The 72,089-nt window shown below is 41.0% G+C and overlaps 1 protein-coding gene and 1 long non-coding RNA gene across 2 annotated transcripts; both read left to right on the top strand.

The window, feature by feature from the left end:
* The first annotated feature begins 22,368 nt into the window (after positions 1-22,368).
* PUS7L (pseudouridine synthase 7 like) lies at positions 22,369-39,562 on the top strand. Its single transcript, XM_081330332.1, is given in 7 exon segments — positions 22,369-23,064; positions 25,117-25,232; positions 25,235-25,272; positions 30,387-30,579; positions 31,045-31,140; positions 31,533-31,614; positions 39,180-39,562. Coding segments are annotated over 7 exon segments (1,428 nt in total). The 5' UTR covers positions 22,369-22,445; the 3' UTR covers positions 39,464-39,562.
* A 7,919-nt stretch (positions 39,563-47,481) lies between these two features.
* LOC308670070 lies at positions 47,482-56,262 on the top strand. Its single transcript, XR_014026933.1, has 3 exons — positions 47,482-47,622; positions 52,208-52,261; positions 56,250-56,262. It is a non-coding gene; the product is annotated as an uncharacterized lncRNA (long non-coding RNA).
* Positions 56,263-72,089: the final 15,827 nt, after the last annotated feature.

Below are 72,089 nucleotides of genomic sequence, written 5' to 3'. Positions count from 1 at the left end.
ACTTTTGTTGATTTATTTGTAGTTCTAATTCCAATTTTTTAAAATTCTTCCCTTAATAGCACACATTGTTGTCATTTTTCTTTATTCTTTTTCCCATGTATGTTATAGCTACACCTCGAAAATATGCTTTGGCTGTGTCCCATACATTTTGTAGTGTTGTATCTTCCTTTTTATTTTCTTTGGAAAAAAAATTCCATTTCTTTTGTTGCTAATTCTGTAAATTCTTTCTCTTTTAATATTGATAGGTTCAAAGTCCATCTGTCCAAATCTGTCAAAGTCCATCCAATTTTTCTGTTTTCCTTTCCATGTCATTTTTAAAGGATTATGATCTGCCCAAATACCTAATTCTATCTGAATTGTCTGCATGTTAATTCTTAGTTCAGGCGTCATCCAAATCATGTCAGTTCTAGACCAAGATTCATGACTGTTCAAGTAAAATATATGTTGTAATTTTTCTGGATTCATTTCTTTCCAAGTATCTTGTACACCAATTTCCTCTATCATGTTGAAAAAAGTTTTAGGTAGTCTCTTCCTTGTTTTCTTGTTTTGTTACTTTTATAATCTAGTGTCCCACCTACTATTGCATTAAAATCCCTTCTTGTTTGTTATTTGGTGCTTATATTACTACCAAAAGTATCTGTTTTTGATTTAAAAACATTTCCACCATTATAATTCTTTCTTCTTCATCTGAGTAAATCATTTTAGAGACTATTGTCTCTTTAACATATACAGCTACTCCTCTTTTTTTGTTGTTGCGCTGATACATGATAAAGTTTCCCAATTTTTGGATATTCCAAAAGTTTATAATATTGTTTTTTATGTGTGTCTCTTGCAGAAAAATTATATCAATATTTAATTTCTGCAATTTTTTGAAGATTCTTTTCCTGTTTGAAGGAGAATTCAATCTGTTTATTTATATTCACTGAAAAAAATCAATTTTCCTTCTCCATTTTGTTTACTTATATTAGGTCTTGTTGATCTCATAGTCCTGTGCTCTCTTGCCATTCCCTCACCCTCTTGGTCTGTATTCTCTTTCTCTTCTATTTGTGGAGTTGTTTCCTCTGCTGTTCTGTCTGTTTCTGGTCTTTTCTATTCTCTTGTTTGTATTGTGTTCTTTCTCCCAAGAATGCTCTATTTCTTTCATCAAAGTCTTCTGCCTTCCAAACTGAGTCCGATTGATATCTTGTATTGTTCCAATTAATTAGGATCCCTTCTGGCATTAACCATCTAAAGTTTACACCTTTTGCAATTAGCTTTGTAGTCAAAAAGTGATATTGTTTTCATGTGTCCCTTATTCTCTTGGGGACCTGTTTCAACACCACGAATTCTCTATTTTTATATTGTAATGGGTGGTCTCTAACTCTTAGTATCTCATCCCTTGTTTTCTTTACAAATCATACATGGACTTCTCTAGGCAATTTGTGTTTCCTCGCATAGAATTCATTCTAAATATTTATCAATCTCCAGTTATATTTCAACTTTTGCTTAGGAATCTCTTTGATCTCCCACTTGCTACAGAGTTTGTCAATCAGTTGATATCAAGGTAGTTAAAGTCTCCTATTCTTTCTGTGGTATGTTTCCTACATACGTTTGTTAATTGATTAGCAAAGAGTTCGTCTATTTCTTCTGCTTGGATGGGTGGCCTGTAGTATACACTATAGTAATGATGGCGAACCTTTTAGAGACTGAGTGCCCAAAATGCAACCCAAAACCCACTTATGTATCGTCGGGTGCCAGGTGGGCATGGCCCATTGGGTGGGTGTGGCCCATTGGGTGGGCGTGGCTGCAGTGGTAATGACAAACTGGGTGGGACTAAAGTTCAATCAATCAATTCCAATTTTGTGAGATTTTTTTTCCCCATGAGAAGTGGAAATTGATTGATTGATTGAACCTTTTTTTTGCACACGGCAGTGGAGACCTAAAGCGAAAAGGTTTTATAAAACCCAGCTAAAGGCCTAGGACTGGGGCAACGGCGCACGTGCCCAGAGAGAGGGCATAGGTTCGCCACCATGGCAGTATAGGAATGTCATTTTTCCCCTTTTATATTGACCCAGATGGATTCTAGGAGGTTTTTATCCTTAGCTTTGTGCATTTCTGTAGAGATGTAGTGATCTTTTATATATAATGCAACTCTACTTCCTCTTTGTTAGGTCTGTTTCTTTTGAATAGTTTGTATCCTTCCATCAGTACATTCCAGTCATGAGTTTCATCCCACCAAATTTCAGTAATGGCAACTATATCAGATCTGCCTTCATGTACTAATACTTCAAGTTCACCCTGTTCATTCCGTAACCTTTGAGCATTTGTGTATAGGGATTTGAATCCTTTATTGGTCTTGGGCAGGGGTTGGCAAACTTAAACACTCAAAGAGTCACTTGGACCCATTTCCCAGAGGAAAAAAAACACTGGGAGCTGCAAAACCGGTGTATGCGCATGCACACACACACAAGGGGGGAGTTTGATTGAAGAGTTTAAAAAGAAATAGAGGCTGATCTCTCTCTCTCTCCCTCCATCCATCTTTCCCTCCCTCTCTCTCCCCCCTCCCTCTCTGATCTTCTGCTCACCTGGCAAGCTGTCTTCACACTGTTCTTGGACAAGCTGACACACATTCTTATTGGGCTGGCTCACCTGCCCTTGAGAGCTGCTGCTTCCTGCCGAGATGTAGCAAAGGCAGGAGCCCTGCCCAATAAGCTTGTCAGCTTCTCAGAGACAGCGTGAGGCCACTCTCTTTTTTACACACACACACACAGAGAGAGAGAGAGAGAGAGAGAAGGGAAGGGAAGGGAAGCGCAAGTGCCTGTCTCTGCAAATGGTGGAGGACGACTGGGAGCCACAGGAGAAGGCTGAAAGAGCCGCACGTGGCTCCAGAGAGGCGGGTTGCCGACCCGTGGTCTTGGGTATGCTTTTTTTTATATCTCCTACTTTGCAACTGGGATTTCCATCCTTTCTATCTATTTCATTATGTTTTTCTTCTTTACTTTTTTCTTCCTCTTTACTCCCTTCCTCCATATGTGATTGGTTATCTAGTGGTTTTGCTTGGATTTAGGTATCAGGGTTCCAATAGACGAGACCAAGCAAATTAGAACTCTGAGGCTAGAGGTTTCTTCAAATAATATTGGCTACATAGTATTGGCAGGGTCAAAAGTGAAACCAAGTCTGAAATCCCCTTCAAAGAGAAACACTATTACAAAGTTAAACTTCCCACCCCATTGCTATGCAATCAGCTACGTTCCCCAATATAACAGTTTGGTGGGCTTTCTAACCAAGTGCTCACGCCCACCATCTAATTGACAGACGTTACCTTGATTCCCACGGGAGAGTGAAATGTTTAGACTAGCAGAAATCCTCTATACCCTCTCCCAATCCTGTGGCAACCAGGTTTGTTGTAGAGTTGACATTAGGTTTTATAGGTCATGAAGTTTGGCCCCCCTCCACTCTCATTTTAATTTTAAAGCCCTTTTGATTAGATGAGGCAGTCGTTTTCCAAATATATTTTATTCAGTTTTTGTGAAGTGCAGTCCATCCCTTGCCAGTAGCCCTTCATCTAGGTAATTCAGTCCATGGTCTGGGACAGGGCTTTTCAGTGGTACATTGGCACATGGCAGATTGTACGCGGCCCTGCCCAGCCCAGCCCAGCCAAGTGTAGCGGGGGAGGAAACAAGCCAAAGTGGCGCAGCACAGGATTTGCCATGAGAGACACCTCAGGAGCGGTAGGGTGACTGGGGCAAGGCAAAGGCCCCAGGATCGGCACTTCTGGCTCACCTAGAAGAGAAAGGAGGAGGATGGGGCAGAGACAGGAGAGTCTATAAAAGAAGCCAGGCTGATTCACAATTTTGGAGATAATTGAGACAAGGGATTACTATAAAATATTACTTTCAGAACTGAACCTATACTTTGGAATCTATTCGATTATAAAGGATACATTTAAAGACCAGAAAACTAATCTCCAGGAATGATGCCTCAAGGAAAAACAAACACCTTTCAGAAAGAAATATATTCTATGCTACAACTAATTCACCAAACAATTGTTGAATGGAAAGAGGACATAAAAAGAAATCATAATGAGACTAAAAACAATTTAGACAATATAAATGAGCAAATCTCCAAATTAAATCTACAACTAGAAAGTTCCCAGATAACGACTACAAAATATGAACAAACAATCCAGAAATCAGAAGTCGAAACAGAGGAAATGGATAAGATGGAAGAGATAAAAGAAGGGAAATACAAACGACTATATACAAATAAAATACTTCAAGACTAAGCTATAACAATGAAAATGCAAACAACCTTTTACCCCTCAGGTCTGCAAAATATATCTGTTGTCAAGGAAAAAGATTTTTAAAAAGGATTATAGAGTTCTTAAGGAAAATGTCACAACTTGGGAGACAGGAATTGAAAAGAGAAATGGAGGATGAAAATAACTGGGAGTTGTTTAAGGAATATAAATGGATGGAATTCTCCCCCCAAAATACTTTACCTAGATTGTCTTCCTCATACCAAGCAATTTTTACAAAAATTGAAAGAAAATTCTTGGGCGATCTAATTGCCCTGGCTTGGAAAGTGACTTGGCAAAGAAAGAAAGTAAGAGTCAGATTTAAAAAACAGAAGATTTGATCTTTTAGAGAGGGCATTAAATGTTTAAATACTTCTTTGAATAAGATTAAAAGAACAGAAGATCCTTAGATATAATTAGACCTTTATAATGCAAGATATGATTTAGAATTAAGATAGCATTTTTTTCTTTTTTCTTTTGATATGGGAAATATGAAGATAAGAGGAGGATTGATTTGAATAAAACTTTCAGCTATATAAATGTAATATTGAGAAAATCATAACTGATAAAGACATTTTAAATACTGATGGGAATTCAAACTAACAAAAACACGAAAAACAGATACTGATTAATGAAATGACATTATTGATTTATGAATTGATGTTATTATTATTTGTTTGATATTAGTAAAATATAATGAAGATACTTATATCAAACGCTGTATACGTTAACAGTACCAAAAACTGTAATGGTGTAATGAAGGGAAAATGGAAAAAATACATAGAAGAAAGGAGAATCAGGGAAAAAATACTGGATTGTGTAGTATCAAACAGATTTATATTGAAGTTAATATTAAATATCTGAACCCAGACAACATATTGTTTACTAAGCACTAAAGACTGTAATTTTTAAAAATTAATAAAACTTTTATAAAAAAAGTAAAAGGAGGCAGCTTGGGCGGAAGAGGGAGAGAGAAAAAAAGATGCAGCCTTGGGAAGAGGAGTCAGCTGGAGCTGCACTGAAGAGAAAAGGAGAGGGGGGGGAGAGAGGAGAGGAGATCGAACAAACCGGCCAGGAGCCAATCTACAACTTCTGTGGCAGTCATCCGTGCCAGGTGCGCACACAGGTGGCAGTGACAAACAGGCAAGAAACACAGCTGGGGAAGTTTTGCCCTCTATGAGGAATGAAGAAAGGTAGCATCAGCTGGAGGTGAGGCACAGAGGGAGGGAGGAAGGAAGGAAGGAGATGCAAATGAAAAAGAGGGAGGTAGGGAGCAGGAGGGAGGGAGGGAGGGAAATGGAGGAAGTTAGTGTTGAAAGGAAAGCTAGGGGTTTGCTTTCCAGCCGGGAGGCTATACCTTTAAGAGAAAAGAAAAAAAATGAAGCACTGCTGTTTGAAATATGTGAGAGGAAGCTGGCTGCTTGAGAGGAAATGTTTATTAGCAGAAGCAAGGTGCTGTTTCAGCAGTTCAGTTCTGGATCAGCTGAACAACAAACTGCGAGAGTGGAAGGATTCTTATGTGATTTTGTGACTTTAAAGTTATGGGATTTGTGCAATGTGGGCTTTGTGTTTTTAAGGAGTGTATTGGCATTTTCTATTGTGTCTGATGGCTGATGTCCCGGGTTGGATTTTGGGTTCTAATTCTATTGCTCTGCTATTGTTAGCTGTAAGTTTTGCTGCAAGGGATTTTGAAGTATTTTTGTCCTGAATGGATTTCGCCTGTAGCATTCGTTTACATATGAATGGAGCCATTTGGGGAGGCTGCCTTAGCCAAAAATCAGTATTTGCTACATTTGTTTTTTTGTTTTGTTTTTCTTAAGTGCTGGCTGCAAGCTCCTTAACTTTGCTTTCTAGCCAGTAGTTAATACTTAAAGGCTTTTTCCTTGTTTGATAAATATATGGAAGAGGGAAAATATGGGGGGGTGTCAAATTCTTCCTTCAGAAGGAAGGAGATGTGAATGAAAAAGAGGGTGGCAGAGAAGGAGGGAGGAAGGGAAACAGGAAGGAAGAGAGGAGGGAGGGAGATTGGAATGAAAGGGAGGGTGGGTCTGAAGGAAGTCCTACCTTACCACTTGGCCACCAGCAGCCCTGCCATTGACTTTGTCAAAGGGGTAAATCAAAAGCTCCTTATCAGAAGTTGATGAACCGTGGTTCATTTGATGCATGGTGAACAACAGATAAAAGAAAGAAAACCCGAAACATATTCTACTGTAAAAACTTTAATCAAAGAAAGACTCTTAACTGACTACATGCTCTGTCTCACCAGACAACAAAGAGAGAGAGAGAAAAGAAAACTTTTGTTTGGACATGTGCACACAATAGGAGAACCAGGCATGAAACCAAAACATGGTTGTATCTTATCATGGTTACAATGATAAGATAACAGCACAGCTGCAAAGAGCAGACTGCAATTTGCTTGCTGACAAACACATAAAAACACAGTGACAGACTTTGCTTGTCAAAAGGTTGCAGAAAGGGATTACATGACCCTGGGATACTGTGACCATCATAAATATGAATCAGTTGCCAAGCATCCAAATATAAATCACATGACTCTGGGGATGCTGCAATGGTCATAAGTGTGAAAAATGGTCATAAGTCACTTCAGTGCTATTGTAACTTTGAACAGTCACTAAACGAATTGCTGTAAGTTGAGGACTACCTGTACTTTATCATTTTTCCCTTTTGGGGGGGGGGGGTTTCACGTTTTTGACACCTTGCTAGGTGGAACTTGAATGTTGCCGCATCTTAAAAGTGGTACAATTGGTGAAAAGGTTGAAAAGCCCTGGTCTATGAAGACGAAGTTCTATTGACAACACCAGTTTTTAAATCAGTGGTTCGTTTCTAAAATCATTTGGTTGCTTATTGGATGTTGACCTATTGTTGGAAGTATAGATGAAAATACCAGTTGTGCTCCTAATTCTTTAACTTTCTTCCCAAGCTGTTTGTAATCTCTTGTCATTGTTTTCAGGTTCATTGTTGTGTCATTGGTCCCCACATGTAGGAGAAGAAAGGGATATTATTTTGTGGGGTTGATTTTTTGCTCCAAGGAGACTATATACCTCCGTAGATTGACTCCCTGGTCTGCAGTCTATAGTTTCTGTTCCCCTAACTGTCTGTATATTTTCTTCTAGGGGAGGCTTGAAAGTGATTGTTCAGCTCCAGACGGGTTTCATTGGAGTGGGCTAGGGTAAATAGTACAGGCTTTGCTCTTGGTTATTTTATTCTAAGAGTGAAATGTTTCTATTGGTCTTGCTCTTTAGGTACATATGTAGGCTCATATGTAGACTGTTTGTTCCCTATTGTGTTCAATTTCGATAAATCAGTTTTCTTTGTTGTGTTCATATATAGGGTCATCATTTTTTTAGAAGCCATTTATACATAGTACATAGTTTGTGTCTTTTGTGGACATAAGCTGAAACATATGGCACACTTTGCAAGTTGCTATAGTGTTAGTCTCTATCTCCATGACTTTTTTCTTTGCTTGCTAAAAAAAATAAAAAAAATTCTAAAAATTTAACTATTCTTTGTGTTATGAAGTGTCAGTTTACAATACTGTAGCTTACAAGTTTACAAGAGTTCTTGACCTTTTGTTCTCTGTCTTGAAAAAGTCATCAGTAACTTCCCTGTTTTAAGTGTCTGTCTCTTTGTGGTTTTTTATTTTTTCCTCTTAGATCATTATGAATTTTAAAATTTCTAAAGAATTAGAATAATTTTTTTAAAAATGGTTAGTTGAAATAAGAAATTGAAAAATGGAAGAAATTGGAAAAAGGATTTTATTAAAAAATTGAAAAAATTAAAATTGAAAAAAGAATTTAAAATTGAAAATGATATTTAAGAGTTGAAAAAATATTAAAATTAGAACAAGAAATTTAAAAATTGAAAAAAAATTGAAAAGGAATTTTTCTTAAGAAAGGGAATTCAGAGTTTTTTTAAAATTTAAGAATTTACAAGAGTTTTTGCCCTTTTTGAAGTAATATGCACTTCTTTTGTTGGAAGTATCAGACTATTTTCTAGGACATGCTTTTGCTCTTAACTCTCTACTCCCTGACTTCAAAGTTTATCCCTTTTTTCCCTGCCAAGTGTTTTGCATTTATCCTTTTTTCCTTTCTTTCTTGCCCTTTGGTTGCCTGGCCACTGGTGGGGTTTTCAGGTATATGTGGGCACTCTGCTTAGCTGGTCCACTGCACTGATCTCAGCCGCTGCTGTCGGCGTCACTGCTCAGTTGATGCCCTGTGCTGCTCTCAGGCACTGCTAATCTACTACACTACCCTTAATAGCTCCTCAGGGCACATTGCCACATAGCTGCTCACAATCGTTGGTTTGCTGCTACCTAGCTTCATTTCACCGCTGCTCAGTGGCCTCTGTTTGCATCACACTGACTCCGTTCAGGTGTCAGGTTGGGTCACTGGGCTGCCTCTCCATCTCTCAGCTCAGCTATCTCTCCTCTCAGATGGGTTGCTGGGCCACCTCTCGGTGGGGACACTGGGCTGCCTCTTAGCTGGGCCACCTCACAGTTGGGCAGCTGGGCCACCTCTCAGCTGGGCTACCTCTTACCTGTTTGTTCAAGGAGTTTAAGTTCTCTTTTTAATTTCTCTTATAGCTAATCTTGATGTTGCCCTCTTGATATAATTTGTAATCCATCTATTGAAAATGACAGATGAATAAAATTTTCAAAAACAAATCTCAGCTTAAAGGGGGAAAAATTGCATCTCAGCTGAGAGCACAAAAATGTCAGCTTGTTATTAGTGTAAAAAGAATTATACAAAAATATATGATATAAAAAGATAATACAAGGTAGTCCACAAAAATCTACAAAATTTAAAAATATTAGAAATTTAAAAATATTGTAAAAGAATATTGCAGTCTCTGACTATTTGTAATCTACAAAAGAGGCTAGAATGATAGTTGCAGTTCAGGATAATTTAATTGATTGTGCACTAGGCTCCCAAGATCCCTCTCATAGTTACTGCTGTTAAACCAGGGTTCACTTAATTTATACATTTACTTTTGGTTTTTCTTGCCTACGTTGAATTTCATTTTGTTAGATAGGGCCCAGTGTTCAAGTCTGTGAAGATCCATTTGGATCTTGAGTCTATCATCTAGTAATAATAATAAAGTTGGAAAGGACCTTGGAGGTCATCTAGTCTAATTCCCTGATCAGACAGGAAACCCTATACCATTTCAGACAAATGTCTGTCCAGTCTCTTCTTAAAAACATTCACAGCTTCTGGAGACAGGTTGCTCCACTAATTAATTGTTGTAAGTGTCAGAAAATTTCTTCTTAGTTATAGGTTGCTTCTGTCTTTGGTTAGTTTACATCCGCTGCTTCTTGTCCTGCCTTCAGGTGTTTTGGAGAATGGCTTGATCCCCTCTTCTTTGGGGCAGCCCCTGAGATATTGGAACACTACTATCATGTCACCCCTAGTCCTTCTCTTAATTAAACTAGACATGCCCAATTCCAACAACCGTTCCTTATATGTTTTAGCCTCCAGTCCCCTGATCATCTTTGTTGCTTTTCTTGGTACTCTTTCTAGAGTCTCAACATCATTTTTAAATCATGGTGACCAAAACTGGATACAATATTCCAAGTGGGGCCTTACCAAGGCATTGTAAAGTGGTATTAACATTTCACGTAATCTTGATTGTATCCCTTTGTTAATGCAGTACTGTGTTGGCTTTTTTGGCAGCTGCAGCACACTGCTAGCTCATATTTAAGTGGTTGTCCACTAGGACTCCAAGATCCCTCTCACAGTTGCTACTATTGAACAAGGTACCACCTATACTATACCTGTGCATTTGGTTTTTCTTGCCTAAATGTAGAACCTTACTTTTTTCACCATTGAATTTCATTTTGTTAGATAGCGCCCAATCTTCAAGTCTGTCAAGATCTTTCTATATCTTAAGCCTGTCTTCTGGAGTGTTGGCTATTCCTGCCAGCTTGGTGTCATCTGCAAATTTGATGAGTTTCCCATCTATCCCCTCATCCAAATCGTTGATGAAGATGTTGAAGAACACTGGGTCCAGAACAGAGCCCTGAGGCACCCCACTACACACTCCCCTCCATGTAGATGCACTTCCATTGAGGACCACACACTGAGTACAGCCGGTCAGCCAGTTATGAATCCATCTGATGGTGATGCTGTCTAACCCACATTTTTCTATCATATCAAGTAGTAGGTTATGGTCTACTTTATCAAATGCCTTACTGAAGTAAACTATATCTACAGCATTCCTCTGGTCCACTAATTCTGACCTTTCTGGTCAAAGAATCCAATAAGATTTGTCTGGCACAATCTGTTTTTGACAAACCCATGTTGGCTTTTGGTAATGACTTTGTTTGCCTGTAGGTGTTTGCTGATTTGTTGCTTGATTATCTTTTCCAAAATCTTCCCATGTATTGAGGTCAGGCTGATAGGTCTGTAGTTTCCTGGATCCATTTTTCCCCTTTTTTTAAAGCTGGGAAGTACATCAGCTCTTTTCTAGTCCTCTGGTAGTTCCCCAGTGCTCCAGGATCTTTGAAAGATATAGTTCAGTGGTTCTGAGATCACATCTGCCAGTTCCTTCAGAACCTTGGGGTGTAGTCCACCTGGTCCTGGTGATTTGAACTAATCTAGGGTGGACAGGTGCTCACTTATCATTTTCTTACCTATCTTAACTTGTGTTTCTAATCTATTTTTTTTACGGTACTGTTTTTGATAGCTTGGACTTTTTTTCCCCTTTATGTAAATATGGATGCAAAAAACAAGTTGTGTGGTTATGCTTTCTCCCTGTTATTTGTCACCTTCTTACCACTTTCTCCAACTAGTGGACCAATAATTTCCTTAATTTTTTCTTGCTTTTTATATGTTGAAAGAAGCTTTTTTTGTTATTTTTTACTTTTGTTGCAAGCCGTAGTTCATTTTGAGCCTTAGATTTGTTCACTTCATCTTTGCAGGCTTGGGCTATTTGCTGATATTCTGCCTTAATTATGTGCCTCTCTTTCCCCTTTTTATACTTGTCCTTTTTGTCTTTTATTAAGGGATGCGGTGGCTCAGTGGGTTAGGACGCTGAGCTTGTCGATCAGAAGGTCGGCAGTTTGGCGGGTCGAATCCCGAATGCCGCATAACAGAGTGAGCACCTGTTACTCGTCCCACCTTCTGCCAACCTAGCAGTTCAAAAGCACGTAAAAAGGCAAGTAGAAAAATAGGGACCACTACGGTGGGAAGGTAACAGCGTTCCGTGCGCCTTTGGTGTCTAGTCATGCCGGCCACATGACCACAGAGACGTCCTTGGACAAGCGCTGGCTCTTCAGCTTTGAAACAGAGATGAGCACCGGCCCCTAGAGTTGGAAACGACTAGCACGTATGTGCGGGGGAACCTTTACCTTTACCTTTTTGTCTTTCAATTTATCAGAGAATTTGCTATTGGTTGGCTATTCCTGCCAGCTTAGTATTATCTGCAAATTTGATAAGTTCCCCTTCTATTTCCTCATCTAAGTCATTTATGAAGATATTGAAGAGTATTAAGCTTAAGATGGAAACTTATGGTACCCACTGCTTGCTTTCCTCCATGTAGATGTTGTACCATTAAGGACTACTCATTGAGTATGATTTGTCAGCCATCTGGTGGTGATGTTATGTATCATCCTTTTTTCTAGCTTACCAAGATGTAGCTTGTGGTTTACAGGGCACTCAGAAAGTATTCAGACCCTCTTCACTTTTGTCAGTTTTGTTATGCTGCAGCCTGATTCTACAGTTGTTAAAATTCTTTTTTTTCTCTCATTAATCTACACTCAATACCCCATAATGACAAAATGAAAACAGAGTTTTAGAAATGTCTGTAAATTTATTAAAAAGAAACAAAACTGAAATATCATTGGCATACAGTAAGTATTCAGACTCTTCATTCAGTACTTTGTTGAAGCACCTTTGGGAGCAATTACAGCCTCAAGTCTTTTTGGGTGTGAGACAACAAGATTTGCACACCTCTGATTGGGGCATATTCTGCCTTTCTTCCTTGCAAATCCTCTCAAATTTGGTCAGGTTGGATGGCGACATTTTCAGGTCCCTCCAGAGATGTTCAATAATGTTCAAGTCAGGTCTCTGGCTGGGCCAGTCTAGGACATTCACAGAGTTGTCCCTAAGCCACTCCTGTGTTGTCTTGGCTATTTGCTTAGGATCATTGTCATGTTGGAAAATGAACCTTCGGCCCAGTTTGAGGTCCTGAGCACTGCGGAACAGGTTTTCATTGAGGATATCCCTGTACTTTACTCCATTCAGCTTTCCCTCAACCCTAACCAGTCTCCCAGTCCCTGCTGCTGAAAAACACACCCATACCTTGATGCTGCCACCACTATGTTTCACTGTTGGGATGATATTGGGCAGACATTGAACGTTCAACAGTTCAATCTTGGTTTCATCAGACCAGAGAATCTTGTTTCTCACAGTCTGAGAGTCCTTTTTGCTTCTTTTGCAATCTCCAAGAGGGCTTTCATGTGTTTTGCACTGAGGAGAGGCTTCCGTCTAGCCACTCATAAAGCCCAGATCGGTGGAGGGGTGCAGTGATGGTTGTCCTTCTGGAACTGTCCCATCTCCACACAGGATCCCTGGAGCTCAGTCAGACTGACTTTCGTGTTCTTTTTTTTAAATATATTTTACTGATTTTTTACAATAACAGTCTTTAGTGCTTGGTAAACAATGTGTTGTCTGGGTTCATAAATTTAACAACAATCAATAATAGTTAATTTCTATGATTTCATAACCAACATACTAACTAGAAATACCTTTTCTTGATCCTCTCTTCTTCCAATAATATTCTCCTTTTACCAACATTGAACAAATATAGTTCTTAGTACTTTCAATACATACAAAGTTGAATATAAACATTTTTCTAGTATTTGTACAAATAACAATAACATTAGTATGTAGCATCTTTTCTAATCAGCTTATTTTACAGTTGTATTTCCAAAAAGGCATCTCACGTGAATTGCTATAGGTCCTGTTTTCAGAATTCTTATTTAAATTTAATTTCCCCTCAGTATTCAAAACATTTCTTGTCAGTTATAATTTTCTCAAATTTGATTACATTTAAGTATCCAAAACATTTTTTCATTTCTCATATCATAAAAAATACTATACTACTTATACTGTAAATCACCCACTCTCTTACAATATAACCCATTCATATCCAAATTGTAACCATTCTTTTAACCATATTGAAACAAGTTTTTGGTCATATAGTACTCGATCTGGTAGTTCAAATAATCTCTCTTGAGTCTGGCTCTCACCTATTCTTATTCAAGCTTAATTTCCCCTCAGTATTCAAAACATTTCTTGTCAGTTATAATTTTCTCCAAATTGATTACATTTGAATGTCCAAAACATTTCATTCATTTAAATCATCCTATTATTTTTACATTTCCCATATCATAAAAAATACTATACTACATGTAAATCACATCTCTCTTACTATAGAGCCCATTCATATCCAAAATTTAACTATTCTTTTAACCATATTCAAATAAGTATTTAATCATGTAGTACTCCATCTGGTATGTCAAATCATCTCTCTTAGTCTGGCTCTCGCCTTCTTCTTTTGCCAAACAGCTTTCCAAATCAGTGTGTTCAGCTTGCCATGGGATTCTTCCTGTATTTTTATAGATGTTGTTAAGAATGGGAAAGACAAGTTGAGTAAGGTGCTTTTGAGGGGGAGTTTCAACCATTTATATTTGTTAAGAAGCTTCCACTTTCCTTCTCTCTCAAATTCTCTTTTCATTTTTTGTCTTCCAAACTCTAGTGGTTCTCCTGACAGCTCTGTAGTCCATTTTATCAAATCTTCTTTCTTATGCTCAGTTTTGTTTTGAAGTCCTGAAAAATAGAATGTCTTTTCCATTTCCAATATTATAGCAGAATCTTGCAGATTTTTCTTTGTCTGTGTTAAACTGTGATTTTTCTTCATTTGTAGCCTCCATCTTTAAATTACTTTCCTCTGGTTTTTGTTCTATTGTCTGATTTATTTGTTCATTGTTTGTCAGCATTTTCTGAGGTTTTTAATTGTGAGCTTAGGTAAAAAAATGTGCTCATTTATATCATCAAAATTATTTTTAATCTCATCATGATTTGAGACAATTGTCTTTCAAATTAGTTGCAACATAGCTTGTCTTGAAGTATTACTCCTGCAGATCTCTGGTATTCCAGACTGGGGATTTTATTTTTTATTTTTATTGAAAAGTTTTAAAATACAGTTTTCCCTTAAGAAACCCCCCTTCCCCCTCCCTGCTCCCCCCCTACCTCCCCCCAACCTCCCACCCTCCCCCCTCCCTCCCCCCTCCCCCCTCCCCCCCGACTTCCCAGAGCTAAATACAAGGTATATATATAAAAAGCAATCATAAACAATCATATACTAACAACTATAAGTTCTAAAATCCATCACTCTCTAGCTTATATAGGATAAGACACACCTTAACGATATTAAATATATATAAAAAACTAGAATAAAAAAAAGGAAAAAAAACGAAAGAAGACTTATTCAAATGCTACATAAAACTTCTTAACCCTATACTTGTTCTGGATAAACTCAATCCATTTTCTCCATTCCATAATATAGCGTTCTTGCGAATGATCTTTCAAATAAGCCGAAATCTTCGCCATCTCTGCCAGGTCGGAAACCTTTAAAGTCCACTCTTCTATGGTCGGCAGTTCCTCTTTCTTCCAATATTGACCTATCAAAAGTCTTGCCGCCGTAATTAAGTTCAACATCAGCTTAGTGTCCACAACTGTAGCGTCTGCAATTATTCCCAACAAAAAAAGTTGCGGACAAAACTTTATCCTCTGTTTAAAAATCTTCTGCATATTCCACCAGACTTTTATCCAAAAAGCCTTAACCTTTTTACAAGTCCACCATATGTGGAAATACGTTGCATCTTCATCACCACACCTCCAACACTTAGGCTGATAATTCGGATACATACTTGCAAGCTTTTTAGGATCTAGATGCCATCTATAAAACATTTTGTAAAAGTTCTCTCTTAAATTTTGAGCTTGTGTAAATTTTACGTTCCTCACCCAAATCTTTTCCCACATGTCCATTGTAATAACTTCCTGGATATTTTGGGCCCATTTTATCATACAGTCCTTAACAAGCTCTGTTTCCGAGTCAATCTCTATCAATGCAAGGTATATCCGTTTAATATGTGCTGACCCCTGATTTCTAATCTGCTTTATCAAATTTCCATCAGTCATTGTAAATCCATTTTTCTGGTCTTCTTTCCACCTGGCCTGTAATTGAATATATTGAAACCAAGATTGAACAACCTTCTCTTCTCGCAAGAGGCTATATGATTTCAAACACCAAACATTCCTTTCCAGGCTTAAAATTTCCTTGTACGTAGTCACATCATGTTTGAAACCAGCATGTATATTTTCTATTGCGTGTTTTGGAATTGCCCACAATGGTATCTTGCTGCTTAGCTTATGTCTATACTTCTTCCAAACTCTCAGCAATGCCTGTCTTAAAATATGCATCCTAAACACAGTATCTACCTTCTTATCATACAACAAATATGCATGCCAGCCAAACAACAAATCATGGCCCTCAAGATTTAATAACCTCGATTGCGTCAAATTAATCCAATCACTTATTCCTACTAATGCAGCAGCTTCATAATATAATTTAAGATTAGGCAGTTTAAGGCCACCTCTCTCACGAGTATCCTGCATAATCTTAAGTTTAACTCGTGGCTTTTTCCCTGCCCACACAAATTTATTGATACCTCGCTGCCATTCCTCTAGATTAGAATCTTTCTTAAGAATCGGTATCATTTGAAACAAAAATAAAAATTTGGGCAGGACATTCATTTTCACTGCTGCAATCCGTCCCAACAAAGACAATTGCAATTTTTGCCAACTCTCCAATTCCTTTTGAATTTTCCCCCATAGTTTTTCATAATTATTTTTATATAGCTTTGTATTAGAGGGCGACAAAATCACCCCCAGATATTTAACCCTTTTAACAATCTCAAATCCAGTTAATCCTTCTAAGAGAGCCTTCTGTGAAACTGTCATATTTCTAGCCAAAATTTTAGTTTTCTGTATATTTACTTTAAATCCAGAAACCTTCCCATATTGTGTTATTATCTCCATCAGGTCCACAACAGAGTTCTCTGGCTGGGTCACTGTAACAACCAGATCATCTGCAAATGCTCTCAATCTATAGTCCTGATCCCCAACTTGTATCCCTTTAATTTTTTCCGAGTTCCGAATCTTAACCAATAGTATCTCTAATGTTAACACAAATAACAAGGGCGATAACGGACACCCTTGCCTTGTGCCCTTCTCAATATTACATGCTGCTGTCAGGCTATTGTTAACTATGATTCGGGCAGTTTGTTTTTGATATAATGCCCTAATCGGCTGTAAAAAATTTTCCCCAAAATCCATTTTATCTAAAACTTTCAACAAAAATTGCCAATTCAATTGATCAAAGGCCTTTTCAGCATCTAAAAAAATTAGTGCTGCAGAGATCTGGTTGTGCCTTTCCAAAAACTCTAACACATCAACTATATGTCTCACATTATTTTTCATTTGCCTACCACTAATAAACCCCGTTTGATCCCCATGAATCACCTGTTGCAGAACCCTCATCAGTCTATTAGCCAAAACCTTAGCAAATATCTTATAGTCTGTATTTAAAAGCGATATCGGTCTGTAATTTTTAACTAAAGTAGCATCCTGGTCTTCCTTCGGAATCAAAGAGATAAAAGCTGTTCTCCAAGACGGAGGCACCTTTCCCCCCCTCTGGATTGTCTGGAACAGTTCCTTTAACGGTTTTATCATCTCTAATTGTAAGTTTTTATAATAGGCCGCAGTCAAGCCATCCGTGCCTGGTGCTTTATCCACCTTCAGTTCCTTAATAGCTATAAAAATTTCTTCTTCTGTAATCAGTTGATTAATCCCCTCTTTTTGTACTTGCGTAAGAACCGGGATGCTAGCCTTCTCCAAATACTTATCAATATCTTTTACATTAATGTCCTCTTTAGTATATAATTTCGAGTAAAAATCCACAAAGGCATCCTTAATAAGATTCTGTTGATACACAACCCTTCCTTTATACTCAATCTTATCTATATTAGATGCCCTTTGTTTTTTCCTCAGTCTATAAGCTAACCATCTGCCTGGTTTATTAGCATTGCAGAAAGTATTATGCCTAGCAAACCGCAGATTGGTCGCCACTTGATCAGCCATTAATTTATCAAATTGTCCTCTTAACAGTCTAATAGCCTCCTTGATCTTCACATCCTCTGGGTTCAAAATCAAAGCCTTTTCTTTTTCCTTTATTTCATTCTCCAGTTCTTTCCTTCTAGTTTCCACTGCACGTCTATGTCTATTATTCATATATATCAACACCCCTCTCATATAGGCCTTGCTAGCATCCCAAACCATATCCATAGAGGTACCCTTATTCATATTAATCTCAAAAAAATCCTTCATCCGCTGTTTGCATTCTTCCACATTTCTCTGATTTCTAAACAAATTCTCATTTACGCGCCATGAGCGCCTATCTCCTTTTTCCTTATCAATCTCCAACCACACTGGACTGTGATCAGAGATAGTTCTTGCGCAGATCTTCACCTTTTTAGTTCTCAAAATAAAATCATTAGTCAACAAAATAAAGTCAATCCTCGAAAAAGATTGGTGTCTATCAGAATAAAAAGTATAATCCTTCTCCTGCAGATGTCTCTCACACCAAATATCTCGCAATTCCAGGTCATCCTTCATTTCAAAAAAAGATTTAGGCAGTCTAGCGTGACTTGGAATGCGCTTAAAGGCTCCAGCCTTATCCAACTGTACATCCATAACTCCATTCCAGTCCCCCATAAAAATAAAGGATTTATAATCCAACTGGGTAAGCTTTGTATGAAGTAAACTAAAAAAGTCAGCTTGTTGTTGATTCGGTGCATATAATCCAACTAAAAGCGTCTTTTTACCTGCTAACAACAGCTCGATCATAACATATCTTCCATGCTTATCTGCTTCGATTAGATCCGCTGTTAAGGCACTTTTAACATAAACAACCACTCCATTTTTCTTATTCTCTGCAGAAGCAACAAATTGCGTACCCAGCCTCAAGTTCAATAAGTACTTTTGATCCAAAACTCTAATATGCGTTTCTTGCAGGCATATAACATCTATCTTAAATTGTTTTAAATATTGAAAAACTTTCTTCCTCTTCTGCGGTGAGTTTAGTCCATTAACATTCCAGGTTAAAAATTTAGTTGCCATGTATATCCTCAAAAAGCTCTTGGACCACAGCTTTGATAGGACTAGCTTCCTTAGGCCGTGCTCCTCCCACAGCTTGGCTATGAATGCGTTGTGAAGAATCTGAAGGCTTTTGCTGATCTTGTTCTTTTATTTTCTTTGCTCGTTTTAAAGCAGCACGTGTCACTCTTTGCTCTCTAGGATCATCCAAAGAAATTGTAGCTTGATCTCCTCCAGCACCAATTTCCTCTGTTTCCTCCTCTTGTTGTTCTTCTTCTCCAGATCCCTTTCCAGCTTCCAGAAGCGTTAATGGGGTTGCTTTTAAGACATTATTGTAGAAATCACGCGCTTGTTTCACAGTAATCAGCCTGTACCTTTTACCTTCATACATCACCATCAGCCCATCTGGAATCTCCCATCTGAACCTTATATCTCTTTGCTTAAGCTCTTGCACAAGAAATGTATAGTCCTTTCTTCCCCTTAAAATCCTTGGAGGAATTTCCTTTAAAACCAAGACTTCTTGTTCAGCAATCACGACCTTAGCATCATAGGCAGCTTGTATAACTTGATCTCTAATTTCTCTTTTTGCAAAATAAACCACCACATCTCTAGGCAATTTTCTCTGTCTAGCAATCCATGAATTCACCCGAAACACTTTGTCCATAGCTGCTCTTATTTCAGATGCTGGCTGGTTCAATACCCCTTCGAGAGCCTCAGAGATCAGCTGCTTTAAATCTTCTTTAACATTCTCTTTTAAACCTCTAATTCTGACAGCAAACTGCATCTGGTAATATTGGGTAAGGCTTAACTCCCTTTCCAATTTGCCTCTTACATTTTCATTCTCCCGTGCTTTTACTTCTAATATAGCATTCCTTTGAGCCAAATCATCCACTTTTTCATCTAAATCTTCCACACATTCCGCCACTTTATGCACTGAAGTCAAAATGTCTACCCTCATCACGCTATACTTCTGTTCCATCCTCTCTTCCATTCTTTCCTCGAATTTCTCCAATTTCTCCTCCATCTGTGCAAATTTATCAGCAATTGATTGATTAATTGATTCCAAAAGTACCTGGGCATGTTTATCCAGAGCATCTCGCAAATCCTTCGATGTCAGCACTTCAGGAGGGTGCAACGCCTGTAATGATGATTGTTGCACCGGCGAGGATCCTCCACTCCGGAGAGTTTTAGAGGGAGGTTTAGCCGCCATCTTTTAATCCTCAATTATGACGCACTTTTAATTAAAGTTTAAAAAGTCCAACAAGTTCGAGAGTATAGTAAAATAATCCTCTTCACCTTTTTCCCTCTTGTACCGCTCTGCCTGCTCCTTTAAATCATAGTCCTTTCTTCAGGCAGGGATGGTTCGCAGACGCCTGGCTCTGCTCCAAAAAATTCGGAGCAGAGACGACGGCCAGCTGGGAGCAACCCAGGCTTCGGGGGAGTTCGATCCTTCAGCCGCCCAAGCTCCAAGCTCAGGCGGCCTCGGAGAACTCTACCCCTACCTGGGGCCTCACCCCCTCCTCTTCTCCCGAGGAGGGGGCTTCAATTTCGCCCGAACAGCTGATCGGCACTGTTTCGGGCGAAAAAACAAACAGCTGAGCCGCGGGCAGCCAGGGGAGGCTGTCTTCGGCGCCGCGCCGCCACCGGAAGTCCCAGACTGGGGATTTTAGAAAAGAATATTGAGTGTGGTTTCCTGTCACTTTTAGTTGTGTATGCAACCTCCATTTTCATCAAACCAACCAGTCTTAAGTTCCAAACACCATAGTCTTATATAGTTCTTATCTTTATGAACAGTCCAAAATGTTCAACCACTTAAAAACAATCCAGTAGTTTCCCCCCTAGCAGGACAGCCAAAAAGTCAAGTTTTTTCTTTCTCTGCAAATGATACTTAAACTTAGATATCACAGCTCAGTAAGTGTATAATCCAAGAAGGTCAGCCACTTTTATAACAATTGTATTTCTCATTCTGCAATAGATAGGCCAGTGTATTTTCTTTCCCTTATTCCAGCTGTTCTCTGGTTGGCTAAGGGTCACTGTTGATCAAAGGAACAAATTGTGCTCTATTTCTGGGCGTCTTGCCAATTTCTGAGGTAGGGCAGCTGTAGTTCTATACTCTGATCCACCACTAGATATCAGTAGCTATTTTTTTCTAACTTCAGGTAATTCCCCGTTGTGCCAGGATTTTTAAAAGAAATGGTACAACGTTTCTGTAATGACATCTGCTAGCACCCTCAGAACTCTGGGATGTAATACATCAGGTCCTGGTGGTTTATATTCTCAAGATCAAATTGGTGTTCACTTACATTTTCTTGCTTATTTTAATTTTATTTCAAGTCTGTTTTTTACAGTTTTGTTTTTGGTAGGTTGGGCTATAGGTTCCTTTTGCGTGATCTTTCCAAACTGAAGTACTTTCATTTCATTTATTGTGTCTTGAACGTTGGGCAGTAGAGGGCAGCATTAAACATCTATGGGTAAACCAAACCTTGAAATTTTTGTGTGCTGGCTTCTCTGGGCAAGTCATGGATTATCCATTTTTCAGGGTATTTTGGTTAAAAAATTGAGGGTTATATTATCCACAGATAATCTTATACTTTAATATATAAATACTTGTAAATAGGCCACTGATTAATTGAACCCAATTTTAGTGCATTTGATACCTATAATTCTCCACTTAACAAATGCACTGTGTGTGTATGTGTGTGTGCTTGCGCGGGCTTGTATCCTGAGTTTTGACTTTACAATAAACTTCCATAACATATTTAATTTGTTTCAAATAAAAATAAAAGCCTTTCTTATCTTTTATCACAGGGCTATTCATTCAATCTTTCCACTTTTCTTCAGTTTGTAAAATATTGTAATGGAAAAAATTTCTGAAGCATCAGAGATTTAACAGTTTTCCACTTATATAAATGATCACACTGGCTTCTCTGGCAATATAAAAACATTCCCAAGTGACTTTGTAGTGACAGAAATTAATATACTTGGACAACTGGTTAATGAAATTGTGGCAGATTCTTTTCCAAAACCCAATGGAATCTTATCAGAAGAAAGAAACAATGGACCACAAGATTCCAAAAAGTTGTGGATAGATAAGGAATGCTCATCTAAAGAATACTGCAGAATTCAAGTCTATGGAACTTTCACAACGTACTTACAGCCAAGTAGTGGGAGGTGGGAAAAGATTTGGGTGAGGAATGTAAAATTTATACAAGTTTGAAATCTAAGAGAGAATTTTTACAAAATGTTTTATAGATGGTATTTAGATTTTAAAAAGCTAAGTATGTATCTGAATTATTAGCCTAAATGTTGGAGGTGCGGTGATGAAGACGTAATATATTTTCATATATGGTGGACTTGTAAAAAGGTTAAGGCTTTTTGGATAAAAGTCTGGTGGGATATACTAAGTTGATGTTGAATTTAATTACGGCAGCAAGACTTTTGATAGGTTAGTACTGGAAAGAGGAACTGCCGACCATAGAAGAGTGGACTTTAAAGGTTTCTGACCTGGTTGAAATGGCGAAGATTTCGGCCTATTTGAAAGATTACTTGCAGGAATGCTATATTATGGAAGGGAGAAAATGGCTTGAGTTTATCCAGAATAAGTATAGGGTTAAGAAGTTTTATATTTGAATAAGTCTTCTTTCTTTGTTTCTTTTTCTATATTAGTTTTTTTTATATATATTTAATATTACTAAGGTTTGTTTTATCCTATATAAGCTAGAGAGTGATAGATTTTAGAGTTTATGGTTGTTAGTATATGGTTGTTTATGATTGTTTTTTTTTTATATATATACCTTGTATTTAGCTCTGGGAAGTCGAGGGGGGGAGGGGGGGAGGGAGAAGGGTGGGGGAGGGGGGATTTTTTAAGGGAAAAATTGTATGTTAAAACTTTTCAATAAAAAAAAAAGAATACTGCAGAATTCAAGTTGATAATGTTCATTGTACTACTGATCAGCTTTCACTTTGTGTTCAGGAAAGTGAAGTCTGTAAAGATAATCACATATTTGAATGCCATTGTGACAGCTGCTATATTGGACACCTTATTAGATGAGCGTGTTAGAGAACAGCTGCATCAGTTTGCTTGTCATTTTAAAAACACATGGAATTCTGCATATGAGTCAAGAGATGTTCTCCCTGAATTCGCCCTTGGTTCAGTTCTTGACAAAAAGGTCCGAGCTAGCCTGCATGGGGTCATCAGGCAAGAATACCCTTTCTTAATCACAGCTACAAAATGTAATGAGATTATCGTCAAAGTGAATCAAGACTACCAAGAACTTTGTCAGTTGGTATCTGAAGAAGAAGCATATGGATTTCTAAAATTTTTGGATGCTAAATTAGAAAATTCCAAGTTTGCTTTTAGACCTGATGGGAATAAAGAGAATCGTAAGATACTCCACCATTTTCTGAATAAAAAATTTGGGAAGCTTATAGAAAGCAAATTGTTCCCTGACTCTCAGCAAAAGCTTGTGATTGTAGTAAGGTTTCGTGAGAAAAGTGGATTCGGGAAAAGGGCTTATTCTAACATTGGAGACAAGCACAACATTTATACAGGTACATAGGTAACTAATTTATTATTTTCTTGGAAAACATTTGTGTGTTCTTAAAGTAAAACAGTCTATTGTCAAACAGAGTGCTGCTTATTTTGAAGAAAGATCTCCATAAACTAAATTGGTCCCTGTTAACTAATTATATAGAATATTAATCCAATGTCTGCAATAATATAAGTTACATGTTGTCCTTGCTTAGCAACTGCCTTGAATAGCAGTTAACAAGGATAATGTAAAAGCAATTTTGTGACCGTTTAAGATATGGGTGTCAAACTCAATTGTGTCACATGATGTAACTATTTTGTCTTTGCGGAGCTGGGTAGGTGTGGCCTGCACGTGACGCATCCGAACCACGGGCCGCCAGTTTGACACTCCTGATTTAAGATTTCAGTTGAAATTGAGTAAGGTATTGTCAGTTTCAAGCATCAGCTGGGAGCCAGCAGGGGAATTATAATCAGCTAATCAAGGTCATAGAGTTGAGCTTGTTAGCTTGCCATTAGCACTTTTGAGGGAAGTGCTGCATTGTCAGAAAAGCAGATCAGGAAAAAATAACTTGTTCAAGCAATCTCTCCCCCCTGCAAGGGGGGAAAATGGATTAGACGTAGGACAGCGTATAAGAGAACTTTATCTAAATGCTACACCAGCAACCATTAATCTTCACAGGGTCACTCTCAGTTACATGGTTTACTTAGCGACCATTTCACCAGAACCAATTGCAGTCACTAAAAAAAGACTGTGTAAGGAAAACAACATGTTTTTATTAATATTTTTATTAGTTTATATTACTAAACCAAACCTTCTCAGCTTTATCAAGATGTAAAAAGTATTTGACTGATTTCAAAGTTGAGTATTCCGGTAGAGGCATGTCCCTACTTAATGTGGATTTAAATTTAAGATCACAGTTACTGTGTCTGGATACTGAAGGTCCATTTTTATCTATACTCCATTGCATCTGGAAGAGGCAAGCTTTCCTAATATGAAGTTTTCTAGCATTGTCATAGAGGTAGTGTATACCTTTTGAAATAGTAAAGTGTTTCCAATCCTTTGCAAATGCAATGCTTCACTGCTAATCATCAAAAGAATGCAGTTTGTGGACATATATTTTATGCCTATCAAATATCTGTTTAATAAAGAATGTCTGCATTAGCCTGAAAAAAGATGATGATGCTAAAATGAATAAAAAGATGCTGCATTCAGATTTTTAGAGTTCAAAATACTTGTCAAAAATTGATAAAGCCTAATACAGCAAGGATCACATCAGTGCTTCCATGTTCTATTAACATGGAAGATTTTGAATATATGTAATACCAAAATAATAGTGATTGTATGAATGGTTTAGATTTAAGTTGGTAGCTTAGTAACTCTTATGTGAATCAAAATCTAATGGAAGATACAGAAGCTTTAATCCGTAGCTCTACCTCTTGCACTTTCAATCAAATTTCCTTGATGGAAGGATTCTTAGTTCTGAGCTCTGTACTTTAAACCATGATAGCACACTAATATCACACCCCTGCATACACTCAGACATTGTACTTGGTTCTTTATACAATTAGAAGGTTCAAGGTCTTGGTCCAAAATGAAGTGTGAGGAAAGCAAAGGCTTTGCTTTGTTCCTCATAAATGAGTTGATACAGATTTGAGATTTCGGGGCAGCAGTGAGTGAAATATATATCTGTAACTTACATTTTTTTTAAATAATTCATGCAATTGCTAAATGTCTAGCATAGCCTAAAAATCACTGATGTTTTATGTTATTTCACTTGGGAAATTGAACTGGAGTTAATTATAGTGTTATTTTTATTACACTGAAGAAATTATAAACACATGCTTACAAAACAGCTACAATAAATTTGTTAGGATAGGTAATGATTGAGCCAGAGTGTTCTTACATGGAGTAGAATAAAAGTTAGTATAATATAAGAAAGTTTAATCTTAAAAGAGTCCACTTTTCCAGAACTTTCAGTTCAACATGTAAATAAATGTTAGATTAGCATATTTCTCTTGAGGGTCTGTATGAGATAAAATATGTCTGAATTGAACTTACAATTATGTTGCAGCTTTTACTCTTAGGAAAGAGAACCTGGAAACCCTTGAAGCAATTAATTATTTGTCTGCAAAGCTTGGTGTATTTCCTTCAGATTTCAGTTATACTGGCATTAAAGACAAAAGAACAGTTATCAAGCTGTTTTTGTGAAGAAAGTGACCCCTCAAAGGTATGAAGATTTACACTATATTTCAATTCATAAGCATCAATGTATGTATTACGATGTCACCACATATAGGTCATTTTGACATTGCAGTGTAATAAATGACATTTAACTATCATTTTATTTGAATAAGAACATCAAGATTCGTTTTAACAATTGGGTTCTGTTCAAGTTTGAATAGATGTAAAAAGACATACAGGTAATCCCCAAGTTACGAGTGTTCACTTAACGCTTGTTCAAAGTTACGTGATGAGCACCCCCTTGTGCTTACGAGCAAGTCCCAAAGTTACGAATATTGCAGCACCATGACAGTCATTTGCCCTTATATTAGAAGCAGATATAATGCATGTTACTAGGGTTTGGTTTTTGTTTTTTTTGTTTTTTGTAAGATCTGGTTGTAAATTGTAACCAAGATTTTTTTTCATTTCTTGTATTTATTTTGTTGTATAAATACTTTTTACTTATTTATGAGATACTTTTTAATCTTGCATTCATCACGATGAACAAGTATGAAAGAAGTACATGCATCAATGAAATTGCAGGAAATGTATAATAGAAAAATACAAAACATGTACAAACCAAAACTAACAGCCACATACTGTAGAGAATTGAATAATTTAGCAAATATACTGAACCTTTCATTTCCATTTGATGTTCCCAACATTCAGAAATCAGTGAGAGTCATAATTATCCATTGTTCAGCAGTACCTTTATGAGCAAAATAACTGTCCTAGCTTTTAAGTTACTTAGATCTTTTCATCAGGCAAAATATAAAACTCAACTACGTGAAAGAAATAGGGAAGTTTAAAAATTGACTAGCTGTTTCAGCTATGAAACTTAAAATTTAAAATAATCAAGTTGAGATTGGTGTTATTAATGTCATAGCTACTCCAGGTAGTCCTTGACTAATAAGCATTCATTCAGAGTTACAACAATGCTGAAAAAAGTATGCTTACTACAGTCACAGCATCCCTATGGTTATATCAAAATTTGGACCATTGACAGTTGGCATATACTTATGATGATTGCATGTCCCTAGGTCACATGATCCCAATTTGTGACTTTCTAAACCAGCTTCCACAAAGTCAATGGGTGAATTCAGATTCATTTAACAAACGTGATGATTTGCCTAATGACCCAAAAAAAACATGTAAAAATTGGGTACCACTCACGTAACAACTGCCTCACTTAGCGATGGAAGTTCCAGTCCCAATTGTGGTCATAAGTCAAGAACAAAAGTAAGGTTCATTCTCAACCTGGGTTGTGCCGTGGGTTAATTGTAGTTCCTATTTTCTTTTTTTAAGAAAAAGCTAAGTGGGTGCCATCATCACATGGTAATTTTTTTAACCTGTTTTAAAATGTCCATTAATAGATTCATTGGACAGTTACTGCTTATAATGTTCTCCACTTTGTGCATATTTCTAAGCTTTTCAGTTCTGTTCATTTTTATTAATAAACCCCCAAATGCAAACATTTCTTCAAACCCCAACCCCCCAACTATAGTGATTATCTTTCTCTGATCCTTATTTAGCAACTATATGTGACATTGTTTTTGAAATCTGGGTACCAGAGCTTTACTCAATTTTCAATAGAATGGCATAATTTTTCAGCACTTTCATCATTATTTTTCATCTTTTCTAATGACCTCTAGGATGAAATCCATGTCTTTTATGATGGACAAAAGTTTAGAATTCAAAATACTCTTGAGAGTGAAATGCCTTATTTTAAATACAAAAAAGTCTGTTTTAATAATTGTGAAATTCTTTTGAGATGTATTTTGCTTTGCAAATAGTTTGAAACATTTTGCATATCCCTAGTTGAAATCTACAGAAACATTGTAATTAAAAACACCAGAAATAATAAAGGAAAATTGAAGTATATTAGAGGAAAATGTCATGTGAATAATGAGTCTTAAAACAATCACTGTGGAGTCATGAGCTATTTTCTTAAATATAAAAATAAGAAATTGTCATCTTTTTCAAAGTACTCTTTAACCAGTATGTGAAAGAAATATTTAGTTTGAGAGTTTTACCTTACAGTTATACATTTAATAAGATGGGTTAGTATTACTTGTCATAAATATACTGTTAGGGGTAATAGTCTGAACTGACCTTTTAATTTATATTTTTGCAGTTCTTAATTGCTGCAAAATTATGTGTCAAAATAAATATTTTAAAAACAATGTAGCTGGAGATCTTTCATTAAAAATTCTTCCTTTTGCAAAATAGCTAATATTTCTACATCTAATATCTCTATTTCTGCAGCGGTTCTTCAATGTCTTTCTATTGAACAGTGTTTTTCCCTTCCATGTTTTCGGCAAGAACAGCAACTTTCCATATACAAATTGTTTTCAGGAGCATGAATCTAGTTTCTTATTTATTTTTAGGTTGTGCTTTTTTAAAATTTTGACTTTTTTATCTTAATGTTCTTTTATACTTTTTAAAAAATCTTTCTCATTCAAATTGACTGATGCCAATAAATTGTCTTAGAACTTTAAAATAGGTCCTGTAAATTCTAAAACTCTATGTCTATTGCATCAAATGGCATGATATCCTTAACTGTTTCTTAGCTTTGCAATTGAAAAAATGCTTATAAAATTTATATTAAGGTTCAGAATTTATTTACAGTCATACCTTGGCACTTGATTGCTTCAAAACTCCTCAGATTTGGTATTTGACACGATTTGAAGCAGAAATCTTGTCCCAGCACTTGTTTTTCTCCTGGTAGTCAACGTGCAAGGAAGAACTTGCCAATGTCAGCTACCTCGTGACATGCTATTTCTTCTGACTGAAATAGCAGGTCATATGGTAAGTCACGTGGGGTTGGGGGTTTTTTTTGGTACTCATTAGTTTTAGTATTCATCGTGTCTTTCAGAATGAATTACCGAGTACCGAGGTACCACTATGCAGGGCTTTTTTTCTCTCATAGAATGCTCAGAACAGCGTTCCAGCATCTTTTTTGGGGGGAGGGGAAAAAAGCTCCCTCTATTGGCTTTAGGAGTAGGCAATCTTGGCTCTTTTTTATGACTCATGGACTTCAACTCAGCCAGCCATGCTGAGGGGAAAGAGAGAGATTTCCAAGCTGAGCCATGCTGGCTCAGGAATTCTGGGAGTTGAAGTCCTTGAGTGATAAAAGAGCCAAGGTTGCCTACCCTGCACTAGAGGAGGACATTAAAATTATTTACAAGGTTACTTCTTTAGGAACTAAACTTTTAGAATCTAAAACAGCTAATTCAAAAAAGTCAACAGGAAAGAACCTCACATTTTTCATCTGCTTCTGTCTTTTGGAAGGTAAAATTAGATAACAAAATAATCTATTTCCTATGTTAACATCTCTGCAATGAAATCAGTAAAGGTAACAGGAAAGAAATGAGAAACATTTTTCTCAATGTAATATGTCTAATTTAGCTGATGCTAGAAAAAATAGTATCTTTTGTACACTCTTGAAAACTATTTTGAATCTATAACCATCTATTACAACTAAAACACTTTAAATTAAACAATTCTTAAGAATGAAATATTCTTAATTTGGACTTTACTTTTACTGTTTGGACTGTTGTGTGTTTTGAAAAATAGATTATTTAGAATCTAGTTATGTTGCACTTCAGTCTTTAAATAATTAACCTAGTATATACATAACAATACAAAACAAATGATGTTTTCCATGGTGAACTTAACATCAATAACAACATTTATTAAAAAGGCTAAAATAATTTCTGGTGGTATTATCTGTACATTAAAATTTTGTTTAGTCACAATCTTTCAAAAGATGTTACATATGTGCATAAGTGTAGTCAGTAGCATATGCCTTTTTAAAAATATCAGACATGCAAAGAAACAAAAATAAGTCCAAAATATCTGTATTACATCCAGAAATGTCAACTTTGCAACCAATATTTCTCATTCATAACTATGGCACCCTAAGGATACCTGCATACATGCAAATGCTTCTCTGGTATCAGTAACGCAGCAGGGATTGCTTTTTCCTTCCAGTAACAGATTGCTGGGAAATACCAAACATGGCCTTGAGAATTCCAATGTTTGTTACAAATTTTTCTGGATGTGGTTGGAAAGAGGCTGTTTGGCGCTGGAGACCACTGCCGCAAGGAACACAGCTCTGGGTCAGGGTTCGGAGCAGCTCAGGGTGAGGGCTCAGCACGGGCCGCAGAGTGGCAACTGCGGGGAGGGGAACCCCCATGGCGGCTGTGGGGAGGGGAATTCTCGTGGCATGTGGCTCTGAGCCGCAGGGGCAGGGGTGCAAAGGACAGGCAGTGACGCCGTAGCAAGACACCAGCATCTCTCCCAGTGACAGCACCTCTGAGTTCCAGCACCTTTTTTTTTTAGAAAAGAAGCACTGCCTCTATGTATTATTTTTTAAAAAATATTTGTATGACCACCTCTCTTAGAGCATAACTCTGGGTGGCCCACATCAATAAGAAAACTACAAACTATAAAAACAAGAACTAAAACTAAAAAGATCTGGTTATCCATCATGCCATGCCCACCCCGGCTCCACAAAGGCAAAAAACATCATGATACGTCACGTGACATGATTGAGTTTGACACCTATGTCTTAAATTGTCACAAAATTCCTTTTACATTATCATTGTTAACTCTTATTCAAGGCAGTTGCTAAACAAGGACGACATGTAACTTATATTACTGCATGCATCCACCTAGGATGTCCCAACAACGAATGGCTCTATCCCAGTGTATAGGTTAAAGAGCCAGTTCTTCTGGAAGACTAAAAGGGTGGGAGCCAGCCAGATCACCTAGGAGAAAATGTTTCACAAAGCAGGGACAGCTACAGAAAAGGCATACTTCCCTAGGCCTCATCTGCACCTTCTCTCAGGATGTGATGTCTGTCTATTCTCTCCAATGTTGTGGGATGGGCAGATACAGTACTTTTAGGAAAAAGTAGTTCCACAAATAACCTTGTGCCATGTTAAAGATAGCAGCTGGTACTTTCAATTTCACCTGGAAGGAAACCATGAGCCAATGCAGCTCGCACAGCAATGAATTTTTTTGCATCTAGAGAAACAGCTTACACCAAAATGTTTGGTTGAGCCCAGTACTAATCATTCGATGGTAACAAAAATAATATTGTCTGCCTTTCTGCAGATTAAAAGAACTTGGAAATGCGGTTGAAAAAAGACTTGGTATGTCTCATATATATTCTGTGAGCCAGCCACTTAGACTGGGTCAACTGCAAGGAAAGCAGTTTGACGTAATTGTGAGAGATTTAAAACTCCATAATAACGAGCCTACCTCAAGCCTAAAGGAGCAAATTTGTGAGGCAATTGAGAATGTCAAGGTAATACTCATATTCGGAATGATTTAAGTCACAATTGAGTCCAAAATTTCTGTTGCTAAATGAGACATTAAGTGAGTTTTATCCCATTTTATGACCTTTCTTGCCATAGTTGTTAAGTGAATCACTGCAGTTATTAAATTAGTAACATTGTTATTAAGTGAATTTGGCTTCCTCATTGACTTTGCTTGTCAAAAGGTTGCAAAAGAGGATCACATCACCCTGAAACACTGCAACCATTATAAATATGAGTCAGTTGCCCAGTATCTGAATTTTGATCACATGACCATGGGAATGCTGCAATGGTCATAAACGTGAAAAATGTCATAATTCACTTTTTAGATGTTGTTGTAGCTTCAAATGGTCACTAAACAAACTGTTGTAAGTTGAGGACTACCTGTATACTGAATAAAATTCACAAGATAGCCCAAATTATATTTTCTTTTTGTCTTACCGGTAATTTTGTAGAAAAATGGGTTTATAAATTATGGATCTCAGCGGTTTGGACAACGACAGAATATTCAGACCAATCAGATTGGCTTGGCTTGGCTGAATGAAGAAATGGTACTTGTTATACATTATTTTTAAGTTCAAAATTTGTCTTTCCATTTTATTATTATAGCAGATGGGGAGGTTAGTTGAAAGGCAGTAACTGTCCTAAGACCTAGTGAGTTTCATAGCCAGGCAGGCTCTTGAATCAGGTCTTCTACTCATACTATGATACTCATTTTCATCTATATGTTCTAAACCTGTCTCAGAGAAATTCTGCTCCCAGCTACAATATAAGACAAATTTGGGAAACATTTCATTTTTTTTAAAGATGGTATTGATGTAAAAATTTATTTATTTATTTATTTTAATTCCATTTATACCCCGCCCTACTCCGAAGACTCAGGGCGGCTTACAAGCTTAGCAAGCAACACAATGTTTGCATTTCTTTCTTGTTTATTTGAAAGGTCAAATCTGTGAAATTGTTTTTCACACCAGAAGATTCAAATGATCCTGTTAATAAGGCAAAGAAATACTTTCTTCAGACTGGTAAATACTTCACACTGATTTCTTTTCATGAAATACAGTATGGGAAGAAAGGTTTATACTTTATTTTCTGTAGTTCAGCATTTCCCAATCTTTCCAGCTCGGCAGACTGGCAGAGGCAGGAGCATGTGCGCTGCTTTGATAAATGCAGCTCACCCACTTCTGCAGCTGGGTTCTGAACAGGTTCCGACCCATGACTGCAGCCTGGAGTTTGGGGACCCTGGTATAGTTAGTCCCTTGAAATGCTTTCTGTGCAGAAAGATGTGATACAGTTATTATAAGTCCTGCCTCAGCTATCTTCTCAGGAAAACATGACCCTTGAAACAAGCGTGATTTCAAAAGGATCTTTTACTGAGAGAAAGAAATTGCAGAGTGGTCAGATGGAATCTGAAGGGGTTTTTTTTGTTTTTTTTTAAATTCCATTTATATCCCGCCCTTCTCCAAAGACTTAGGGCGGCTTACAAGCTTAGCAGTAGCCTTCATTCTATGTATATGCCTGCTTATTAGGGCTTTCACACACACCCCAAGCGGCATTATTACAAAGTCAGCTTAATTGCCCCCAACAATCTGGGTCCTCATTTTACCTACCTCGGAAGGATGGAAGGCTGAGTCAACCTTGAGCCTGGTGGGATGCAAACCTGCACTAATTGCAGGCAGCTGGTGTTACTTAAGGAGCCATTAGCCCACTGCTCCACCAACATTTCTCGCACAAAATGTTAAGCTAATTTCCCATTGTCCAAACCCCACCCCAAAGCCCCAGTTGTGAGAACTCCAACTGAAAAGGTGATAATGAGTCGTTCCTTGTCAACGTGATCTTGGTAGCAGGCAGGTGTTACCAGGAAAGGAGTCAAACCAGATAGCCCTGAGGGTTCATTCCCTCCTCCCCAATTCCCATGCAGATACATCAGAGCGAATGTAGAAACAATATAGAAACATCCTCAATCAACAAGTAACTCTCCCTCCCCTCGGAATGGCAGCCCTCCTAAACGAAGGGGAGATCCACCTAGAGAAGAGAAAATAATAGAACAAGAAAAGAAAGATTACACATTCATTTAGATTTATCAGAATAGTGGTCATAAAAGAGCTTAAGTAGTCTAGAGGATTTAATATGTTTCTTTTGTACCCATTCATTCTGAGCTCCAAGGAGGTTTTTCCACACTATTACCTATTGCGTGCCCACTCACCCTGTGCATGTGTAAGTCAAGGTTCTCTTTGATTTCAAAGTGCTGCTCCCCTTTCACCATAAGAGGTTCAGGTATCGGAAGAGGAATTGGCCTTAAAGGCAAAATCACTTCCGATTTTAGAAGACTGCAATGGAAAACGGGGTGGACTTTTCTTAGTGACTTAGGTAGCTCTGATTCTACTGTGACTGAGTTAATAATTCGCTTCATGGGAAAAGGCCCTACAAATTTCAGTCTTAACTTCTTTGAGGGCTGTAGAGACTGTAGGAACCGTGTGGATAAGTATACACGGTCCCCAGTGTGAAATGGTTTAAGCTCTACCCTTTTTGTATTGGCTTGGGTTTTGTAAGCTGTCCTGGCCTCAGCAAGGGGCCAACTGGCCAGATATTCTTTAACTGATTTAACCATTCTTTTAAGGAGGGGATTGTGGGGTTGTTGGTTGGCTATTCAGACATTGGGTTGAAATCTTGTCCTGTTGCCACTCAGAAAGGCATGAATCCTGTGCTGGTATGTACAGCATTGTTGTATGCCACTTCAGCAAAAGGCAAGAAATCAGTCCAGTCATCCTATTGGTGGTTGATTAAGCAACGAAGGTACTGCTCTAGAACTGAATCCATTTGTTCTGCCCCCCCCCCTTTCTATTGTAGATGGGTGACTGGAACTGAGTCCTTAGTCGGTACCTAAGAGATCCACAAAAGCTCTCTAAAACTTAGACGTGAATTGGAACCCTCTGTCTTCAGACGGAATGGGATGTTCAGGCACTGACCTTTGGCCACGCCTCCTTCTCAAGCCTCCAGTCTCTGTCCATTTGCAGCCAGCTTTCCTCCCCCAGCCATTCTCCACGGCCAATGGACCCCTTGCCCGCTGCCCCACACCTTTAGGCCCAGCCCATTTGCCAAGGCCCCCTTTGTTCCAGGCCTTTCGCTGCATGGGACAAATAGCCGCCAGCCAATCAGATGGTAGGCAGAAGCCATGGTGCTGCAAGAATAGTGTGCAATCGCCAGGGCTTCGGGTTGGGTACAGCTTCTGGCGGTAAAGTGAGGCTTGGGAAGCCTGTCAGGGTGTTAGTTGATTATTCCCAAAGATTCCCTAACTTTAAAATAGCTCTTGGGTGGTGACAGTTACCCAGCACAAGAGGCTCAGGAGAAAGGTGCTGGCAATGCTAACTCCCAAGAATGAGGGGCTCAGAGGCAGCTACAAATATGGCAGAGAGGGAGGGAGGCCAAAGAAAGGAAATCAGCCCGATTGACAAGGAGCATAGTAACCCTGCCCCTACTCCGCAGAGGTAGATCCCTATCTTCCCCAGCCTGGCAGGGGTCTTCCTGCCACACCGTTGCAGACAAGCAGGGCTCCAGTGAGGAGGAGGAGCAGGAAGAGGGTTTAAGCACGTTCAGCAACCAGAGTGGGTTGCTTTGTGGGTAACCTCCCAGCACGACAGAAGTGACCAAAACCTGCTGCAACCATCCAGCAGATAGGTGGAGGGGAAATAAAAACCAAACAGCCACCCACTGCCAATCCTTAACATAAATGCTCATGACAACGAAAACCTTGGGGAGAGCACAGGTGGGCAGATAGGCATCTTGCTTGGCTGGTGGCTTCGGGAGGGGGGGCAGGGGCAGCTTCACACCCCCCCCAAACACTGCCCTCTTACGAAAGCAGGATGAAAACTCTGAAAAATTACAAGGAAAAAAAGGTAAAACAGAAGAGTGTCTCTCAATGGTTTTCTTCCCCACTTCCTTCTAGCAGTAAAGGAAAAACTTGGCTTTCTTTGGTTTTAATTCAGATGGGAGGATTCAAGGGTGGGTTGTTTGTTTCAAAGCAAGGGAAAGGGGCTGGGGGGGGGCACGGCAGGCAAAGGGAGATGGCGCATGGCTTCTGGCTTTGTGGAGGGGCATTGGGGGCACAGTCTTTTTAAAACAGCAAAATGCAAAAAATAAAAATCCCCCACTCCACCTCCCCCCCAAGAACTGGAAGCGGATGTAATCTTTTGTTTTGTTTTGTTTTGTTTTGATTCCCTCCCCTTTCTCTGTCCTGTTTCCCCCCTCCTCTCTCAGGTGCTAATTGCAGTTCTCTGGCAAATTGAAGTTGAGAAAAATTGCAATAAAAAATGAAAATTATTATTATTGGATGACCCTGGGATACTGCGACTGTCATAAATATGAGTCAGATGCAAAGCATCTGAAATTTAATCACATGACCCTGTAATGCTGTGACCGTCTTAAATACAACTCAGTTGCCAAGCATCCGACTCATATTTATGACGGTTGCAGTGTCAAAGAGTCACATGATCAAAATTCAGATGCTTGGCAACTGAGTCATATTTATGATGGTCACAGCATCCCAGGGTCATGTGATTAAATTTCAGACGCTTAGCATCGGACTCGTATTATGACAGTTGCACTTTCCCATGATTACGTGATCAAAATTGGGATGCTTGGCATCTGACTCATATTTATGATGGTCACAGTGTCCCAGGCTCATGTTTTTTATTTCCCACCCCCACCTGTCTACTGGGTGGTTGCAGCATGTTTTGGTCACTTCTGTTGTGCTGGGAGTTTACCCACGAAGCACGTCTGGTTTGAGGGGAGGATCCCCACTCCGGTTGCTGAGCTTGCTTAAACCCTCTTCCTCCTCATTGGAGCCGCCCTTGTCTGCAACAGGAAGGAGGCAGGAAGACTCTGCCAGGGCAGAGATGATGGGGATCTACCCTCTGTGGAGTAGGGGCAGAGTTACTACGCTCCCTGTCAATCAGAGTTGGTTTTCTTTCTTTGCCCTCTCTCCCTCCTTCCCATACTTGTAGCTGCCTCTGAGCCCCTCATTCTTGGGAGTTAGCATTGCCAGCACCTCTTTCTCCTTAGCTCCTTGTGGTGGGTAACTGTAACCATCCAAGAGCTGTTTTAAAGTTAGGGAATTTTGGGGGATAACCCACTAACATCCCAACATGGCCCCATGCCCCCACTTCAACACCAGAAGCCACCCCCACCCCCAAAGCCCCTGCAATCACCTATTGGCAATCACACACTCTTCCCACAGCACCATGGCTTCTGCCTGCCATCTGATTGGCTGGCGACTATTTGTCCTGTGCAGCCAAAGGCCCAGGACAAAGGGGAACTCAGCGAATGGGCCAGGCCAAAGGGCACAGGACAAGGGGCTCATTGACTGTGGAGAATGGCTGGGGGATGGCCAGCAGAGGAGAAAAGCTGGCTGCAAATGGACGAAGGCAGGAGGCTCAAGGAGAAGGAGATGAGACCAAGGGTAGGAGGCAAAATATCTTAGATCCGATGTGTTGCAGTGCTCCCTGCAGGAGGTAAACGTGGCGCAGGAACATTTCTGCCAGCCCTTTGGCCATGGGAATCTTTTAGCAGGGGATGAAATGTAACCAAGTAACTCTTCCCCTACCTTTGGAATGGCAGCGTTCAGTACGGACCTGACAGTTATAGATTAAGATTAATATAGTATAAGAAGAATAGAAGAATAGAATAGAGCTTGAAGGGACCTTGGAGGTCTTCTAGTCCAGCCCCCTGCTCAAGCAGGAGAATCTATACTGCTCAGACAGGTAAATGTCTAGTCTCTTCTTAACAATCTCCAATGATGGAGCGCTGACAATTTCTGGGGGTAAGCTGTTCCACTGGTTCATTGTCCTCACTATCAGGAAGTTTCTCCTTAGTTCCAGGTTGCTTTGTCTTCTGGGGTGTTGGCTACTCCTGCCAGTTTGGTGTCATTTGCAAATTTGATGAGTTCCCCTTCAATTTCCCCTTCAATTTCATTTATGAAGATATTGAAGAGCACTAGGCCTAAGATGGAACCTTGTGGTACCCCACTGCTTACTTCTCTCCATGTGGATGTAGTGCCATTGAGGACTACTCGTTGAGTACGGTTTGTTAGCCAGCTACAGATCCATCTGGTGGTGATGTTATCTATCCCACCTTTTCCTAGTTTACCAAGGAGTAGGTTGTGGACTACCTTGTCAAATGCCTTACTGAAATCTAGGTATACTATATCCACTGCGTTTTGCTAGAGTACTAGTTTAGTCACTTTATCGAAGAATGAGATGAGATTGGTTTAGCATGATCTGTTTTTAACAAACCCATGCTGGCTACAAATTATGACTGTTCAGAACCAATATTCTCTGGGGGCTCTTTCTAACTTTAATTCTAACTCTAATCTTTCTACACTTATGGGTTCTGCATGCCCCTGGAGGGGAGGGGAGAAACACTGCGGGCTACTTCTTTGTTTTCCTCTGTCACTACTCTGTAACACTTTTGCTGTTTGCTCATACACGCTCTTTGAACTATCTTCCCTCTTGATATCAGCTTGGAAGGTGGGGGTGGGGAGGAGAAAGGAATGCGCCTCCGGCAATTGGTTTATCTCCGCTTTTGGAAGGGAAGGCACCAAGACCCAACAAAACATTGCTGCAACCCTGAGACAGCCTAGCTTTATCAGCTCTTTCCCACAACGGACTTAACACCTGGGGATTGGCCCATTCGAACTGACCGGATGAACTATTGGAGTGGGGTTTGCTTGGGACATTTTTAACCTATTGATCTAAGCGGGAAACCCTCAAATCCTGTCTATTACGCCTTCTATCAAATTCTCCTAATAAAAGTTCCTTTTGAAAGAAACTGCTTCCACAAGTTCTGCTTTCTTAGGATGAGGTTTTGAAGTGGGCCCTGACAGACATTGTTTGCTTCTAGTTGTTTGCAGATTTGTTTTTTGATTATCTTTTCTAGGATCTTCCCAGGTATTGATGTTAAACTGATTGGTTTGTAGTTTCCTGGGTCCCTTTTTTCCCCCCCCTTTCTTGAAGATGGGGACCACATCAGCCCTTTTCCAATCCTCTGGTACTTCTCCGGTGCTCCAGGATTTATGAAAGATGTGGTGCAATGGTTCTGAGATAACATCTGCCAGCTCTTTCAGAACTCTGGGATGTGGTCTGTTGGGTCCCGGTGATTTATATTTGTCTAGGTTGGATAGGTGCTCCCTTACCATTTTCTTGCTTATTTTAATCTTTGTTTGTAGTATGTTTTTTGCAGTGGTGGTTTTTTTTGATGTGTTGGGCTATAGTTTCTTTTTGTGTGAAGACTGACACAAAGTATGAGTTAAGCAGCTCTGTTTTCTCCATGTTGCCTGTGATTTCCTTGCCATCTTCTCTCTTTAGCGGGCCTACAGTTTCCTTGATTTTTTATGCTTGTTAATATGTTGGAAGAAGCTTTTTTATTGTCCATTTGTGTTGCAAGTCTTTGTTCGTTCTGAGCCTTTGCTTTCCTGACTTCATCTTTGCATGTTCTGGCTGTCTGCTGATAATTGGCTTTAGTTATGTGCCCTTATTTCCATCTTTTGTATTTGTCCTTTTTGTCTTAGTTCTTTGTGCAGCCATGCTGGTTTCTTCTTGGATATCTTGTTTCTTTCTCAGTGGTATAAAGATTATTCTTGATTTCTCTCTCTCTCTTCCTCACTTGCTCACTTTCGTTCCTATACTGTATGTAAATTCTTCCTTTTCTCCAAGAGTTCAAAGTGATTTATATGCTTGTACAAAGAGTCTTTTTGCTTTTCTCCCTTTAAGAAGTTTTGTTTTTCTTCTCTGTGGGCATCTGGGAAGCAGTTTCAGAGAACAATTCTCTTCTTTAGCCAAATATCCTCCATTCTATTCTTAAACAGGGCAGTTAAGTGGCTATCCTATTCTAAACTTAAGCCCTAAGAATCCACATGATTTTAGCTTACTAGGTTAGAATGAGACAAGGAGATGGATATCCAAGGATTACTTTTATATGAGCATAAAATGTAGTTCATCCAACTTTTCTATATCTTACTTTCTTGGATCCCATTTATAATTAACTGATTTTAATTATATCATTATATATCCAGATGCAATTCTATATTATTTTGCTGAATAATCCCCACAATGATACAGAAATTGTTGAAAAATCAAAGATGCTCTCTATTCATGTTTAAACATAATAGTTGATACAAAATATTTAAGAAAAAGATTTTTTCACACTATAAAATTGCTGCTGTTGATCTCAAAAAGCAGAGGAAAGTCACTAGGGTTCTATGTTATTTTGTAATATTAATATTTTGTTAGCCTTATTTTTAAAAACTAATGTAGAAATATGTAGTACTAGTTTTCTTTTTTCATTACAAAGGTTGGACTGTTCACTTCCATTGGAGAAATCTGGAAGCACTTCTGCAGAAGGATTTGAAGGGTTAAATTGGTGGACCACATAATAGACAAAGATATTCCCATTTAAAGCAGTGGCTGCATTTTTGCTGAAATCTTGACTTTGTGGAGCCAGACCACAAAATGAGAGAAGGCTACAGAGGCATCCATTAGAAACATAATATGAACTTTACTCTTGAATCAGCTTTTCTTTCTGTCTTACTTTTCAGAGGACGCAAAAGGTACCCTTGCAATGCTACCTGACTTTAAAGTAAGAGGAAAAAAAATACTGTGTGCCTTGAACCGATATGGTTTAAATCCTGATGGGTGTAGGCAAGGATGTCTCAGCATTCCTCATGCAATGCATATTTTCTATGTCCACGCATATTGCAGTAAAATTTGGAATGAAGCTGCATCTTACCGGATTAAGACCTATGGTACAAGAGTTGTCACTGGCGATCTGATTATTTTGTGTCTGAGCTCTGAATTCCAGGCTCTAATTGTTTTGTTCTGATAGACGAGGACTCAGAGTGGTTTTTTTGCAATGAACGAGTTTATTGAATACACAAATGTCAACTGGCAACTGTCAAGTGTTGCAACCTTTTATAGTGGAACTGTTTGAACTGTAACCAATTAGAGGCGTTTATTCTCCCGCTTCTTGCTATTCGCAGCCAATGATTGCAGCTGAATCTCCCGCTCAAACCTAGCTACGGTGCAGTCTGCAAATTCCCTAGTTTGCAACTATTTACATACACAACACCCCTTACCCCCCAGTTGTTGTTATTTATGAACAAAATCCTTCAAGTATTTAGGTGGCCTATGGATTCTAGAAGGGTATCTATTGCCCTGGCTGCTAGGGGCACCCTTACCAGATTGTCTGCTTAGCTGATTGTCTCTGTTGGACCTGGGCTCTTGGTTAACTGGCTCTGATGCTTCCCTATTGCTGTTTTGTGGATTTGTTTGTGTTTGAAGATCATCTGATCCTGGCCTACTCCGCAGGGGTATTTCCCAATCGTACTGACTAGCTTGCTGTTGTTGGTTACCAGGGACTGAGTTGTTATGCAATTCTGCAACCCCACTATCTGGCAGGTTGTTATCACTGAACCAGGATGTACTGTTCCCCACAAATGTGCTTTGCTCCCCTTCTTCAGGTACGCACCCACTAGTTCGCTTCCTCAACTGGTCTATGTGTCTCTTGCTGATCCTATTCCCTTCCCCCTCAATAGTATAAGACAGGGGACCTAAAATTTCAGTAACCACCCCTGGGATCCATTTGTCCCCTTGTGCATAGTTTCTAGCCCAGATTAAATCCCCCACTTTAAATGTTCTACTAGGTATGTCCAGTTCAGCACTTGGTGGAAGTCTGTCAGGGTGTAATCTGTCCAATTTGGTGGTTAGTCTTCTTCCCCACCTCATTTCAGCTGGACTTTTGCCCGTGGCAGTACATGGGGTCGTGTGTTGGGTCAGCAAGAACTCGGCCAGTCTTTGAGGCCAGTCACCTCGGATGATCCTTTTTAAAGCGTCTTTCGTGGTCCTCACATTACGTTCAGCCAAGCCGTTGGTGGATGGGTGGAAGGGTGCTGATGTCTTGTGCTTAATCGAGTTGGCCTTGAGGAAATCCTGGAATTCAACAGAGGTGAATTGTGGCCCGTTATCTGACACGATTACGTCTGGTAACCCGTGAGTGGCAAAGAGGCCCCTTAATACCTGTATTGTTCTACCCGAAGTCGTAGAGCTGACTGGTACTACCTCTAGCCATCTAGAGAAGCTGTCAACAACCACCAGAAATGTTACCCCCTGGAATAGTCCAGCGAAATCAATATGAATCCTGGACCAAGGATTTCTAGCTAACTCCCATTTATGCGTACGAATGTGTTGTTGTTCTGGCCTAGAGCGTTGGCACAGGTGGCAATTGGCAACGCATTCCTCAATGTTGTTGTCCAGACCTGGCCACCACAAGTGACTCCTAGCCAACGCCTTCATGCGTACTATTCCTGGGTGGCCTTCATGTAATTCTAATAGAATGGCTGGCCTGTGGATTTCAGGAATAACCACACGATTTCCCCACAGTAAACATCCCAAATGAACTGACAGTTCATCTTTCCTTCTGAAATATGGGATGTACTTGGCATCCGGATTTGCATTTGGCCACCCGCTTAGAACCCAGGCCATTATTCTCTTTAAAGTTGGATCAGAGTTTGTTGCCACAGCTATATCTTTAGCTGTTAAAGGCCAGTCAGGGATGTCCTGTAGAGACATTATTTGTCCCACAGGGGCAGGGTCATCCTCAGTGATGTTCAAGGGCAGCCTGCTCAGGGCGTCAGCATGTCCCATATCCTTGCCCGGTCTGTATTGGAGAGAAAATGAATATGCTGAGAGGAAAATGGACCACCTCAGCATTCGGGGTGACATGATTTGGGGAGTCTGTTTATCCGTGGTAAACAGTCCCAACAGGGGTTTGTGGTCAGTCAGTATGGTAAAGTTCCTACCGTAAAGGTAGTCATGGAACTTCTTTACTCCCGCCACAATTGCCAATGCTTCCCTGTCAATCTGCGCATAGTTCCTCTCGGCTTTGGTTAGTGTCCGGGAGTAATATGCGATTGGTCTTTGTATCCCTTGGTTGTCTAAATGGCTGATCACAGCCCCCACACCATAAGGTGAAGCATCACACGCTAGGTAAATAGGTTTATTTTCTATAAAGTGGGTTACAGTTGATTGGCTGGAAAGAATGTCTTTTAACGTTTGAAAACTAACTCTATGTTTATTCTGCCACTGCCAAGGGGCCTTCTTATCTAAGAGTCTGTGGAGGGGTTCTGCAATGGCAGCCTTGTGAGGTACAAACGTATGGTAAAAGTTTACCAAGCCAAGGAAGGCTTGTAGTTCAGCCTTGTTTCTTGGCTCAGGAGCCCATTTAATTGCCTTAATTTTGTCAGGGGTAGGATGGATTCCATTCTTGTCTATCCTGAATCCCAAAAAATCAGTGGACTTAACCCCAATGGAACATTTTTCCTTTTTTAATTTCAATCCAGCCCCCCTAAATCTGCCCAGTACCTGTTCTAGCCGCTCTACTAACATTTCCTCATCTTTTCCAGCTATCAGGACATCATCAAAGTAAGGGCATACACCTGGTATGCCCTTTAAGGTCCTCTCCATCACTTCTTGGAAGATGCCTGGAGCAGCTGCAATACCAAATTGCAGTCTGTGGACCCGGAACGCCCCCTTGTGGGTAACAATCGTCTGTGCTTCTGCAGCCTCTTCAGAAACAGTCAATTGTAAGTACGCATGCGCCAAGTCTAACTTGGCAAACATGGCGCCGTCCTGGATCGTCGCGAGGACCTGCTTCACCGTCGGGACCGGGTAAGCATGCTTTTTCATTCCAATGTTCAGGGTGGCCTTATAGTCAGCGCAGATTCTCACATCCCCATTAGGTTTGAGGGGTGTGACAATCGGCGTTTCCCATAGGCCACCCTCAACAGGTTCTAAGACTCCTTGGCCTACTAGCCTGTCGAGCTCGGCCTCGATTTTTTCCTTCAGGGCGAAAGGCACCCTTCGGGCCTTAAGCCTGATAGGTTTCACTGAAGGGTCTAGGTTAAATTTAATCGGGGGCCCTTTGTATTTACCGAGAGACCCATCGAATACGTCTGCAAATTCATTGCAGACTGATTCGAGGGTCTTATTTTTAATTACTGAATTTATTCCCCCGACCCAAATGCCCAGGGCCGGGAACCAGTTAAGGCCAATTAGACTAGTCCTATGCCCTTCGGTAACTATTAAATCTAAGACCCCCTTAAATCCCTTAAATTTTACTCTAAGGCTAACCTTCCCTTTTATTTTTATTGGGCTTTTTTGAAAGTCTGTTAACTGAATTTTTGTTGAACTAAGTGGAATTTTCCTTCCACTTAATTGTTCAATCCTCTCAAGGGTTTCACTGGAGATTATTGACACTGAAGCCCCTGAATCTATTTCCATTCTGCAAGGAACCCCTTGCAGATGGACTATGATTTTTAATTTTCCTTCTGGAAAATTGCTGTTTTTCCCTTTCCACCTGCGATTGACGCGCGCCACCTCCCCTAGATTTGGAATTTTAACCCGGGGTCTAGGGGTCTCTTTGCCACTAAAGTAAGGGGTTACCTTACCTTCGGGCCACACATCGACTTCGTGCAGGCGGTTGTCACGAGCGCGGCTCCTACAGATGGCCTGGATGTGGCCAGTCTTCCCACACGCCCTGCACTTTGCATTTCGGAATCGGCAAGATGCACGGGGATGGTTGCCTCCGCAGCTGCCGCACCGGTTTTGGCTGTCGTTGTCTCTCGGTCTGGTTGCGGTGTCCCTCCATGGTCGTTGTGCCCCGGTCGCTTGTCTTTGCGGAGTTGCGGGTTGTTGTCGGCGGTTAGGATCGGGCCCCTCACTTCTGGGCGGTCTTGGCGCCAATTTCCCGAATCGTCTTGAGACCTCGGCGATGTCGTCTTCCCACTGCTGGTCCACCTCCCCACAGTCCACATAGCCCTCTTGGTTGATCTCGGACGCCGCTGCCATGCTACTGCGGGGGGGGTCGCGATACCCGGTAGACTCGTACGTTAAGAGTTCGTCTATCACCTCCTGCAGATCGCCGGTGGGTTTGGCGATTATTCTGTTTTGTAGCTGCTCATCACGCAAGCCCAGTACGACTCGGTCCCGAATTCTTATTTCTAAGTTATCGTATTTACATCGTACTGCGGCTTCCCTGACGGCAGCGACAAATTTTTGAATGGATTCACCCGGTCTCTGGTTCCTTTTCTCAAAGATGCGGCGCCAAAAGAGCTCAGATCTCCTAGGTGTAAAGTGGACCTTTAGTTTGGCTAAAAGGTCGGCATAAGGCACGCTAGAGACTGGTTGCGGTTGACACAGTCCGACGGCGATTCTGTAGACCGGTGTGCCGCAAATTGTCAATAATGCTGCCGCCTTTTTTCTGTCATCAGTGATTCCGTTCACTAGCAGGAACCCTTCCACTTGACCGATGTACTCTTCCCAATCCTCGGGGAAGTTTGGGTCGAATTCCTTCAAGGACCCTATTTGCGCCATTCGGAGAATTTTTCTATTTCACCGCGGCCGCTGGTTGACTGTGACTCGTTTTCGAATTTGCCACCTTTGCGCAACAATTCTCCGATTCTCTGGTCTTCTGTCTATCCCACCTTCGTCGCCAATTGTTTTGTTCTGATAGACGAGGACTCAGAGTGGTTTTTTTGCAATGAACGAGTTTATTGAATACACAAATGTCAACTGGCAACTGTCAAGTGTTGCAACCTTTTATAGTGGAACTGTTTGAACTGTAACCAATTAGAGGCGTTTATTCTCCCGCTTCTTGCTATTCGCAGCCAATGATTGCAGCTGAATCTCCCGCTCAAACCTAGCTACGGTGCAGTCTGCAAATTCCCTAGTTTGCAACTATTTACATACACAACACTAATATTTGAAATATCTTTTATATGGTCTATAAATTGCATTAAAATTCTGAGACTGAGGTAATCTTTGCACAAACTTTTTTACAACAGGAATTGGTCATTTGGTGTCCTATAAATCACTGGGGCTATTATTTCCATTATATCCAGGTTATTTACTTTCTGATTATAGAAATTATAGTCCAAAAATTTTAAGAAGTACACTACTGGATATTTGCCATTATTCCAAGCTAGTTCATTATGAACAGAGAAATCTTTATTTAAAAATCACACTGTATGAAAATCAGGATAGGATACAAATTGTTTCTATTTATAGATACATAAAAGAAAATGTAAAGGATTATACAGAAGCTATGCAATATGTGAAACATAATCTACAAACCACATTCCCATTTTTAAAAATTATTTATTTAAAAAGATTTGTATGGCTGTCCATTTTAAGACAACTCTAGGCAGCTCACAGTAATAATGCTATAAAAATCATTAAAAGCAACATCAGCAACATCGTCATCCTACCAGCTGACAAAGGACGAATGACAGTCATACTAGACATGGCTGACTACATACAAAAAGCCAAACAACTCCTACAGGACACAAACATCTTCAGACGCACCAATTCCTGAACCCTAATCAGAGAACTTCTACACAAGACACATCCATTCACAACAGAAAACCATGAACAACTGAAAGGATCACCTATGGGATCCCCCATATCTGGCCTGTTTGCAAGTTATCATGCAAAAAATCGAAAAAATTGTCTTCCCACAAATAAACCCCAAGCAATAGGTACATTACATGGATGACACCTTTGTAATAATCAAGTGCAACCAAATTGACCAAACCTACCAAAAAAATCAACATCTTCACAGACATCTGGTTCACAATAGAAACTGAGAACAAAAATGACCTGCCATTCCTGGATGTCCTTGTAACCAGAAACACCAGTGGCTAACTTCTAACATCCGTATACAGAAAGGCAACACACAGAGAACAAATCATTAACCTCCACAGCAACTACCCCAAATGCCCTAAACAAAGCTGTGTCACAGCACTTTTCAGAAAAGCAGAATCCCATTGCAACATCACAGAAGCCAGATCAGCAGAACAGAGACACTTATATAGAGTCTTAGAGAGAAATACTTAAGCAGTATTGGGCCAGCCAGCATCTGAGATAGAGGGATGTATGGATAAAGTTTTTCGTGTAAATTCATGGATTGCAAGGCAGAGGAAGCTACCTAGAGATGTGGTGGTCTATTTTACAAAGAGAGCAACTAGAGATGAAGTTATTCAAGCTGCTTATGATACTAAAGTTGTGGTTGCTGAGCAAGAAGTTCTGGTTCTAAAATAGATTCCTCCAAAGATTTTAAGGAGAAGGAAAGATTTTGCATTTCTTGTACAGGAACTTAAGCAACGTGATATTAAGTTCAGATGGGAGATTCCAGTCGGATTGGTGGTGATGCACGAAGGTAAAAGATATCGTCTGGTTACTGTGACTCAGGCGTGTGACTTCTACAGCAATGTTTTAAAAGCAACCCCTCTATCACTCTTGGAAGCTGCAAAGGGATCTGGAGAGGGGAAACCTCAAGAGGCTGAAGGTGGACAGACAGAGGAGAATGGTGCTGGAGGGGATCAAATTATAGCTTCATTGGCTGTTGCTGGAGAGCAGAGGTTGACGCGTGCCGCTTTAAAACGAGCAAGACAAGTACAAGAGCAAGACCAGCAGAAGTTTATGGAACTTTCAAAGCGTACTTATAGTGAAGCTGTGGGAGGAGCGCGGCCCAAAGAAAATACAGGGGCTATTGAAGACGTGCTCCAAAAGCTTCGGGGTGCCACGCATGGTGACTAAATTTCTAACTTGGAATGTTAATGGATTAAACTCACCACAGAAGAGAAAGAAAGTTTTTCAATATTTAAAACAATTTAAGATTGATGTTATATGTTTGCAAGAAACGCATATTAGGGTTATGGACCAAAAGTATTTATCGAACTCAAGGTTGGGCACGCAATTTGTTGCTTCTGCGATGAATAAGAAAAATGGAGTGGTTGTCTACGTTAAAAGTACTCTAACAGCGGAATTAATTGAAGCAGATAAGCAAGGAAGATATGTTATGATAGATTTGTTGTTAGAAGGTAAAAAAACGCTTTTAGTTGGACTGTATGCTCCTAATCAACAACAAGCGGATTTTTTTAGTTCACTTCATACAAAGCTTACTCAATTGGATTACAAATCGTTTATTTTTATGGGGGACTGGAATGGTGTTTTGGATGCACAGATGGATAAGGCGGGTTCTTTTAAGCGTGTTCCGAGTCATGCCAGATTGCCTAAATCTTTTTTTGAAATGAAGGATGATTTGGAACTGCGAGATATCTGGCGTGACACTCACTTATATGAAAAGGATTATACTTTTTTTTCTGACAGACATCAATCTTTTTCCAGGATTGATTTTATTTTGCTGACTAATGATTTTTTTTTCTAGGATTAAGAAGGTAAAGATCTGTGCAAGAACTATTTCGGACCATAGTCCAGTTTGGTTAGAGATTAATAAGGACAATAGGGATAGGCGCTCGTGGCGCGTAAATGAGAATTTGTTTAGAAATCAGAGAAATGTGGAAGAATGTAAACAGCGGATGAAGGATTTTTTTGAAATTAATATGAATAAGGGTACCTCTATGGACATGGTTTGGGATGCTAGCAAGGCCTACATGAGAGGGGTGTTGATATATATGAATAATAAATACAGACGTACTTTGGAAGCCAGAAGGAAAGAATTGGAGAATGAAATTAGGGAAAAAGAAAAGGCCTTAATTTTGAACCCATTGGATGTGAAGACTAAGGAGGTTATTAAGCTATTAAGAGGACAATTTGATAAATTGATGGCTGATCAAGTGGCAACCAACTTGCGGTTTGCCAGGCATAATACTTTTTGCAATGCTAACAAGCCAGGCAGATGGCTAGCTTACAGACTAAGGAAAAAGCAAAGGGCTTCTAATATAGATAAAATTGAACATAAGGGAAAGGTTGTGTTTCAACAGGATCTTATTAAGGAAGCCTTTGTGGATTTTTATTCTAAATTATATGCTAAGGAGAAGATTAATGAAAAAGACATTGATGTATATTTGGAGAATGCTAGCATCCCGGTTCTTACGCAAGCACAAAAAGAGGAGATTAATCAATTGATAACAGAAGAAGAAATTTTTATAGCAATTAAGGAATTGAAGATGGATAAGGCGCCAGGTACGGATGGTTTGACTGTGGTTTACTACAAAAATTTACAAATGGAGTTGACAAAGCCGTTAAAGGAACTGTTTCAGACAATTCAGAGTGGGGGAAAGGTGCCTCCATCTTGGAGAACTGCTTTTATCTCTTTGATTCCGAAGGAAGATCAAGATGCTACTCAAGTAAAAAACTATAGACCGATATCACTTTTAAATACAGATTATAAGATATTTGCTAAGGTGTTGGCTAATAGATTGATGAGGGTTCTGCAACAGGTGATTCATGGGGATCAAACCGGGTTTATTAGTGGTAGGCAAATGAAAAATAATGTGAGGCATATAGTTGATGTGTTAGAGTTTTTGGAAAGGAACAACCAGATTTCTGCGGCGCTAATTTTTTTAGATGCTGAAAAAGCTTTTGATCAGTTGAATTGGCAATTTTTGATGAAAGTTTTAGATAAAATGAATTTTGGGGATAAATTTTTGCAACCAATTAGGGCATTATATCAAAAACAAACTGCCCGAATAATAGTTAACAATAGTTTGACTGAAGCATGTAATATTGAGAAGGGCACAAGGCAAGGGTGTCCGTTATCGCCTTTACTATTTGTGTTAACATTGGAGATATTACTAGTTAAAATACGGAATTCGGAAAGAATTAAGGGTATACAAATTAGAGATCAGGATTATAGATTGAGGGCGTTTGCAGATGATCTGGTTGTTACAGTGACCCATCCAGAAAACTCTGTTGTGGACCTGATGGAGATAATAATGCAATATGGGAGGGTTTCTGGATTTAAAGTTAATGCACAAAAAACTAAAATTCTGGCCAAAAATATGACAGTATCGCAAAAGGCTCTTTTAGAAGGATTAACTGGATTTGAGATTGCTAAAAGGGTCAAATATTTGGGGGTGTTTTTGTCACCCTCTAATACTAAGTTATATAAAAATAACTATGAAAAATTATGGGGAAAAATTCAAAAAGAAATGGAGAGTTGGGAAAAATTGCAATTGTCTTTGCTGGGAAGAATCGCAGCAGTGAAAATGAATGTCCTGCCTAAATTTTTATTCTTATTTCAAATGATACCGGTTCTTAAGAAAGATTCTAATTTGGAAGAATGGCAACGGGGTATCAATAAATTTGTTTGGGCAGGGAAAAGGCCACGAGTTAAATTTAAGATTATGCAGGATACTCGTGAAAGAGGAGGTCTTAAAATGCCCAATCTTAAATTATATTATGAAGCTGCTGCGTTAGCAGGAATAAGTGACTGGATTAATTTGACACAAGAGAGATTATTAAATCTTGAGGGCCATGACTTGTTATTTGGCTGGCATGCATATTTGTTGTATGATAAGAAGGTAGATAATGTGTTTAAAGTGCATATTTTAAGACAGGCATTGTTGAGAGTTTGGAAGAAGTATAGACATAAGTTAGATTACAAGATGCCGTTGTGGGCAATCCCAAAGCACGCAATAGAAAACATAAATGTTGGCTTCAAACATGATGTGACTACGTATAAGGAGATTTTAAGCTTGGAAAGAAATGTCTGGTGTTTGAAGCCGTACAACCTCTTGCGAGATGAGAAGATTGTTCAAACTTGGTTTCAATATACTCAGTTACGGGCCAGGTGGAAAGAAGATCAGAAAATTGGTTTTGCAATGACTGATGAAAATTTGATAAAGCAAATTAGAAATCAGGGTCCAGCACATATCAAACGGATATATCTTGCATTGATAGAAATTGACTCAGAAACAGAACTTGTTAAGGATTGTATGATAAAATGGGCCCAGAACATCCAAGAAGTTATTACAATGGACACGTGGGAAAAGATCTGGGTGAGGAACGTAAAATTTACACAAGCTCAAAACCTAAGAGAGAACTTTTATAAAATGTTTTATAGATGGCATTTAGATCCTAAAAAGCTTGCAAGTATGTATCCGAATTATCAGCCAAAATGCTGGAGGTGCGGTGGCGAAGATGCAACATATTTTCACATATGGTGGACCTGTAAAAAGGTCAAGGCTTTTTGGATAAAAATTTGGTGGAATATGCAGAAGATCTTCAAGCAAAGGATAAATTGCTAACAGAATTAAGGGAGACTGATATGCATTTCAAACTTATTAGTTTTCATCAGTCAGCCATACCCTTCTGAGATTCGAACCTGGGCTGATTGCACATTAGGCAGTTGTTTTTACCTCTTTTACTTCTTTGTTAGCAATTTAAAATTTACACAAATATGAGCTGTCACCGGTGTGACTACTGCCTGTCGATGGCCTTCAGGTTAGGCTGACACAGGAAATAAAGATTTGTCCCATGTTTGGGGCCTAGCAAGGTAATCTAAATAGTTAACAAGCATTTGACATATATCTCCCCTTGCTTCTCAGCTAACAAAGCGAGAGAGATCCTGTGGCCTAGAGGTAAAAACAACTGCCTAATGTGCAATCAGCCCAGGTTCGAATCTCAGAAGGGTATGGCTGACTGATGAAAACTAATAAGTTTGAAATGCATATCAGTCTCCCTTAATTCTTTGTTAGCAATTTAAAATTTACACACACACACACACACACACACACACACACACACACACACACACACACACACATATATATATATATATATATATATATATATATATATATATATATATATATATATATATATATATATATATATATATATATATATATATATATATATATATATACATACACACACACACACACACACACACACACACACATATACATATACATACACACACACACACACACACACACACACACACAGAGTCATGGCCGAAATTGTTGGCACCCCAGAAATTTTTCCAGAAAATCAAGTATTTCTCACAGAAAAGTACTGCAGGAACACATGTTTTGCTATACACAGGTTTATTCCCTTTGTGTGTATTGGAACACAACAAAAAAGGGAGGGGGAAAAACAAATTGGACATAATGTCAAACAAAACTCCAAAAATGGGCCAGACAAAATTATTGGCACCCTTAACTTAATATTTGGTTGCACACCCTTTGGAAAAAATAACTGAAATCAGTCGCTTCCTATAACCGTCAGTAAGCTTCTTACACCTCTCACCTGGAATTTTGGACCACTCTTCCTTTGCAAACTGCTCCAGGTCTCTCTTATTGGAAGGGCACCTTTTCCCAACAGCAACTTTAAGATCTCTCCACAGGTGTTCAATGGGATTCAGATCTGGACTCATTGCTGGCCACTTCAGAACTCTCCAGCGCTTTCTTGCCATCCATTTCTGGGTGCTTTTTGACGTATGTTTGAGGTCATTGTCCTGCTGGAAGACCCAAGATCTCGGACGCAAACCCAGCTTTCTGACATTGGGCTCTACAGTGCAACCCAAAATCCTTTGGTAATCCTCAGATTTCATGATGCCTTGCACAAATTCAAGGCACCCAGTGCCAGAGGCAGCAAAACAACCCCAAAACATCATTGAACCTCCACCATATTTCACTGTAGGTACTGTGTTCTTTTCTTTGTAGGCCTCATTTCATTTTTGGTAAACAGTAGAATGATGTGCTTTACCAAAAAGCTCTATCATGGTCTCATCTGTCCACAAGACGTTTTCCCAGAAGGATTTTGGCTTACTCAAGTACATTTTGGCAAACTGTAATCTTGCTTTTTTGTCTCTGTGTCAGCAGTGGGGTCCTCCTGGGTCTCCTGCTATAGCGTTTCATTTCATTTAAATGTCGACGGATAGTTTGCGCTGACACTGATGCTCCCTGAGCCTGCAGGACAGCTTGCATTCCTTTGGAACTTGTTTGGGGCTGCTTATCCACCATCCGGACTATCCTGCATTGCAACCTTTCATCAATTTTTCTCTTCTGTCCACGACCAGGGAGATTCGCTACAGTGCCATGGGTTGCAAACTTCTTGATAATGTTGCGCACTGTGGACAAAGGCAAATCTAGATCTCTGGAGATGGACTTGTAACCTTGAGATTGTTGATATTTGTCCACAATTTTGGTTCTCAAGTCCTCAGACAGTTCTCTTCTCCTCTTTCTGTTGTCCATGCTTAGCGTGGCACACACAGACACACAATGCAAAGACTAAGTAAACTTCTCTCCTTTTTATCTGCTTTCAGGTGTGATTTTTATATTGCCCACACCTGTTACTTGCCAGGTGAGTTTAAAGGAGCATCACATGCTTGAAACAATCTTGTTTACCCACAATTTTGAAAGGGTGCCAATAATTTTGTCCAGCCCATTTTTAGAGTTTTGTTTGACATTATGTCCAATTTGCTTTTTTTCCTCCCTTTTTTGTTGTGTTCCAATACACACAAAGGGAATAAACCTGTGTATAGCAAAACATGTGTTCCTGCAATACTTTTCTGTGAGAAATACTTGATTAACATTTAACACATATCTCCCTTGCTTCTCAGCTAACAAAAAGAGAGAGAGAGCCTGTGGCCTAAGGGTTAAAACAACTGCTTAAGATGCAGTCAGCCCAGTTTCGAATCTCAGAAGGGTATGGCTGACTGATGAGAACAAATAAGTTTGAAATGATCATATCGGTCTCCCTTTATTCTTTGTTAGCAAGCCCCCCCCCAAATATATATAAATTTCTTTTTATGCCATAGGTCCATGTGGTAACAGCTGTAGAAGAAATGGACAATAAATATACAATAAACCAAGTAAGTTTCCTTGAAATAATCAAACTGTATTGCTTTGAATTAATACTGGGTTTTAGATTCTTTTTTTATTAAAAAGTTTTAAAGTACATTTTTGAACATAAACCCCATCCCCCCTACCCCTAACCCATACCCTAACCCACCCAATACCCCTACCTCCCCCAGCCCCCCCGGACTTCCCAAAGCAGAATACAGGGTATTATTTTCACAATCCTAATCTAAAATATACTAACTAACTATAATTACACTTTAAATCCAGTCGCGCTTTAACTCTCCTTAAACATCATAATATATCTCCATCACAAATATTCTTCACATATTCCAAATTCTACCATTTCTATCTAATTCAAAACTTTCAAAATCCATTCTTTGTAATAAACAAATCAGCCTTCTTCCAATATAACAGTACCAAAAATTCTACTATAATTATTAGTTATAAATATCTTTTACTTAAAGATCTTACATATTCCACTAAATTACTTTAACTTTTAAAATTGTAATCTTTTACAATTCAACCATACATAATACATTGCATCATCACAACCACATCTTCAACATTTAGACTAACAATTTAAATACATACATACTATGTATGGTGGGCTCGGGACAGGGGTTGTTCCTCTGTCCTGGTCCTATTAGATCTCTCAGCGGCTTTTGATACCATCGACCATGGTATCCTACTGCGGCGTCTCAGGGGTTTGGGAGTGGGAGGCACCGTTTTACGGTGGTTCTCCTCCTATCTCCTGGGCCGTTCGCAGTCAGTGTTGACGGGAGGGCAGAGATCCGCCCCGAGGCCTCTCATTTGTGGAGTTCCTCAGGGGTCGGTTCTCTCGCCCCTCCTGTTCAACATCTATATGAAGCCGCTGGGTGAGATCATTTGTGGTTTCGGGGTGGGGTATCATCAGTACGCTGATGATACCCAACTTTTTCTTTCCACCCCGAACCAACCCAGCGATGCCCTTGCCGTCATGTCCCGGTGCCTGGAGGCGGTCCAGGTCTGGATGGGGAGAAACAGGCTTCGTCACAATCCCGCCAAGACTGAGTGGCTGTGCATATCGGCATCTCGGGTCAACCAGACTATTCCATGTCTAACGATGGGGGGGTGAGGTGTTACCCCCCCGTTGATAGGGCTCGCAACTTGGGCGTCCTCCTGGATTCACGACTCAATTTTGAAGACCATATAGGAGCCGTGACCAGGGGGGCTTTTGCCCAGGTTCGCCTGGTGCGCCAGTTGCGACCCTATCTGGACCGAGATGCCCTACGCACAGTCACTCATGCGCTCGTGACCTCCCGTTTAGACTACTGCAACGCTCTCTACATGGGGCTGCCCTTGAAGACCACTCGGAGGCTTCAGCTGGTGCAGAATGCGGCCGCGCGAGTTGTGATGGTGGTTTCCCGATACTCCCATGTAACACCTCTACTCCGTGAGCTGCATTGGCTTCCGGTTGCCCTCCAGGTGAGATTCAAGGTGCTGGTGATGACCTATAAAGCCCTAAATGGCTTGGGTCCGGGATATCTGAGGGAACACCTGCTGCCGGCATCAAGTTTCCTTCATCCAGTGCGCTCCCACAGGGAGGGTCTTCTCAGGGTGCCACCGGTAAGAGATTGCCGGCGGGTAACACCCAGGGATAGGGCCTTCTCAGTGGGGGCGCCTGCCCTTTGGAACCAGCTGCCAGTGGAGCTGAGGACTGCCCCCGACCTCCGTTCATTCCGCCGGGGCCTGAAGACCTGGCTCTTCGAGCTCTCTGGCCCAGGCTGAGGATTAATCTTATTTTAACTGGGGTTTTATTTAGGCAGGGACACATATAATTTTTTTAAAAATTTGTTTTTAACTTTTATATTTTGGTTTTTTAATCACCCTGTAAACCGCCCTGAGTCCTTCGGGAAAGGGCGGTATATAAATGTAATAAAATAAATAAATAAATAAATAATTTTTAAGATCTACTGTAAATACCATCCCCAAATATCCACCATTATTAGATCTTAATTATCCTACAAACTTTAACAAGTTCCATTTCTAAATCTTATTTCTATCAAAGTCCTCCATTAATCTCTACTGTTATTATTATTATTATTCCTTAAATCTAAATGCAGCCCGTGTCATTCTTTGAATCTTAAGATCTTTAAATAAAGCCAAGGATTGCACAGCCTCCGAAGCTATTTCTTGTAACTGTCGCTCTCCTTCCTTTCCTTTTTTTCTTCTGAGGATGACGGTAAGCCTGCTTTCAACACATTAGAATAAAAATCACGTGCCTTCTCTACTGTATTAAGACAATATCTTTCTCCAGAATAATTCACCACAATCCCCACTGGTATCTCCCACCTAAACCGAAGCTGTTGTTTCTTTAATTCATCTGTCAGGAAGAAAAAAATCTTTCCCTTTTCTCAAAATTCTTGGAGGAATCTCTTTCAGAATTAAAACCTGCTGATTGGCCACTTTAAGTCTTTTATTATAAGAGATTTGAATGATCTCATTTCTAATCTTTCTCTTTGTAAAATACACAACCACATCCCTTGGCAGTTTCCTTTGTTTAGCAATCCAAGAATTAACACGAAATACTTTATCTATCTTCCCAAAAAAATCCTCAAGTTGAAACCCCAAAATAGGCACCAGGGCATCCACCAACATCTCTTCCAGATTCTCCTGCAGATTTTCTTTCAAACCCCTGATCCTCAGGGCGAATTCCATATCTCTATATTGCATCATCATCATTTCATCTTCCAAGTTTTTCCATTTTATTCTCCACCCATTTTAGCCTCCAGCATCAGATTATTTTGTTTCATTTCTTCCACACATTCATCCAGATTCTCAATACAGCCTGAAAACACTTGAAGTGCCATCAAAGTATCCTCCCTTATTTTCTTGCTCTCCTTTCCAATAAATTCTGCCACCTTCTCAAATATTTTTTCAGACTAAATTTTTAAGGCATCGTTTAGAGCATATTGTAAATCTTTTAAAGTCAATACAGATGCAGCAGCTTCGGGAGGTAACTTCAAAGACTGCGTTCCAAATTGCTGAACAAACAATGCCTCTGCACTTTAAAAACGGGTCTATGCGGTTTGGGAGCCATCTTGGCAACTAATGACTTTCAATACACACTTTCACTTATTACTTTGTAGTTAAACTGTGAAATAACCAAATTTTAAAAATAACTTTTTAGCACCTCCAAATTATAAGTAGCTCTTTTAAGGTTTAAAAATCCATTTTACATATTCCAACTCAGTTCAAACAGTCATTTTACTTTGAAGGAAAACACTTTCGCTTCTTGTTAAAAAGAAAAAAAAATCAGTCAGGCGCCATCTTCCCCTTCTTTCAAAATGATCGTTGGAGCAGGAAGAGAGTTTGAGTTTCAGAGTTAAAGCTTTGTACTTGATATTTATATTGCTCCTGCATCAGCTCTGCTGCTACCGACACTCAAGATGTCAATCAGATCCGGCAGGAGTGGATTCAGCGTCTTGTTCTGCTAAAGCAGAAGAGTCCTTCGTCCGGAGCATTTCCAGGCTTCGGGGTGGCTCTCACCCTTCATGCCCCAGAACAAATGTTCTGGGGCTCTAGGGGAGCTCTACCCCTACCTGGAAGCTCCCCCTCCCCTCTTTGCCCGAGGAGAAGGGTTTTTGAGCGGCGGAACAGCTGATCGTCAGCTATTCTGCCGCTTCAACAGGATCGAAGGGCCGGCGGTCGAATCCGACCGTCCTCACCGCTGAAGCGCCACCTGGAAGTCCCCTGGGTTTTAGTTTCATGGAATAATTCTGTCAGTATAATAGATTGTTGAAAAACATGCTGGTGTTTTTTAAAAAAATTAGTCTAAATATCAGACCCATTCAGAGAAAAGCACTGAATGAATCAACCCCTCTTCCTGCTCCTTGTTTATTTCCTTTCTGAGCTTCAGATTTGCTATTTTCTTTTGTTCTGATATATAGAATTTTACATGCTGAGTTTCACCCCCTCCCATAGAAAACATACACTGATATTATCTTTTTCTTTCCCAAGGTTATTCTCCCAGTGGTTGGTTACAGTATCCAATATCCCACTAATGAAATCGGGAAGTGGTATCACACAAAAGGCTTGCTGATGATGGGCTTCAGATGTGCGAGTTCAGACTTCCTGGGTTGCAGCTGAATGTGCCAGGCTGCTACAGATACCTTCTAAAATACCCTCGTGATCTGTTATACCATTTTTTAGATAGTACTGAAAAGGGAATGAAAAATGGTTCTCTGCTGTCTCTTTCTATAGCATTTCGTCTTGATCCTTCATGTTAGGCAACTGCTTGTTTGGGGGAAATCATGAAGTGTAAGCTTTAAAAGATTCAATTTTAGGGAACATGTTGATTTGTTCAAAGTGGTACAGACTTTGTGTAAAAATCAGTAGTGCCACAAGAATGATATTTAATTATTATAACAAATAATAATTTGTTATACTATAAGCTCCTCCTGCTTTCTATTATATATTTATTTGAGTTGAGTTGATGACACTCAATTCTTCTAACACTTCTGTTAAATGTGGAAGTACCCTGAGAATGAAAGAAAAATAGAAGGCTGTTGTGCACAAGAAGGAAAATTGGAAGACAAATTTCACCATGGTATTAATTTCTCATGTGAATCTTCAAGTTCAGGCTGTACAACAATCCACTGAGAAATTACCAAAAATGGCACTGATGATTAAGAACTTCATAAAAAAGCAAAGCAGCTTGATTATCAATATTTCCTTGGAGGATTCCAAGCAAGCCTCTATTAATGAGTTCTAAGACAAATGAATCTTGTAATTTTAATCTACCCTAGAAATGCAGTTGTCCTATAAAAACCATGAACAGAGTAACTTTCTATGAGATGGCAGGCTATATTAATTTGATAAATACTGCACAATAAAATGGAAAAGCAGCTAGTTTTTATGTGTTTGGAATCAACACAATTCTAGTACAATGGAATCATAAGGTACAATTTTATTTCATAGTAATTCTTAACTCAAAGTATTACTGTGTTAGTAGCAATGAAAGTATCACATTTTTGCATATGGATTAATAGTTCAAAAATTAATGCTAAAAAATCAGCCAGTGCCTTGAAGGTAGTCAGATGACCAGTGAGAAAATATTCTGGTTTTGAAAGAACTTGTCAACTGTCCCAGTATGCTAGCCAGCAAAAGAAACTCCTGACACTTTTTTGTCTCCAAGACTATACTTTGCTGAAAAGCCATGTGGGTACAGAAGTGGAAAAGCCAGTTCTAACATTTTGCATGCGAAAACATAAGATAAATTCCCCTTTTCCCCTCAGACCTCCCATTGTCCTTTGTCCACCAGCAGGTTGCACCTGGGCTGTTTAGGGAACAATCTGTTTGCCTCCGATTTTCCCAGACCTGATGACCTTGGGAGTGTAATGGCCTCAGGCTTCCAGATGGCACACTTGCATTCTAGTTTCCTGTTCTGTACCAGCCTGCTACCGGCCCCGCAGCAAAAGCAGGGACAACCCCTTTACAAACGGCAAGAGGCTGAAATAAAGCCTGCCAAATTTATTAACATAAAACAGAGCAAGACAAGACACCAACCATGAAACAGGAGCTATGAAACAGGAACTATCCAAGCGGTTGCCTTCAGCAAACCAGCCCTCCCACACATTCCCCTTAAATACAGTTCAGGGCGTGGCCTCTCTCTGCCTCCTTCCGAGGTGCCCCATTGCCTTCCTCTGTTTACTCCTGATTGACTGCCTCCTGCGTCGGGCGTCCTTGAACAGGGCCAGCTGTGGGTCATCTTCATCCACGCTGTCAGGCTCACACAGCTGGGTCTCCGTCGTGACCAGGTGGGAGGGGCCTGGCTGAGGGCTCTGCGGAGCCTCAAAGCCATCATCAGCAAGCTCTTCAACACCCCCCTCCTCCTCTGAGTCGTCCGACCCAACTGCCGAACCCACAGGCTGACCCTGAATCACAACATTTCCCTCCCAAACCACCCTCACATTCTGATGCCTTCCCTCCCCCCTCCCATTATTGTTGTTGGGTTGTGAGCAGGCTGTATAGCAAGTCAACCATGACCCTCCAGAAAAAAGATTAATACTGCAAAGAGATAAATACAAACATTATTCCTACACTAGTTTTTGTGCACAAACGTTCTATTGGGGTTGATTTGGGTACTTGGCATTGAACCTCTGAGTAAGCAGGGAGCATGGACATTCCCTGTCGCCATCCATTCTGTCTTGCTAAAGGAAACTCTTTCCACAAAACCAAATACAACCTCTTGTGGTAATCAGAGTCAAGGATTTCCTTGACCTCAAAATGCTTCTCTCCACTTACCCATATGGAGGCGGAGGGGGGGGGCGGAAGGCAGCTTAATGGCCAGCCTTAAAGGGGACATACAAAAGGGCTTCAACAAACTACAGTGAAACACTGGGTGAACATGCCTGAGATATTTGGGTAATTGTAATTCCACTGACACCAGATTTACAATCCGGATAATAGGGAAAGGACCTATGTTCTTAGGGCCCAACTTCTTGCAGGGCTGCCCCAACTGCAGGAATTTCGTGGACAGGTACACCTCCTCCCCTATCCTAAACTCCCTCTGAAGTGCTCTCCATGTCAGCCTGTCTCTTCTTGCTTCCTCTAGAGCTTTGCACACTACAGACCAGATAGCTTTTAGTGTACTCATCTATTCAGCCAAGCAGGTTGATGGAGACTCTAGATGAACCTCTGGCACAGGCACAAATTCCAGCCTAGTAGCCTCTTGAAAGGGGATAAACCCAATGCTACTGTGCACAGTTATTGTATGCCACATCAACGAAGGGCAGAAGCTCAGTCCAATTAGTCTGCTAATCGTTAACGTAGTATCAAGGTTATTGCTCTAGGAGTGCATATTAAATTCACAAGCTCCATTCATTTGTGGATGATGGATGGAACTAAGGCCCTGGCAGGAGCCTAGCAACCTCAGGAATTCTTGCCAAAACTTTGAGCTGAACTGCACCCCTGATCTCAGATTATGCATTTTGGAATGCCATGCAGCCAGTATACATGTTGTACAATGAGCTTAGCCAGAGTCCTAGGGCATGCCAGTGGGTTTGCATAGAAAATAAGTCTGTAATGACCAGACCACAGTGTTCCCAGCACTCTCTGGCAGTTCTACAATAAAGTCCATAGATCTCTCCCCCTATAGAGCTGTGGGGCTGGCTACTGCCTATAAACAGCCCTGGAGGCTTGCTGGGCAGCCTCTTCGCTGAAGCGCACACAGGACAGCTGGCTATATAGGCTTCTATGTCCTTTATTCATGGCCACCAAAACTCTCTCTACAAGGTGAAAGGTCTTCACAAATCCAAAATGCACTGCTGCCTTTGCATCATGCCTTTGCTGCAATACTAAAGTCCTCTGGCTTGCCGGGACGTATAGCTTGCTCCCCATCCATGCTAGTCTGTCTCTTAATGACAGCTCACTCTTGTGCTGCTGCAGCCACTTATCCCCTGCCAGGGCTTCTTTTAGTGGCCCCATCAGGTCCTTGGTCAATGTTGATGATGCTTCCTGCTGTCTTATGAGAGCTGGTGCTACAATTTGCTTGGAGGAGATGATGGAGTTGATGACCTCTTGAGCACTGTTATACTGGCATCCAGGAGAGAGCATCTGCCAAGAAATGTTGCCCTCCTGATAGGCAGAGGGTGAAGTTGAATCAGTTGAAGTATTGGGCCTTCTGGACCTGTTTGGGAGACAACTTACAGGGAGCCTTCAATGCTTCTAGTTTTTTTGTGGTCTGTTCGCATCTCGAAGGGTCTTTTACTGCTGTCCAGGAATTACCTCCAAATGAGGACCTTATAGACTTCCTTTTCCCAAATAGCCCATTATCTCAGTCTCAGAGAACTTGCAGGAAATGTAGGTGAATGGCTGTAACTCTTCCTTTGCTTTCTTCTTAAAAAACACCAACCCCCATGGTCACATCACTGGCATCTGGGTCAGGGTGTTTTAGGACTGGTTCAGCAGCAAAAAGACATTTGAACTTCTTGAAAATGGCTTGGCTCTCCAGTGACCAGCTTAGGGTTTGGCTGGGCCTGGGGTTTGTTTCCCCTTTCATTTTCAACAGGTTTGTCATCAGTAGGGCTATCTGAGCAAACGGGATGAACTGATGATAGAAGTTAGCAAAGCCAAGGAAACTTTATAGTTGTCTCATTGTTCACAGAAGCTCTCACTCTAGGATCACTCAGACTTTCCCAGGATCCATTTCTATGATTCCTTCTAGATTTGGTAACCTAGGTAATCCAAGCTGCTCTTATGTAAATCACATTTGGACAGTTTCGCGAAAAGCTGAGCCTTCTGCAGTTTCTCAAGCGCTGCCCTGTCCTTGGTTTTTTTTGTATAGATCAATATATCCTCCAGAAACACCAGGGCCCCCTTTTACAAGTGCTCATGCAGGACTTCATTTAGCCCAAATGACATCACACTCAATTGGTAGCAACATAAGAGTGTCAGGACCCCAAAACCTCTGTGTTTTCCCTTGCATATATGTTCTACTTTTGGGGCCTGCCATTTTACTGGGGGGAGGGGGAGCTTGGGATTGCAATCAATAGGGTCAAGCTCTGACTCCACGTTATGACCCAGGAGTGGCGGAGGATGACTACATGGATGACCCATTGGTAAGTGGGCCAATTGACCCCATAACAGTACCCCTAGAACTTTCCATACCCGGCACTGGGAGGACAGTGAAATTGGCAGCCTTGCTGGACCTGGGGTGTACCCAGTGCATGATTAGCCCAGAACTAGTGGGGAAAATGGGGGGTCCCCCTCAGGAGACCTAAGACTCCAATTTTTGCCAACTGGACGGTTCTGTTGCAGGAGTGGGTGCCTGCTAGTTTTGCCACCAGACCCTTGTACATTGACCTGGGTGGCCACACAGAGACTTTAATGTTTATTGTGGCCCCGGGAATGAAGTGGTCATTAGTTCTGCGACTGGTTTGGCTAAAGAAATGGAACCCCATGATCAACTGGAGGGAAGGGCAACAGATTCCCACAAGGGGAAGCCCCACATTTTACTAAAGAAAATGGTGGGAGATGTGGATTATGTCGTGATTTTATTTATTTATTTATTTATTTATTGATGGGATTTATATCCCGCCCTATCTCCCGAAGGACTCAGGGCGGCTAACAGCAAAACATATAATAAGTACAGAGATCAAGATAGAAATAAAATTGAGAACATCTGTGCAATAAATTAAATTAGAGAATTTAAGAGATAAATTAAAAATACTAAATATAAATTAAATAAAATGCCTGTCAGTCTAGGTCGGCCTGGTGGAACAGGAGTGTTTTGAGGCCGCGGCAAAAGGATTGGAGGTTTTGGGCCATCCGAAGCTCAAGGGGGAGCTGATTCCATAGGGCTGGCGCTCCCACAGAGAAGGCCCTCCCCCTGGGGGTCGCCAGTCGACATTGCCTAGCTGACGGTACCCTGAGGAGGCCTTCTCTGTGCGAGCGTACTGGACGATGGGGATTTGTTCCCAGCAGCAGATGGTCCTGCAAGTATCCCGGACCTAAGCCATGTAGGGCTTTAAAGGTAAGTACCAGCACCTTAAATCTCACCCGGAGGGCAACTGGTAGCCAATGCAGCTCACGCAGGAGTGGTGTAATATGGGAGTATCGGGGAGCTCCCATCACAACCCGTGCAGCTGCATTCTGCACCAGCTGAAGCCTCCGGGTGGTCTTCAAGGGCAGCCCCATGTAGAGAGCATTACAGTAATCAATATGGGAGGTAACGAGTGCGTGGGTGACTGTACGTAGGGCATCTCGGTCCAAAAAGGGGCGCAACTGGTATATAAGACGAATCTGTGCAAATGCCCCCCTAGCCACGGCTCCAATATGATCTTCAAAACTGAGTCGTGAATCTAGGAGGACGCCCAGATTGCGTGCTCTATCAATGGGAGGTAACATCTCTCCTCCAATAGTGAGAGATGGAACATTTTGGACTAAACGAGATGACGGTATGTACAGCCACTCAGTCTTGGCCGGGTTAAGTCGAAGCCTGTTTTCTCCCATCCAAATCTGTACCGCTTCCAGGCAACGGGACATCACATCGAGGGCATCACTGGGTTGATTCGGGGTGGAGATGAATAGCTGGGTATCATCAGCATATTGATGATATTTCACCCCGAAGCTACGGATGATCTCTCCCAGCGGCTTCATATAGATGTTGAACAGGAGGGGCGAGAGCACCGAACCCTGAGGCACTCCACACTTAAGAGGCCTAGGGCTTGACCTCTGCCCTCCTGCCAACACCGTCTGCGAACGGTCCGAGAGGTAGGAGGAGAACCACCGCAAAACGGTGCCTCCCACTCCCAGCCCCTCAAGACGACGCAGTAAGATACCATGGTCGATGGTATCAAAAGCTGCTGATAGATCTAATAGGACCAGGACAGAGGAATAACCTCTATCTCGGGCCCGCCAGAGATCATTCACCAGCGCGACCAATGCCGTCTCCGTGCTGTGCCCGGGTCTGAAACCCGATTGGTACGGATCTAGATATTCAGCTTCCTCCAGGTTCAAAGGGAGCTGTCGTGCCACCACACTCTCAACGACCTTCGCAAGGAAGCGAAGGTTGGAGACAGGACAGAAGTTGTTTAAAACAGCTGGGTCCAGTGCCGGCTTCTTGAGGAGGGGTCTTACCACCGCCTCTTTCAAGGCAGCAGGGAAGTACCCTTCACTCAATGAGGCATTGATAACTGCTAGGAGCCAGCCTCGTGTAGCCTCCCGAGCTGCATAGACTAGCCAAGAGGGACACGGGTCCAACAAACATGTGGCGGCACTTAGTTTCCCCATGATCTTGTCCACTTCATCCGGAGTCACAGGATCGAACTCTTCCCAAATGTATTCGGCCAACTTCATCGCTTTCCTCTCGTTAGATACTGCCCAGTCAGAGTCCAGACCAGCCCGAATCTGAGCAATTTTGTCCACCAGATATTTACTAAATTCCTCAGCCCATCCATGTAGGGGGTCCTCTCCCGTCTCTTGACTTATAAGGGAGTGGACCACTCTAAATAGGGCGGCCGGGCAATTATCTGCGGACGCAATGAGGGTGGTGAAGTAGGCACGCTTTGCCACCCTCATTGCCACGAGATAAGATCTAGAAAAGGATCTTAACTGTGATCGGTCAGACTCAGACCGGCTGGCTCTCCAAATGCTCTCTAGGCCTCTTCTCTGGCGCTTCATCTCCCGCAGGTCCTTGGAGAACCAAGGAGCGAGTCGGGACTTGCGCCGGGTCAGTGGCCGCAAAGGGACAACGCGGTCGAGTGCCTCCGAAGCAGCCTGCTGCCAGGCATTAACTAAGGACTCGACCGGGTTGTGGGAGAGGGAGGTGGGAATCGGTCCAAGCGCCATCCGGAATTTATCTGGGTCCATCAGGCGCCTGGGGCGGAACCACCTGGTCGGTTCCGCCTCCTGACGGCGGGGGGTGACGTGACGGAGGCCCAACCGCAGGAGGTAATGGTCTGTCCATGAAAGGGGTTGTGATGTTGGGGTAACCCCACCCAGTCCATTTAGCCACTGCCCAGAGACAAAAATAAGATCAGGCATGTTTCCTCCCTCGTGAGTTGGGTCCTGAGTAATTTGTGTCAGGTCCATGGCCGTCATGGAGGCCATGAACTCTCGGGCCATTTCTGATGCACTGCCCAGGGAAGGTAGATTAAAGTCTCCCAGTACCATAAGTTTTGGAAATTCGACCGCTAATCCCGAGATGGCGTCAGGTAGCTTGGGTAGAACCGTTGCTGTGCAGCTTGGAGAGAGGTATACCAGAAGTAGGCCCAACTGACCACCAGGACCCCATCTTAAGAGGAGGGATTCACATCCGTCTATCTGAGGGGCAGTGGCCTCCCGCGGATGGAGGGTCTCTCTGATAACGACCGCCACGCCACCTCCCCTACCCTGAGCTCGAGGTTGATGTAGCACACGGAAACCTGGAGGGGATAAATCAGTCAGAGGGACCCTTCCCTCTGGGCCCAACCAGGTTTCCGTGATGCACGCCAGGTCTGCGTCTTCCTCCTCGATCAAGTCATGGATGAGGGGAGCTTTATTCACAACAGACCTGGCATTAAAATAGATCATCCTGAGCTCAGGAGTCTGTCCTCCCTCTTCCCCCGAACAGCAGGTGAGAGCCAGAGAGCCAGAGCGCGCCACATCAAGAAGATAGCGTGGGCGTGATCTCAGATTACGATATGGCCCTCTGCTCCTCCATCTGCTGCCATTCCCAATTACTGTGGGGATCGGTATCCCTGTCCCATCCCCCTGGGTTACAAGACTGTCCTCGGCCCTCATATTGCCGCGACCATTGGCCAACCTGGACTGAGACAGGTCCGGTAGGATCTTCCCCTCATTCTGCCGGGCCTGACCCTCCCCCCTCCCTAACCCTTCAAAAATTTTTAAAAGAAAACCCAAGAGCCTCTTCTTGGCGCCATGCCACCTCTCGGGGTCCCAAGACCCGTCATTAAGGAAACGGCGGTGTAGGTCTGATGGCCGCTTCTGAGAGAGGGGGGAAACTCTCAGGGCAAGTAGCTCACTTCTGGTGTAAGCCATCAGAGGTGGAAATAGGAGTAAAGGACGAGCTGGTTGGAACAACTGCATATCAAGACCACAGAGCTGAAGTAGTGGCTCCTGAGAACATGGTCACCCTCTCACAGTGATTAGGATCTCAGGGGACCACCATCCAGCCCTGGGTAGGTCGCAGGAGGAGAGAGAGTCCGGTGAATGCTAAAATAGTCTGTTGGTGGATAACTTCGTAGCTCCGGCGATGAGCGTTGGTAGTTCATCTATCTCCATGCCTTAGATGTCATCGCGACCGAGGGGCTGTAGTCAGTCTCCGGTGAAAAAATGAAGGGGGATTATCTAGATTTAAAGTATGATCACGAGGGGATAACTGCTATCTCGGGGGCCTTTCGGCACATCCCACCTCCAAATAAAGCTTCAGGTGGTCCCTGGTGAATTCCGCCCTCCAGACCAGATACAGGAGGGTTTTAAATGGCGCTCCAGCCTACCGACGGTGGCCATCATCCCACAGACCTCCGTGGGGGGGGGAAGCTCGATGATCTTATAGATGGGCAGATGGGGGGCAGCAGCCACCAATTCTGGAGCCTCGCCGTCCGGGCTACCTTACTAGGCAGCCCCAGGTCGTTACAGCTCCTCCGCAGGTGGCTGCAGGACCGGACCGTTTGTCTGTTGAAGGGAGATCGATCAGGTAGTTGTAGGTCCATTTCAGGCTTCTGCACGCCGCGTATCCAAGCAGGCCGTTTAACAGCTGATCTGGAGGCCGCCGCAAGATCCCACCAGCAGCTGCCGGCTAGTATAAGCTCTCTGCTGGTCTGAATGAGCCAGAAAAGGCTGCAAACTGCGCGCTGCAGCCCGCCCGTCATCGGCCGCTTTACAGGCTGCCGCAGGGTGCCGCCGGATACTCGCTTCCAAGCAGGCCGCTTAACAGCTGATTTGGGGGCCATCGCAAGGTCCCGACTGCAGCTGTCTGCTAGTTTATGTTCTCTGCCGGTCTGAACTAGCCAGAAAAGGTTGCAAACTGCGCGTTGCAGCCCGCCCATCATCGGCCGTTTTACAGGCTGCCGCGGGGTGCCGCCGGTTATTGTCGGCCGTTGTAATTCAACCGTCTGCCTGATCGAGCCGTTCCGCTTGGCCCCTTCGAGTCCGGGAGCCTTGCCTCCTCGCCGCCTCGCCGTCCTTTCTAACACCGCCCCGTTGTTATTGCTGGCGCTCATTGCGGGCCCCACTGAAGCCTCGGAGGGTCCTGTCACCCATCCGGGCTAGGGAACAACAGCCCCCTGCAGGGCTCCATGCCAAACCCGCATCCTTTGATCTCCGCGATCAGCTGCGAGCGGCCATCTTCCAGGAGGCGTGCCCTCAGTGAGTCAGACTTGCAAATCCTCCCAATGGAATACCAAGATTTGACAAGTTTTCAGCGAGCAGAGGGTGGATGAACTCCCCCCTCACCAGCCCACAGACTGCAATAGAAATCATCCCAGAGGCGAAATTGCCAAAACCTAAAATGTACTCACTCCTAGAGAGTTGAACGGTGAAAAAATTTATCAAAAAGAATTTGGAGTGGGGGTTTATCAAGCCAGCTAGACCACAGGTAGCAGCCCCTGTGTTATTCAGAGAGAAGAAAGATGGCTCTCTGTGTGGATTATAGAAGCCTCAATGCTGTGTGCTTGGTAAACATGTATCCATTACCTTTAATGAAAATCACGTTAGCGCACCCATTGAAAGGAAAATTTTTCTCAGAACTGGACTTGAGAGACACTTATTATAGAATAAGAATAAAGAAAGGAGATGAGTGGAAAACTGCTTTCAATTGCCCATTGGGTTGCTTCCAATTTAAAGTTCTCCCCTTTGAGTTACAGGGGCCCCCTGCAGTATTCATGCAACTGATCAATGAAGTCCTACGTGATCACTTGTATAAGGGGGTCCTTATACCTGGTCGATATCCTTATTTACACCAAAACAAAAGATGAACATTTTTTAAATAATGTTTTATTAATTTTCTATTTTTACAAACAAGTGCTCAATAGACAACGTGATGACTGAGTCCATTAGTGATTCTGTGGTACATATAAGCTTCTTCAAACTAAGTCCAAAATTACATCCACCAGTACATCCTCTCTTCTTTTGGTAATAACCATTTTTTCTCAGTAAGCAAATTCAATTCTTATTGTTAGTAAACATACAATTGCATATCAACATTTCTTAAATTTTTCTAATGATATCAATAATATCAGTTTAAAATATCTTTTCTAGCCAAACCATATCTTAATTGCATTTGCACTCAATATCCATATGTTCAATCAGTATCCTGTTTTTGCTTTTAAAAAATTTTTAATTTCCCCTCACTGTTCAAAATGTCTCTATTCTTTATAATGTCAAAGTAAGTTATATTTGGGTAACCAAAAGCTTCCCTTATTCAAACTTCTTAGCATTTTCCTGTTTCCCTTCTCATACCAAAATCTAATATTCTGATTACAAATCCTAACTATCTAGTTATAATAATGCTTCTATTTCTAACAATCTATTCTTAACCATATTCAAACCTCTAATTAATAATATAGCATCCCTTCTAATAGGTCAAAACTTCTGTTTTCTTCAATCTTACTCTAGCTTTCTTTCTTTGGCAACTAACTTTCCAAGTCAGCGCATTTGGTTATTTTCTTGGTGATATGGCAAGTTAAGGCTACTAGGAACAGATGTTAAAGATGGTGTTTTACTATTTAATGCTAAATATGAAAGATCATTTTTTATAAGTAGCCTTTATAGATTTATCCAACCAACTGTCCATTTCTGAATCTCCCCTAAGATGATATAAGTAAAATTCAAATTTTTCTGTCCAGTAAGAAATATATCCTTTCTGTCTAAGGAGAAAAGAGAACCATTGAACATTGCTTAAGTTTCAAAACTTATAATCCAAAGTGTTCCATACATTTCTTCTACAAGAAAATAAATCCACAATTCAGTTCTGAAAGTCAGTATTTATCTTCAAAATTCAGACAGAATTCAGTTCTGAAAGTCAGTATTTATGTTCAAAATTCAGACAGGCCAAATTTAGAATGTTTATCATCTCTGCCACACAGATAAGCAGCCCCCAAGCCTGTTCCTTTTTTCTCAACTGCAATTTCTCAATAGTAAAAGCTTCCAAGGCCAGCCAAAGTCTTATCTAGTTCTGGGCTTCAGGCGAGGTGTCTTTTAGGCATAAATAAATTGTAGTGCCATAATTCACCACTAGATGTCATCAGGACATCTAGTGGACAGCAGAGAAGCGAAACGGAAGGGAGAAAAAGAAAGATACACCCAATTGAATGCAGAATTCAGAGAATAGCTAGAAGAGATAAGAATGCCTTCTTAAACGAATAGTGCAAAGAAATAGAAGAAAACAATAGAATAGGGAGGACAAGAGATCTCTTCAAGAAAATTGGAGAGATCAAGGGAACGTTTCATGCAAAAATGGGCATGATAAAGGACCAAAATGGCAGGGACCTAACAGAGGCAGAAGAAATTAAGAAGAGGTGGCAAAATTACACAGAAGAACTATACAAGAATGAGCTTAACGTCCCTGATAACCATGATGAGGTGGTCACTGACCTTGAGCCAGACATCCTAGAATGTGAAGTGAAATAGGCCTTAGGAAATCTGAGCAACAACAAAGCTAGTGGAGGTGACAGTATTCCAGCTGAGCTATTCAAAATATTTAAAGATGATGCAGTAAAAGTGCTACACGCAATTTGCCAGCAAATTTGGAAAACTCAACAGTGGCCACAGGATTGGAAAAGATCAGTTTACATTCCAATTCCAAAGAAAGACAGTGCCAAAGAATGTTCAAACTATCGCACCATTGCACTCATTTCACATGCTAGTAAAGTTATGCTTAAAATCCTACAAGCTAGACTTCAGCAGTATGTGGATCGAGAACTACCAGAAGTACAGGCAGGATTTCGAAGAGGCAGACGAACTAGAGATCAAATTGCCAACATACGCTGGATCATGGAGAAAGCTAGAGTGTTCCAGAAAAACATCTACTTCTGCTTCATTGACTATGCTAAAGCTTTTGATTGTGTGGATCACAACAAATTGTGACAAGTTCTTAAAGAGATGGGAGTACCAGACCATCTTATTTGTCTCTTGAGAAACCTATATGCGGATCAAGAAGCAACAGGGAGAACTGGACATGGGAACCACTGATTTGTTCAAAATTGGGAAAAAAGTCCGGCAAGGCTGCATACTGTCACCCTGCCTGTTTAACGTATATGCAGAGCACATCATGAGAAAGGCAGGGCTAGATGAATCAAAAGTTGGAATTAAGATTGCCAGGAGAAATATCAACAACCTAAGATATGCAGATGATACCACTCTAATGGCAGAAAGTGAAGAGGAACTAAAGAGCCTCTTGATGCGAGTGAAGAAGGAGAGTGTAAAAGTTGGGTTGAAACTAAATATTAAGAAAACCAAGATCATGGTATCTGGCCCTCTCAATTCCTGGCAAATAGATGGGGAAGAAATGAAGGTAATGACAGATTTTATTTTCCTGGGCTCCAAGATCACTGCAGACGGGGACTGCAGCTAAGAAATTAAAAGACGCTCCTGGGGAGGAAAGCCATGGCAATTCTAGACAGCACACTAAAAAGAAGAGACATCACCCTGCCAACAAAAGTGTGAATAGTCAAGGCTATGGTCTTCCCAGTTGCAATGTATGGCTATGAAAGTTTGACCATAAGAAAGGCTGAGCACCAAAGAATTGAAGCCTTTGAACTATGGTGCTGGCGAAGACTCCTGCGAGTCCCTTGGACTGCAAGGTGATCAAACCGGTCAGTCCTAGAGGAGATCAACCCTGACTGCTCTTTAGAAGGCCAGATCCTGAAGTTGAAACTCAAATACTTTGGCCACCTAATGAGAAGGAAGGACTCACTGGAGAAGAGCCTAATGCTGGGAAAGGTTGAGGGCAAGAGAAGAAAGGGATGACAGAGAATGAGGTGGCTGGATGGAGTCACTGAAGCAGTAGACGTGAGCCTGAATGGACTCCAGAAGATGGTAGAGGACAAGAAGGCCTGGAGGAATGTTGTCCATGGGGTCACGATGGGTCTGACACGACTTCGTAACTAACAACAACAACAGATGTCATCAGCACTGGTTTCCAGTTTTTAGATCCAACTCTGTGTGTGTGTGTGTGTGTGTGTTTGTTTGTGTGTGTATTCCTTGATAAGATTAAAAATGCGAATCCCAGGCATATTAAAAATTAACAAACTAAGCAAACACTGGGGTGGAATAAGAAAAACTAAAACAGTTTCTATTGCTAAAAGATCAAGCTTTCGTTGGCTAACTGCTAATGTCATCACGATGGAAATGCTGAGGTGAGGAGATCGCGTTTATACTGTTGGTGTCTGCACTCCACTCATGGAGTGTGTCACCAATCTGTTTGTTGAGGCCAGCCGTATTCCTTTGAGTTATCATGCATCTGTTTTGGGGGGATGTAGTTGTCTCTGGGTGTCTGTTGTCAAAAGTGGATTGCTGACAGTTCCATGTGTTATAGCCATAGCTCTAGTCATTGCCCGTGTTCTTATACCAGAGGTTCTAAATAGTTGTTTCTCTTCTTCCCTGTGTTCTACAATGCAGGGTGGTTGTGTGTTTGTGCAATCTTGATTTTGATACCATGAGGCGCTCTGTAAATGTTTGCGCTGTTTGCCTCCATATCACGCATGTCGTTCCTCTTCCCAATTCCTTAGTGCCTGGTATGCAGGGGGGAGGTCTATGTGCCGGTTGATAGAGGAGTGGTTTGAAAACCAAGCTTTCTTAAACAAGCGGCTGCCTTTAAAGTTGTTACTGGCAATTACCTTGGTCCCTGTTAGATTAAAGATATGGTTATGTGTAGCCATGTGTGCCCACACCTGTGAATGTTGTTCTTGTCTTCTAATAGCAAGCTTGTGTTCATGCACTCTAGTCCTCAGTCGTTTTGCCGTCTCCCCAATGTAATTGCAGTTGCAATTCTGGCATGACATCTTGTACATGACCGAGGATTTTTCTTCATTGGGGAGTGGATCTTTAGGGCGCATGACACAAGCTCATAAAGTCTGATCAGTGGAACCTGTTAGAAATACTTTATTATAGGAATTTAAAGTCACCTTAGAAACAGATGAATGGTTTTGTAACCATAATAACCTGTGTACATTAAAAGATGGATTAGCATGTATTGGACAGAAACTTTAGGTCCCAGCAGCCTTGAAGTGATGCAAGCAGGACATGATTCAAAAACTGCTGGACATTTTGGTTTTGTAAAAACCTTGCATTTTATTAAGAGACAATTTTGGTGGCCTGCATTGAAAAAGGACTTAGAAAGCTATGTGGTCAGCTGCCCCACATGTGCAGCTGCCAAGAGGCGACAAGGGAAATCCCTAGGACTGCTGCAGCCAGTAGCATGTCCATCAGCACCCTGGAGAGAGATTTCTATGGATTTCATTGTAGAACTGTCTGAAAGTGCTGGCAACAGTGTAATTTGGGTTGTAACAGACTTGTTTTCCAGACAAGTTCACTTCATCCCATGTCCCAAGATTCCAATTACAAAAACTTTAGCTAAACTATTTGTGCAGAACATATATCAGTTTCATGGAGCCCGGCAACGTATAATTTCTGACCGAGGGGTTCAATTCACTTCTAAGTTCTGGAAGGCTTTTCTGGACTTAATGGGTTCTAGTCAGGGACTATCATCTTCTCACTATCCTCAAACTAATGAGGGGACAGAGAGGCTTAACTCAGTTCTAGAACAGGACCCAAGATGTTTTATTAATTACCAACAAGACAATTGGGCCAACCTGCTACTGTTTGCTGAGGTTGCCTATAATAGTGATATACACTCTAGTACTGGTTTCACTCCATTTTAAATAGCAAATGGTCAAACCTTTATGGCCATGCCTGAATTCACCACCAAAGAACCTGAGATCCCCTCCTTGCAGGAGTGGATCAAACAATTGCAAAAAACCTGGCCAGTGGTCAGGAAGGCCCTGGATAAAGCCAGGGAGGCCTATAAAGCCCAAGCTGACAAATGGAGGGTAGAACAGAAACCGTAAAAAGTTGGGGACTGTGTATTCCCCTCTATGAAATATTTACAGTCTCTACAACCTTCAAAGAAATTGGGGCCTAAATTTATAGGACCATTTCCTGTTAAGCGTCTTATCAATCCTGTGACTGTTGAATTAGATTTGCCAAAGAATGTACGGAAAATCCACCCTGTTTTCCACTGTAGTTTGCTTAAACCAGAATTCACCTCCCATGTCAGGCCTCCTGCACAACCGGTGCCTACACCTATCATGGTTGAGGGAGAAGAACATTTTGAAATCAAAGACATTTTAGACACTC

Source organism: Vipera berus (assembly GCF_964194415.1).
Source record: "Vipera berus genome assembly, chromosome: 6".
Taxonomy (NCBI): Eukaryota; Metazoa; Chordata; class Lepidosauria; order Squamata; family Viperidae; genus Vipera; species Vipera berus.
Note: the sequence above shows the minus strand (reverse complement) of the source record. Positions and strands in the feature narration are given on the sequence as shown.